Here is a 72089-nt window from a genome sequence, read left to right on the forward strand (position 1 = left end):
TTACCTCATATGTGGTTTCAGTACCCAATGGAGAGCGCTAACGCTGACAGGTATTGACGTCAGGGTAACTAGATCTCAGAGAATTTGATTTGTCAAAAGACATCATCATTTTTAATATGGCTTGTTTTTTGTTATTTCAGCAAGATTATCCAAGTATATAATTAGAAAAATAATTACATTACATTATTTGAAACATATTAACAAACAAGAAATTAAAAACTCTTTTTTATATTAAATAACTGGCAACACCTATTTCTATGACCGTATTGGATCCAATCTCTCAGCAAATGTCAAAAAACTATGATCAAGGAAGAAATGAATCATTTGTCTATATTACATTATCCAATATCATTGACTCAATGATCTCGGATTCAATATATATGATAATCTAATATCCCCCTAAGATTCGCAGGTCTTCAGAAGTACTCGAAGTCCCCCAATCGAGGGACTCAGCAAAACCATGTCGTCAGCATAGCTAAGATCATTTACACACACATCATCGATAAAGCATCCGACATGTGTTTTGCTAAGCTCCTTGATCAGGTCATTTACATATATATTGAACAGACGAGGAGAGGTTAATCCCCCCTGTCTTAAACCACATCTCATATTAGACTCAACAGAGTATGAATTTCCCATCTTACAACATTTTTTTGGTTGTTGTACCAGTATGAAAAAATTTTAATAATATCTGGAGACAACCCAGCCTTCACTAGCTTATTCCACAGCTTGTCATATAAAACCCTATCAAATGCTTTGGACAAGTCTAGGAAGCAAGCATAAACAGGAGTTTTCCTAGAAACATAATTATTAACTATATGCTTTAGAGCTAATATAGCACTTTCAGTAGAGGCCTGGTCTAAAACTAAATTGTGTGTCTTGTAATAATGTTGTAATACTATCCAAATGTTTATTTAGTAAGCCATCCGAAACCTTAGCCATGATTGTGGCCAATGAAATTGGTCTATATTTCTGTTTATCCGATGTGTCACCAGTAGGGTTTTTTACAACTGGTACCACTATCGTTTTTATAAGATCCTGAGGCAAATATGAATGACGCAAACAAAGTGTAAACAACATACCTAGTATTCTATTTATATGGGGTCCAGCATGTTGCAGGTCCTCGATGCTGAGCCCGTCATGGCCAGGTGACTTACCTCGCTTCATATCTTTCAAAACATTATGAACATCTTTGGCTGAAAAGGAAATAAGTTCCTGGCCACTTCCATACTCAACAGCTTGCAACGGCAGCATGGCTGGTTCTACTACAAAATTTTCTTTAAACATATTAGCTATTTCACTTGGGTTACTAATTCTATCTACACTTACTGGAAGCTTTATTTTACTATTCAGTTTTTTTGTACCTTTCCATTATTATTTTTAACAAAAAAATTAAAACCGACTTCCAAGGTAAAAAACTATAATAATATGAACTAAAAAGTATTAAATAACTCTTACTCCTTAATATTGCCTTTTTCCGAATTCGTCTAAATCTCAACTATTTCTGTACATACTTGATACTACAGTCTCCATTACTTTGAAATCGGTACCAGTTCCAAGTTTCAGATATTCTGACATTGACTGAACTCACGATTTAGCCCGGCCGCACATTGTCCGAAATTTCTGATTTCGGACAATGTGCGGCCGGGCCGGCAAAACAGTTGAACGTCCGCGCTGTCTCTTACATTTTGTACTGAGCCGAGTGAGCTCGAACTCGCTGGAAGGATATTTCGGATAGTGTGCGGGGTGGCGGTCCGGCGAAATTCAACTGTTTCTGATCAGAATTCGGACAATGTGCGGCCGGGCTAGATTAGTTGGTACCGACTTCAAAATAATGAAGACTGTAATATGTAGGTACAGAAATAGTTGAGATTTAGACGAATTCGGAAAAAGGCAATATTAAAGAGTAAGAGTTATTTAATACTTTTTAGTTCATATTATTATTGTTTTTTACCTTGGAAGTCGGTTTTAATTTTTTGTTAAAAATAATAATTTCACTCTTTTTAGTAATCTAAAAGATTTTAACTATTCACATTATGTAACTGTAAGCGAAGTTGTGGTAAATGCTTGCAGTTATCTAAGCGATGCTGCAATTTCCAAACTTTTATCTTTAAAGGTTCAGGAGTTCTGTTCAGTGTCTCTGGGTCCAGGGACACCTTCGCATAAAATTTCACTTATTTGTAACATATGGCTAAGTTACTAGAAACAACTTTTTAACCGCCATTTGATTTTTAATAAATTTCAAGGATTTACCTCGACTGCTCATAGATCCCATCATCAGATCACAACTTTCGTAATTGTTATACAAAATTTAGATTATATCCTATACAACAACACAAGAATTTTAAAAATCGGTCCACAAACAGCGAAATAATCATCAAAAACATCAGCTTCGATGCAAAATATCACGAAAAGTATATCATAATACGGGTGTACAACCTTTATTATTGCACCATGCGCTAGTTTTGCTAATTATAAACAATTTCTCCAAAGTGATATTAAACGAAAAAATCAGGCAAAGGTTCGATATCCCCCCCTCCCTCGGGCTCACCTCGGAGGGGTCAGAACTTTTTGTATGTTTATCTCCTAACTAGTCTAAACAAGGTACCAAAGTTAAAATTTGTGCTTTCGACTTTTCCAAGCAGAATCATTAATTTACCTACTAGGCCCTAGGGTAATTGTACCGAATTCGGGTGTATTGCGGAACTCTCGCAAGTAAATAGGGTCGGGGGCTCGGGGCCACATATTTCAAGTATTTTGATCTATTGTACCCAATGTACCTCTATTTCGTAACATCAGTGTGTATTATGTTAGCTAGTTTGGAGAAAACGAGGGCATAAAACGACTGAAATATGCACTATCAATGACAAATTGCCAAAATTAACGCCGCGCTAACGCCTAAAAAGTGCATATGCAAATGCATATAATCCGATGTCTAATTATAAGGTATTACATTACATACGTAGATCTTTGAGAGATGTTGTCCCGGCCAGGTACGCGGTGCTGGGTGAGTGTGGGGCGCTGCGGGCGCTGCGGCTGTACTCGTGCTGGCTGCTGACCTGGCGCGGGGTGCTCCACCTCGCCCGCCCCCGCCTACGCTGCCTCCATCTCACTGGAGCCCGCATGGTGAGCCGACGCTGTTCACATTCCTTTAACTATGGACAATATTAACTTACATTATTGCAAGCTGAGACAATTCCTAAATTCTTAAAATAGCCATAAATGAAGTGAAGTGGACTAGGAATGTTGACAAGATCAAAGATATTATAACAATAAAAATAAGTATTTCCAAAATGTTAGCATCAAAACTTATTTACTTTTTAAGTTATTAATTATTATTCTTTCATTGATGTCTCTATTTTTCAGTTATCCTTTTAACTAACAATAAGAACGATTTTTTTCTGATAAGGTGGCGAATAGGCTATTCACAACTTTTTTGACAGTTTCTCCATACTCTATCTGTCAAGTTAAGTGGTGGATAGCCTATTCGGTACTTATCAGGAAGTGGTGAAACAGGTTCACTCATTAGTCATTAGAAACATCGCCGTCACTAGATGGCGGTGCTAGTCGGCGGGCAATGGCGGGCAGCTCCCGTTCGCGTTCCTACGTTATGTGCGAGATCAGTCAAAACTTTAATACATTCTATCGAGAACTACCTCACATTTTTATTAAAATGAATATAACATATTTATTTATAATGTTAATATTATGTTACTTATTCATCTAAAAAAATCAGCCTCCCGTTTTATTCATTTGCAAAAAAATTGTACCATATTATGGATTACAGTCGTAAATAGCAAAATTGGATGTCAGGTGCGGTCGCGGGCGCTGGCGACGCTGCTGGCGGCGCTGCCGGCTGAGCTGCAGGAGCTCAACGTGAGCTGCGGCTGGCTCGGCGCCGAGCACGAGGCGGCGGCCGCGCGCCTGGCCGGCCTGCGCGCGCTCGAGGCCTGGCGCTGCCGGGCCGATGGCGCCGCGCTGCTGCGCCTGGCGCTCCGCCTGCCGCGCCTACGCCGCCTCGACACCGACGCCCGTCTGTCGCCGGCGCAGCTGGCCGACCTGCTGGCGCACCCGGCGCTGCAGGACGTGCGTTGCGGGGGCGCGGCGGGCGGGCGCGGCACGGGGCGGGTGCGCGTGCGCGCGGCGGGCGCCGGCACCGCGTGCGTGCGCGGCGACGGCGACGGGCCCAGCGCCGACGTGTTCTACCGTTGGGCGGACCCCTGACGTCGCGCGTGCTCCCGTTCCGGTACAGTTGTTTATGTTATTAAAAGTTTATTACGTTTTAATTTTAATAAAATGAAATGCAAAGAAGTCTGTCGTTTGTAATTTGTATTGTCCTGTATAGTATAAAAAGAGTGTCCACTTGTGGCAACACGCTCATCTTTGATGTCGTGAGGTCGCCAGTGACATCGACCCCCGCGTCTCCCTGATCATTCATAATCATAATCATTTATTTATTGCGAATTTAGGTTACATAGATGTTAAATTACAGTAATTGAGTACCTCTAAATCCCGCCAGAGCATGCAATATTACATCATTCCTACATAATATCAACTTACTGGACATAATTATACAAGTTTTATTTAATAAACATTAATTATAATATTGATATTAAAACCAATATTATTTAAAAAATACAAACATGATTTTTAGAATTAGTACATTAAAATATTTGCATACGCTAATAAAACAAACAAATCAGTAATAGAAATACAATTCATTAAACAGTATAAATTCATTAAAATAGCAATGTGGACTAAAACATTAATTCATGTTTTAGTCCTCATTATACTTAGTTCGTATGTTGCGGTAAATACAGTTTTCCAAAAAGTTTGTAATTTTGAAATAACATCATTATGTGGCTACGAATAAAATACCCCGTAACATAATTACGTATTAAGTACCCGCCAACAGAAACTATGTTCTCGAACTGACGACGCGATGCGGCAATAAATAAAATAAATTAATTATAAAATATGAACAATATTATGAGGACTCCATTGACATTTGAATAATTAAGAGGAGTGAAAGGACAACAGGTTTCGGCGCGGAGTGCGGACTGTTCTAGACCATAGACGTTGTCGAGATGTTCCGATGTCGCCCAGCGCCCTCGCATGTCCTCGCAGCTCGCGCCGCGCCCCGCGCCCGCCTGCATTTTATGCGTGTACAGTGTACACTCTAGATATCGTCCACTATTTTCGCGCAAAAGAAACACTATGAAATACTTAAATTGTGTTATGTAAAAAGTAGATTTTACAATTTACCTAATTTATAGCTAGGTCCTACACTATCTAAGTACGTATAATATTCTGAAGAGTACACTTACTGGAAACGATTATGTATGTTGTATTCGTTGTACTTAAAACAGTAAGATAAGTAACGATTATCCGTAGATGATGATCGTCATTGCTGGAGCTCGGTGTCTCCGCGAGGACCGCGAGAGGCAGCAGGCGGCGCCGCCCGGCCGCCCGCTGCCAACGCCCGCTGCAGTTACCTGACTTCAGCCGGGTCGCCTAATACAGAAGGTTCCCTAAAACTTTTTGTCGCTGAATTATATAAAATTATTTTTTATTTTACTGCCGAATTCCTTATATTTTGTACCCGTTGAACGTGCGCACATTCAACGGGTACAAATAATGAATTCTAATATTTCCTTTCGGTGTTTTGCACCATGAGTTTATGTAGGCCAACGAAGGCTTTTATTGGCAGCGAGTAGTAACGAGCGACTGTCCTTCTCATAAAAATATCGCTGTGGCAAACGATATTTTGTTTTATAGGTAGGAATGTTGCTACCAAAGCAAACATTTCTGAAATTCAATAATCTCTGAACATTCTAGCGCGCTATAGGGCCTATAAGTATGATCGCAAATTGAATAAGTCGCAAATTGCGCACAAAGCGGCTAAGTGGTAGGCATTGTGCGCACGGCGCGCCGCAATAGCCCCCGCGCGGCGCGCTTGTTGAGCGTGTGCGACCACCGTGAACTACAATTTACATTCGACAACACCACGACATAATTTATTCTGTAAGTGTTGCCCGCAACGTCGTGCGTATGTAACATCCCACTGCCCACAGATACTGCGCCCCTCCGCCGTCCGATGATATGGCATATTCTAGGAATCGGTTGAGCGGCTCAAGCGTAAATCGGCGACAGACAGACTGAACCCCAACTCTGGTGTAATATAATATCTTTCGTTGGTCATTCTAACCTCGAACCCTCCTCGGGCCTACGGTACTCTCACTCGAGTCTCGACTCTCTACTGGCATTCGCGTTGTTTCCCGTTTTACCGTAAGGCTTATTACATTGTGGTGCCGCTGTCCGCTGTCGCAAGTCGCAACCTGTCGATACTGTAATCTGTATAGGAGCCACATAGGAGCACAATGCTCATCGACCTGTGATTATCGGTTTTGTTGTGGCTTTCGTCACGACTCACGTGGCCCATCGCGTCGCCGCCCACCGCCCACCGCCCGCCGGCTTTTGTTGGAGTTGCGTCAACTGTGCAATCTTATTATCTATTGTTTATGAATTATGTCCATACTTTATGCACAAAAGACTCCATCTTCAATAAGGTAATTCGTAATGTACCGACCTATATTAGGTAAGTCCTAATTTCGATTTACGTACCCGCATAAGTTGCGTAATGAGTAGGGCGCGAGATGACACCTAAAACTTTATAAAATACGATGCCTACAAATACCGTCCTTTACGTTCTGCCGATCCAGGGGTGCCTTTATCGCTTTATACAACTATCCTCTGTATTGGCTATATTTCACTGGGACAATCATGGCGACGCGGCGCAATTCAATTCCGCTACAGTTATTTGTGTCCGTTTGGTGGCACATCCGAAATGTTGTGCCGCCACGCGGTGAAATATAGCGATATAGCCATCAAAGTTGGGTGTATGACTTTCAGCTGCGTTGCGGGTCGACGGGCGAAGGGTGACGGGTGACCCGACACCGCGCGCAATGTCGTCGCCCGCCGCCCGCCGCCCGCTGGTGTCGGGTGTCCGACACCGGCGGGCGGCGACACCGACGCGCTCCACATGCACGTAGACATTACGCCTGCGACGTGTGTATTCACCATGACACAGCTGTGTAGCAGGGTGTGTATTACAATTTGCATTTAAGTAAAACTTAGTTTTGACTTTTGACAGATGGGTAATCCGTAAACGCGCGTGCCGTTTTATACTTAGATCGTAGATGAGATTTACCGATTATGAGGATGGTCGTGTTTAGGTGAGGTCATCGGTGACGGCCGCCGTCGTGGTGCTGCGTGACCCGGGAGGTCGAGGTCGACTACAGTGTCCTGCGCGGTCAGTGGTCAAGCACGGCACGGCTCGTCCGTAAGGTATAGCTAGTGCGCACCGTGCTGCAACTTCTTTCTGGGTAGTAACTACAAATTATTTTATTTATAACGGTTCTCGTGCTGACAAACGTCTGATTAGTTTGTGATGATTGTCTGGGAATAATTTTTATAGTCCGCCAATAAAATGTTAAAATTTTGATTGTTCAGCTGTGCCGTGTGCGCACTGCGCCGCGCTGGCGATGTCAACTGCTGCTACTGCCTATTACGTAAAAAACAGTTAACTTTTCAACGGCATTCCTTCTGTGCAAACAATTATTTAACTTAGTAGCTCCGATTGGCCTGTTTCACAATTATTGTGTTGAACGTACATAATGTTACACGACGTATGATGTATATGTCGCAGCCAACTGGTTAAAATAGCCGTTCGATCAATCGTTTGACTGAACAACGCCATTCAATCACACGTCTAGCTTTTTAATTGATTATGTCAGTCGCTCGAAACGTTCAACACTACAGCTGATTCAAAAGCAGTCGTTTGATTGAATTAGTTCAGCGTTCACCACCGCGGCGCTAGGTGCGTTTGTTTACAATATGGCGTCAACTAGCCGGTAATTTGTGATTGTATTAAGATAATATTTTTCTTATTTATATACGTTACAAGTGTTATTAAAGTGACAAAAATTATGGAGGCACATACGAGTGAATCAAAACTTAAACAAATATTCGAGAAGAAATTACGGAATTTTGAAATGCATCACCAAAGTATTTATTGCAATTATGTTCAAAATTAGTTAGTATACAATTATTATTCTACTTGTTATCATTACGCTTGTTGTAATTATAACACTAAACTAATGGTCCCCTTAGTTAATTTGGCATTTAACCAGTTAGCTAAGCGTCGTCTAGCTGTAGCGTTAAACGTTGCATTCAACAAGTCGGCAAAACGACGTATAGCTGTGTGATTGAATGGCGTTGTTCAATCAAAGGGCTAGCTATTTGATTGAACGGTCCATTTTAACCAGTGGACTGCGACATATGCACATTGCACACGTAATATATTATTCATGAAACGACGCTGAAATATACCTCTTGCTGTCGCGGAGTCTGGAACTGGTTACTGGGCTACTTTTGTGTTGTGATTTGGCAACTTTTGGGAGATCGCCAGCGCGAGCTGCTCGGACAGGCGCGGGCGGCGTCTCGCCCGCGGTCCGCGGCCCATCTCATTAATAACCCCTAAATCCTAATGTTCGCTTCTAATACTTCAAAAGAATTAATTTTTCCATCAAAATGATATATAATTCTAGTAAATGTCTAAATGTTCGGTGTATTTGTTGAGTGCTGTTGTCATGTTTTAACTCAATAAACTACTTGAACATCGGCGAACATCATTAGAGTCTGTTGTCGTATCGGCGATATTCTCACGACAGGTAAATTACTCGCGCACAGTACCGACTGCTCAATTCTATACAGGTGTAACAAAACTAAGTGATAATACTTTTATAGGGTGTGTATGTGTTCCTTGTAGCGACTGGAGAGTTCACTGTGAAAGTAAAAGCGCTGAAAGACCTTTTTAGGGTTCCGTACGCCGTAGCCAAATGGCAAAAAACGGAACCCTTATAGATTCTTCAAGTCTGTCTATCTGTCTGTCCGTCCGTCCGTCTGTCCGTCCGTAAAACTAAGTATAAGGTTGTATATTAAGGCCCTGTATTCCCAGAAACGGACGATTTTCAAGATTTAAAAGTGACAGTAGAGTAAAGACAAAGAACATATCTAGGGCGATTCGTTTTTTTGACTCGATTTAATTGATGTATAAAAAAACGACGATCAATAAACTATTAAATAGCAGGCGCAAAGGTTCGGCTGCTACGCTTTCAGTCACACACTTTGCGCCTGCTATTTTATAGTTTTTTGATCGTCTATCTAGATATATTCTTTGTCTTTAATTCAGTGCAAAAAATATCTGAAAATTCCAAATAATTTGGACATAGTATGGAAAATTCGTTAAAAAAGAAGAGGTAAGTTTGGGATTTTTTTCTATCGAGTGAAGTTCATGATATCGTGTAATGGAATATAAATTCCACTGTGTTAGATCCTTAACTAATACATATATTTTTTTCAGAATTTAAATTACTATATTTTTGTGTCTACTGTCACTTTTAAATCTTGAATATCGTCCGTTTCTGGGAATACAGGGCCTTAAGGTTGTCTGGAAGAAACCGCTTTCAGCGGTAAGACCGCCTGTTTGTAACTCACCTTACCTCAAACAAAACTTTACCTTTCTTGGACACAAGCATCCTACACTTCGCTCAGCCAATAAATTAACTCTTGCCTTCCCTTCCCACAACACTAACTTCTATGACTCTTCCTTCACCGTCTCTGCTATTCGTCTGTGGAATTCTTTACCCGAAAGCATACATAAGTCCAAATCTATTGATAATTTTAAAAAAAGACTCAAACAATATTACTTAGATTTAGCTGCAAACTCTTAAACCCTTACGATTTATCCTCTTCTTCGATTCATATTATTATATTACTTATATGTATTTATTTTATTCGGTATAAAGTATCTATTATATTTATTTGTGTATTATATTTATTTATTTATATACTAATAGTATCTTATCTTATTTTTATTTTAAATATTTTTAGTTATATTTTATGGTTGCCTGGTAGAGACTGCTCCCAGCAGTAAGGCCGCCAATTCAAACTATTTCTGTTTTTGTAACGTGTGTAAATTGATGTTTTGTTTGTTTGAATAAAGAGTTTTTTATTTATTTATTTATTTATTATTTGTACAGGTCCATATATTATTTTTAAATTGTAATTTAGTTTCTAATTTTTGTACAAATAAAGCATTTTCTATCTATCTATCTATCTATAAGAGCTATACTATTGAAACTTGGTAAAGAGATGTAACTAGTCTGTGAACCGCATTAAGATTTTGATACAAAAATGGAAAAAATATTAAAAATTTTAGGGGTCTCCATAGGTACAAACATACTTGCACTGAAACAAAAAAAAATCATCTATTAGATATGTGTGTGGGGTGGGTATCTACGGTTAGGTCTTCAAAAATCTAACATCATTTTTTTCTAACCTGAATAGTTTGCGAGAGAGACTCTTCCAAAGTGGTAATATGTGTGTCCCCCACACACATTTTACCACTTTGGTACACCCTCTAACTTCTAAAGTAGGGGCACGATAAGTCTAAAAAAAATATATGATGTACCTATACATTTACATTTTTTAATAAGTATGTACTTTTTTTGACGCCAGATTGATGACAGATTGATCGTGTAACCTACGAGATAAAACGTACCCCCGACCCCGTGTCGCAGGTGGCCACTCTCGCGTTTAAATTTAGACTGTGATGAAACAGGGAGCCTTGGAATAATTACAACGGTTTGGTAAATCATCGAATATGTATTAATTAACGAAATAATGCGGAGAACAAATATCGCAACACGGCCCCGACCGCGACCCCCGCGCCGAGTGCCGACTGCCGACACATCCTCCGCGTATTGTCATACATCATACGATCATACTCGTGCAACATAATTATTACATACCTACTGGCCCTACTGCCTACTTAATCCTACTCATGCTGCATGCGATATGACAATTAATGAGTATGCCGTATATGAAGCCCGTATGCTTTGCCTTACCTTTGTAATTATTTTGAACTCAGTAGTGGTATCTAAGGAATAAGTATTGAGTAGTCGTAGGCTCAGTGGACACCCGGAGAAAGTTAGAAGGAAAGTAGTTACTGGACGGACTTCAGCTGAAGAGGCAGGAGACCGCCTAAGGCGAGGCACACTCACCTTCGAGACATATTAGTGAAGAGTCAAAACCCGAGAAAAATCCTCAATCCTGAAAAAATTTTAAAAGGAGCAAACAAAAAAGCAAAAAGAAAACAACATGATCATTGATCACAGGAGCTTAAAGACGAGCAAGAATAAAACATTCATTGAGATTGCATTAAATAACTAAAAATAATAATAAGTAAGTATTATAATTTATAAGGCTTTCAATTCAAACGCGAAATTGATCCATTTCTTATTTTTCTCAGAAACTTACTTTAGTGTCCTAGATCACTCTGGTCCTAGTGCCGTCAAATGCAAGATGAAATATATAGACTGCAAATACGTCATGTCTGATGTCACTCTTCTCGCGGGCGACGCGCCGCTCCCCCGCCGCTCCCCCGGACCCCGCCGGCCGCCGCGACCTCAGATCGGTGTCACGAGGAAGTGGCCACGTAAGTGTCTTCATTCTTGATCTTTACCGGGAAGTAGGCCTCCCCAGCCGCTGCATCATCAGCGATGTATATTGGAGGCTGCCCGGCGATCACGTGGCTGTCGCGTGAATGCTCAATGCGGGGACTCGCCCCGCAACTGCTCTATCATAACAAGTTTATAAAAATCTTCTAATATTCTTAAAAATCTTATGATTATGATAATATGTATATTAATTAATGTAAATAAAAAGTTGAAAATATCCAGTTTCGGTGCACAGCAACAGCAAGCAGCCACTAATAAGTACTTATAGTTTTTTTTAATTTAGATTTAGCCTAACGTTCCTACGTAGTACATCTTAATTGCTATTATGTACTACCATAGATAAACGATGCTACTGACAATAATAATGGGAACTATATTTTCTATCACCAAAATTTATATTTGTCATCAAGTTGTATCACCTAATAAATAGATCTATCGCCACGAAATATTTTCGTTCTCAGATAAACAAAAATTGTTCCCAGGTATGAATTATCAAATTAATGTTAATATATGTGTAAAATAAGAGATCGATAACCAATAAAATTATATTGCATTACATAAATATAAACTTCGTTCTTATAATAACAGTTTTGTTACTTAAATAATAGCTCTGTGCTCAGAATGGTAGACCTGTCACCAAATAAATCGATTATCGATCCCTGACTGCGACTCCTTTTTATTTGATATTTTGTCACCAATACAGTAGTAACATTTTATTTCGTTCAGATATTAAATTAATAGTATTCGTTACCAATTTAATACATCAATTTATAATTTTAATGAAAAAATGATCAAAGGGGCGGAGACAAATTGGCGCGCTTTAAAAATTGACCAATCCGGCCTAAACGATGGGTAGTAGGTAACTAGGTTCGATTTTTTTATTATTATTTTAACTTTAATTAAGTGTTTTATCTACTATTCTGCTAGCCATAAGCCAGCTATTTTAAACCAGCGCTGATTGTTCAGTGGTAATTATTTTAAACAATAAATATTGATTATTTTGACTTTAATTCTGTACCTCAGAGGTATACAATAGTAACTCCACTTTTTTTGAAAATGAGTTTTTTGCACCATTAAAATCGCAAGAACCTGTTCTACTTAATGGTATACGACATTAAATCCTATTACATCTAGAAAAAGAAATATCCAATCGTATATAACATTAAATCCACTAAAGTCTAACTGGTAAAGGACCTCAAATGACCATAAGATTATTTACCTTTACGCTTTGCGTGTACATAATATTATTCATTAAACTTTCATTGGACACAACGAGAGGTAAACAATAGTATCTCCTTTAAACGTCATAAGCTATTGATCTTTATTTCTTGGTGTTAAGATACTTTTTACAATGCCAAAAATTTTTAGTAGTTTAGTTCACATGATTCTTGTGGTAGTTTTAACTCATAGTAATTACCTAACAAAATATCTCGTTTACATACTATCATATTAGGTTTCTATTAAGCTAACACTAGGATTTAAAAACGGGATACCTATTTACCGTATTCAGGGCCTGTTTCGCCGCGTTCAGGGCCTGTTTCGCCGCTTCCTGATAAAGTGCCGGATAGGCTATCCACAACTTATTTGACATATTCTCCATAATCTGTCAAGTCAAGTGGTGGATAGCCTATCCGGCACTTGTCAGGAAATGGTGAAACAAAAACAATCACCCTTATTACTTTGTTTTGAGCTTCAGATATTTCAGCGCTGTTGCAAGCGCTGAAATCACACTAATATTATAAAATATGTGAAAGTTTCTTTGTTTGGATAACTGTCCGTCAAACACGCTGAAACTACTAAACGGATTTTGATGAATTTATAATATTATGTATTATCCTGTCTATATATAGACAGGGTATGAGCTGAAAAAAAAATCTATTGCGGGAGAATATTCTGCTATTGTATGTATGCAATTCAGAAAAAATGAGATTGGTTCAATGTTCTCCACAACTTCTTTTGACCAAGAAACATTCAAAAAGTTAGTTTTAATAGATTATAAACGGAGAGGATTTTCTGTATCCACGCAGAAACCTATTCGAGAAACACAAAAGCCTATTTCGAGACTGAAATATAATGACTTACAAAATAGATACCAGCCATGTCCACGGCTATTATAGGAATCTTCTATGTGCAGAATATGTCCCTCGACTTACCTAAAGCGTGCGAGTAGCTGTGTTGGTTATTCATACTTCCATATCCATAGACCATATCCATACTCTTACTAATATTATAAATCCAAAAATGTGTCTGTCTGTCCGTCTGTTACCTCATCATGCCGAAACCGCTGAACCTTTAACGTTGTTCGTGGCGGCCGAAAAGGAAGATCTTCCGACCGAGCGAGATAGCATGCTCAGTCAGGCCGAAGCCCACTGATGTCATTTCAGACGTTGTATATATCTTGCCGTTCTCCGAAACTTCGATAGCGCGATGCAGGAATGTTAGGCGAATTGTGGGTACCGCCACATCACTCCCCCCCGAAGACCTGTGGTATTCTTCGATGCGCTTGTGTTGTCAGGTGTGGGCCGAAGCTACGCGTGCAATGACCAGGAGAGGGACCCCGTGCTCTGCTTGCTGACCGGTCGTTGTAGCCTATGGCTGCCCCGTTCAAGCCAGACGCGGGTTCGACCGGCGCGGACCTCCAACGCGGCTTATGGTCGAGGCGACCCGGTTATGCTTGATGTCTGCTGACGTGGTGCGGAGGGGCGGGGAGTGTTGACGATGATTGATGTCCAGAAGGATGCGTGTTCTTGTCGGTGGTCACCAATTTAACGTTGTTCGTGGCGGCCGAAAAGGAAGATCTTCCGACCGAGCGAGATAGCATGCTCGGTCAGGCCGAAGCCCACTGATGTCATTTCAGACGTTGTATATATCTTGCCGTTCTCCGAAACTTCGATAGCGCGATGCAGGAATGTTAGGCGAATTGTGGGTACCGCCACAAACCGATTATGCTGAAACTAATATTTTAAATGCGAAAGTGTGTCTGTCTGTCTGTTTATTACCTCTTCACGCCCAAACTGCTGAACTGATTTTGCTGAAATTTGGCATGAAGATACTTTGAGTCTCGGGAAAGGACATGGGATGCTTCTTATCCCGGAAACATGTACAATTCCCGCGCGTTAAACGAGATTTGGTTCAACGGACTTACGGGGGCCATCTAGTTTAAAATAAATTGTATTTTGGTTTTAGCTTTGTGAAGTAACTTTTGTTTCATTTTGCTAGTAAACCTCTCAGAAATTCTATAATAATTCCATCACGCTACATACTGACTAGAGACATAATGTTTCTAAATGCCGAATTCCAATAACATCCACAAGGTTTATTTAGAGGTAAACAGAAGTATGATAATATCTTAATGCTTTCTTAAAACACCTTAGTTCATTTATGTTGAAGGTAAATAACCTTAAGTCCACAAAATCAGACAAGAATTAACTTTAATATAATATTGTGTATTACAATATAATTTCAACAAATAATAATAAAACATACTGTTCAGTTTGTTGCAGTATCTTTAAAGCTACTATGTCAAAATTGCATTCAAAGTTTCGCTCCGCGCATTTTTGCCTGTCCTGTAAAATTTTTGTTTTGGCAGTTAATGTTGTATACCTCTGAGGTACAGAATTGTTTTATTTACTACTCTGCTAAAAATTTTATTTAAATATAATTTATACTACCAGTGGAAATTTAGAACCTTGGGAGTCTAGTTAAGTAGCAGAATCTTTTGGTTGAAACGATGATGACAACCCTAATTTTTTATTTGAACTTAATGCAATTTTCTAGTAACATAATATGATTTATTGGTGATCTCTTTAAATTGGTTTGCTTAAATACTTATTAGGACACACCTATTATAATACATACAAAAACATTTATTTGGTACTAGACCTTATATCTCAGGATTTTAGGTGATTTATTGTGGAACTGATTTTGCATTGTTTGGTGACTACATTTTGGTGACAGATCTACTATTTTGAGGACAAACCCTATTATTTAAGAAACACAAAACTAATTAAATTGGTGATAGCTTAAATGATACCCAATAATAATTAAGGATCGCTTCATGTCGTCATGTCACATGTGCGACGTCGATGTCGTACTATGGTAAACTATGTTCACCTTGCTCAGTGTTAGTATGAAGGGGGTGGTAGGCAGCAGACGGCCAAAACTGCTGGAACTGATGTGAGAGGATGAAGACGGACGTGTCCAGAGTCCAGACTGCGGGAAGTAACGAGCAAAACTCTGATGTTTTGTTTATTTTGACTGAAGGCGCATCGCGCATCACGCATGTAAACGTCGCGTACGTCACTCCGGGGCGGGCGCTCGTCACGGGAGCGCCCTCGCCGGTGCAGCGCGGATGCGCCCGCGCCGGTCCCGCAGCGAGCGGCGCGGGGCGGGGCACGGGGGGCGGTCAAGGCCGCGGGCGCACACGGCCCGCGGCCGGCGCGGGGCGCCAGTCAGTGCTGGTCCTCCGTACCGCGCGCCAGTGTCCGCTCAGTGTCAGTGTGTGTGCCCGACCGCTTCTTGTACAGTTAGCCACCGCGAGGTCGTCGACCGCGCGAGCATGAGCGCGCGCCCGTCGAGAGTCGCCCGCGTCCAGCTCTGACCGACAAACTTCAGGTGAGCACCCCCCTCGCCCCCGAGATGTCCTGGGACGTTTAGAACGTTCGCGGGGCGACCGGAGGCTGCGGTCGTATTTTTAAACCTTTCTCTCCGTGACATTGTAGTTTGTCGTCGTCCCGCGATTCGCGAGCTAAATAATTGCAGTTAAGAAACGCTAGGGCCGAGCGCGATGTCGTAAGGAGCGCTCCGTGTGACCTCACAGAAGCGGTCGAACCCGTTTCCCGGCCCCCGGGACGTCGCGGGGTGCGGGACCACCTCACCCTCCCGCGGCGGCCCGACTGCACGATCATGACGATTGACGACTGCAAAACAGTACACGGACAAAACATTGCAACGGACGGAGTGGACACGAGCATTTATTTTGTAGAACGTCATGTTGTGTGAGCATGAACTTAGATGTTTACTCTTAGTTAGTCTGGTTTACGGCCAAAACCAAAATAAAGTACCATATATACGCCCCATCTGCTAATACTACTAGTATTGTTCAGTTTCAGTTAAGTAAGTACATACTTTTATCTGATGTAAAAGATAGAAAAACATAATACCTAACTGTACATTGTTTGGTGTCTTATACTTACTTGAGCACATGATGTGTATAAAACTAGTAAAACTACCTTCAGAGTTCAAACCCTGCAGTATCATTACGATGACGCATTACGTAGAATCTTTTTCGTCGAACGTAGCTAAGGCCGCGTAAAAACCTGATCGTGTATGAATAATAACGAGTCTTCTCCGCGAGCTCGAGAACGGCCTTTAATTATTATTTATTAATACCGAGGTAAATAGGAATCCGGCAGAAGTGGGAGGCGTAACAGTATTCTCTCGCGGAGCTCGAGCTGCGGCAGGAAAAGTAACTCGAGCAGTGAGCTAGAACATTAGAAGTCAAACGGGTTTGCCGTTTGTGGGTAGCATCAAGCATCGCCGAACGCCAGGTATGCCGTAGAATGTGCGCAGACTGGCGGTGCACTTTGTGTTACACACGAGCCTGACGATATCGTCCGCGGTTCGACTTTCCGAATCAGTAAACAAATTACCTGCTAAAAATATTGTTATTGTCGCAGGGGTAGAACCGAGGGTAAAACTCGAATCCGAGGCGGATTGGAATGGTAATAATTATCTGCACAGTAGTTATCTAGTCGAGTCATAAAAATAAACGTTTGTGAGGCTAACGGCTTATAAAAACTGGTATTAAGATCTAGATTTGCTCAAAGGAAACGTCTAATAGTGACAAAATTACAGTTGCCTACTACAAAAGTGCAGAATATTGCCTACAAATATGTAATTACTAATTAGTCGTAACTCGTAACGAGCAGGTACCGACCGTGAAGGTGGTTCAGCTAAAGCGAACGGCAATTTTATTAATATTGTTGTGATGAGTCATTAAATACTAGTCGCAAGTGCTGTCTCGAATGTCACTTTCGAACCGTTAATGCACTTGTCGGTCATCACTCATCAACTCATCACTCATCAAGTCATCACTGAAACGCCCAACTTCGTCCGAACCAAACTAATAGTGGTCGTTTGCAGGCTACAGCCGTTTTGAAAAACACGAGAGAGGCACTAAACGACGACGGGACGTGCGAAGATTAAATAAAATATTAGCGTCTATTGTTATGAATAGCTTGTTAAGTAAAGCTATTAGCGAGTCGAAGCGGGTCGGCCGGCCGTAGTACAGTTAGTCGATATATCAATCGCCAGGAGCAGGTACTCAGGTAGTCGGTCGCTAGATGTTCCGGTGTTTTTGCTCGGCGCGTCACCGCTCGTGTTTGGAGTTTGGACAGAGTATTTACGTTCGCGCCGACCCACTTACGCCCGGAGAAGACTTCGTCAATGGCTAGATGTTTACGACATCGTCGATCGTGTGATGCGTTTTATTTACTCGCTTCATTGCGTTTCTTAAAAAACCTTTGCTTATTTACAGTGCGCTTTGCGTTGGAGCGCAAACGGCAAACGCGTAGATCGTTTCTCTAATGGCGGCTCTCGACATATGGCGGCTCTCGACATAGGCGAACGCGTTGGCCAACGCGTCTGCAGACGCGTTGGCCCCAATGTGTAGAACGGGCGTTCGCGCGTTGGCCGTAGGTATTTAGACGTTGGCCAACGCGCGAACGCCCGTTCTACACATTGGGCCAACGCGTCTGCAGACGCGTTGGCCCAATGTGTAGAACGGGCGTTCGCGCGTTGGCCGTAGGTATTTAGACGTTGGCCGACGCGTCTGCGAGCTTGCCGCGCGGGTCGGAAATGTCGGCAAAAGATCAAAGGACATTTGTCGCAAGCTTCGCGCTCCATCCACACATAGGCCGCGCGATCAGTTTGCCCGGAGTTATAATTATGATAATTATTATAATATGTAATAATTTTTGTATGTAATAATTTAATAAATAATAAGTAGGTAATAAAATAATTACTTATATTATTTTAATATTATAAAACTAGCTGACCCGGCGAACTTCGTACCGCCTAAAGTCAATGAATGTCGTGTTACTTTTTAGCTGAACTAATTTAGGCTTTGATGAACGTAAAACAATGATACAAAATAATATATTTAGGACGTGGCATTTTCATTCCCTAAATTCCGTTCCTTTCCGATGATTTTATGTTTTTACTGTAGAATAAATCTTAGGTATTATTTTCGGGAATTAAAAATTAAATAATTAATAAATAATTTTCGAAAATTAATGTCTAAAACAAACAAATATAACAGTACCTGAACTTTGTAGACATTTTACAAAAAATAAATTTCTGAACGCACACATGATGTCTTCAGAAAAAAATAAAGTTGTGGCTTAAAGGTCTCAGCAACCAGGCCATAAGCTCCAAAAAAAAAATAGTTGTTACACTATTTGACAGGATTGGACAACTAATGTAATAAACAAATCAGCATCTATTGAAATGATTTAGTATTCATTACACATATCGAGTTTTCATTGTTTTTAAGATGTATTCTGCTATTCGGGACGGAAACACATCCAACAAATCAAAAACCATGGCAATCGGTCCAGCCGTTCTCGAGTTATAAGTGTTGTAACAAACACGACTTTCTTTTATATATACAATCAATCAATTTATCAATTACTTTTTTGTTTCTATCTATATAAATATATTATTTTGTATCATTGTTTTACGTTCATCAAAGCCTAAATTAGTTCAGCTAAAAAGTAACACGACATTCATTGACTGTTAGGCGGTACGAAGTTCGCCGGTTCCTGCATTGATCCCTAGGCGTCGATCAAGTTGTTCTTCCATGTTGCCCATGAAATATATTTGTAAAAATTTATTCTGTGTATCTTCGAAAGGTAGTAATGATCCAATTCGATGGTGAATCTGTCCTTGTATCTACAAAATAAAAACCAGACAGTATTAACTGGGTTATAAACACTTTTTCTGTGGGAGAGTAGTATAATACATACCAATAGATAAAGTAAGTTATTCTTTAACTACATTCTATGTAAGTACAAAAATAAATACCTTAAATGTCGGATTAAAACCTCCTTCTTCGATAATGTCTGCCCCAAATGACGTCATTTGGAAACAACTATTGTATTTTCGAGTATTTGCAAGAAAGTGGCGTGATTCTTGTGTTTCGCCGCAAAGCAATGAATACAATGGCTCATGTGGCGGAGTCAACACTGGCAATTTCACTTTACCATTAACGCAGCATAATCCAGGCGTTTCTCCGGAAAACTTTAATGCACCACAATACTCGCAAACAACGTCCATTTGCCCAATGCAAACGCTAGGATGCAAGCTGTAATCATTGCTGCAATCGTATCGAAACGCAGCTCGATTCAAATCAGCTAAATATCTTGTTCTGCGTCGCAAATTATCTATTTGTTGACTTCTGTTGTTCGCTCGACGATTCTGCATTGCCAACCGAGCTGTTTCACGGGCTGCTTCACTTTGCTCTCGTGATTGAGAAGCACGAAGTCGAGCCATACTATTGCGGCGCTGTTCACGTGCAATTTCTTGTTCTTCTTCAGTCCTTTCATTTGCAGTATTTTGTATTCTTCTTGCATTACGGCTTTGTCGGGAAAGATTCGATCGTCTTGGTCGCGGCATTATTAATTAAACTTCACTTCACTTCAATCCACTTGTTAATTATTTATTTAATAGAAATAGTTTTAATATTGATTTCTTACAAATATCAAATTGTCATCCATACGTCATTACATAGCTGTCATTTTACGTCAATTACATAGCTGTCATTTTCGTTTTGTTATTCCAAGTCTGATTCTTTTTTGTTATACCACGTTTTATAGTGACTGACGTTTCATGTCAAGTCACACAGGAACGCTGTCGAACGGGATAAAAAGTATCCTATGTCCGTCTCCTGGCTCTAAGCTACCTCCCTACCAATTTTCAGCCAAATCTGTTCTGCCGTTCTTGAGTTATAAGTGGTGTAACTAACACGACTTTCTTTTATATATATAGATATTATGTAAAAGTGAGTTTATTTCTTTGTTTGTTACGTTTTCTCGCCTTTTATTTATTTATTTCGAGAATACTCTTTAAAAACTTTTTCTTGTCCACATTTACAAAGTAATTATAAGCTGTGAATAAATAAACAGCTGCAGCTGTTAGCGACTAAACATCCATTTTGAATCCGTCCGCACATTGGCGCGATCCAAAGCATACTGAACGACCTTCCTATGTGTGGATTACTCACAAACGCCGTTGCAAGCGCACTGCCAACGCGTCTGCAGACGCGTTGGCCAACGCGTTCGCCTATGTCGAGAGCCGCCATAATATTTATCTTCAGACTTCAATCGAGGTCGCGGCGGGAGGAACGTCTCTAGAATTCTTTAGACCCCGTCTTTTAACGAGACGTGTTTTTAAGTATTATTAACTTATTATGATGGGCGCCGCCCTCACAGCGCATCAGCGCGAGATTTACGTCCTCGGCTAATCGGCGGCTCGGCTCGTGTGATGGCGTCCTCGCGGAAGGTGAAGCCGGTCGCCGGGCTGCTCGCGAACCAGTTCCACCGCCATACTATAAACTGCGACCACTTCCGCCCGCGACGTCAGCTATCTGCATCATCTAATTGACAAACTTCACTTTATATCTTTCCGACTAGTCTAGTGACGTACATTTCATAGTTCGACAGTTGTTTTATACTTGTAGGTTGTAGCACTTGTAGCCCACTTTTGAACAAAATGGTGTACGCTGTGGTAGGTGTAAACGTCCCGTCTTGTTAAATTTACATGTAGGTTTCAGATCTACGTCTCGTCATCGTCTTTAGTTCTTCCGTAGCCCTCTATTTGTCAGCGAGTTATCTTCGTCCTCGCATCTCGGCGCGTTTAACGTCTCGGTCGTGTTATCTCGCGTCCTCGTCGTCGTCTCCGCCTTTCCAATTTCTAGAGTTACGCAATTCATAATATAATTTAGGATTTGTGCGGCTAGATGTGGGCTAGATTATAGATATATCGCGCAGGGTCTCCGCTCGACATCTGGTAATCGGATCGAGTGAAGGTACGTGCGGTTTTGTAACCGTTCAGTGTCCGCTTCAGCTGCGAGGAGACTCAATCGGTACAGAATGCAGATGGCATTATGATTGTGGTTGTACAACGGCTCTTGCTGCGCGCGTCATTCAGCTAATTTTCGGCACTCCTACACAGAATACTCGTTCGACCCTAATGTCTTTGGTTGCATTTTTAGATACTTACCTATTATTAGGTTGCACCAAACACGGATCGGATGACTCACATGCGATTCGTTATGTGATTATACATATTATACTTATACCTACGGATATCACATAATTTATATTTTTTTGTAATGTAGGTAGCAAAATTTACCTTTACCAGGCGCGTAGGAACAAAATAAGTTCAACATTCCTTGGTAGAAAAATATTTCTCTCCAAATGAATGATTAATATACTTATAATACAATATCCATTTCTATGATGTATCATACAAAATATGACCTACCTATACTTACTGAAAGAAAATAATTTATACGATTGCTACAACTACTTATATCATACTTACTCACACCATTAATATTAACGAGTACGGTGTGTAGAATAATCTCTAATTAAATCTCTACATTTTAATTGTGCAGTTCGATAAAGAAGTTTTGTCGGCGTTAGCTTCAGAATATCTAAAGAAAACTATCAAAAATGAAAAAGATAATATTGTGTATCGAGTATCGACAACGCTCATGTGAAAAATACTATAAGTACCTATACATATAGGAGAAGGTGGTAATGTGGCCCCCCACTTTGTTTATCAAGCATTATTTAAAAAATATAGGAGTCACAAGTCTAAAAAATACATTATGGGACTTCTTATTCATTTGTTTAAACATATCTTATTAGGGAATAAATAAAACTCGTGCAGGATAATCGAAAGTTTTAACTATTCTTAATCAATCACATTTGGTATTTTGAGATCAAGTGATGGTACTGTGACCCCCCGGGGATGTCACATTAAATATATCGCACAAGTGAAACGCAAAAATCATAAATGTAATAGTCACCTTTGGAGCCTCCACAGTCTTCATAGCCCATTAGTCAAAAATTTGATAGTATACCCATGGCTCGACAACTATCGAAATAAAATCACACACACTTAAAAGTTTCACCGGTCGCAAGTTTAAACACGATCAAATGACAATCGAACTTGACAGCCTCAGCTGTTGGATTAGTATGGTGCTATTGGTGCAAAATTAGTAGCATGTCGCGAGCATCCCGTTTCACCAAAATTATACTGGACTAGCTGTTGCCCGCGACTTCATCCGCGTTAACATAGTATAATAACAAAGATGGATAGTTTTCTCCTTTCTGTTTTTGTGGTTCCTTATACAAAGGGTAAAAACGGACCCTATTTAAGCAAACGTCAAACGCAAACGTCAATAAACTTTCATGTTTCTAACTCAAGAAATGACGGACTTTCATTCAAACTTTCTACCCCAATTTCACCCCCTTGGGGGTAGAATTACCAGAAACGCTTAAATACCTATCCATTCATTTTTAATCAGCAGTCCAAAAATAAACTTTCATGTTTCTAACTTAAGAAATGACGGAGTTTCATTTAAACTTTCAACCCCTATTTCACCGCCTTGGGGGTAGAATTTTCAGAAACGCTTATACACGTATCCAATCATTTTTAATCAGTAACCTAAACATAAAATTTCATGTTTCTAACTCAAGAAATAACGGAGTTTCATTCAAACTTTCAACCCCAATTTCACCCCCTTGGGGGTAGAATTTCTAAAACACTTAAATACCTATCCATTCATTTTTAATCAGCAGTCCAAAAATAAACTTTCATGTTTCTAACTTAAGAAATGACGGACTTTCATTTAAACTTTCAACCCCTATTTCACCCCCTTGGGGGTAGAATTTTCAGAAACGCTTAAAAACGTATCCAATCATTTTTAATCAGTAACCCAAACATAAAATTTCATGTTTCTAACTCAAGAAATAACGGAGTTTCATTCAAACTTTCAACCCCAATTTCACCCCCTTGGGGGTAGAATTTCTAAAAACGCTTTAATACGTATCCATTCATTTTTAATCAGTAACCCAAAAATAAAGTTTCATGTTTCTAACTCAAGAAATGACGGACTTTCATTAAAACTTTCAACCCTTATTTCACCCCCTTCGGGGTAAAATTTTCAAAATTCCTTCCTTAGTGGGTGTCTACTTAATAAAACAACCCTACTCACCAAATTTCGTGGCTGTAACTTTTACTGTTTTTGCTCAGCGATTGTAATTTGTAGGCTACATTACTGCAAATTGCAAAATTTGCACGATAGAGGTGTTTCCGCGGTACGCTTACTTCAATATTCAATGTTTACAGACAGACAGACACATAACACATAAAACGCGTATTTAAGCGTTAGGGGTTACAAGTTGGGAAGAGGAGTCAAAGTCGAACATCAACGATCAACTTTAATCAATTCTTCCAATAGCCGTCCTTACCACATCTTATAGTAACACTTTTGAGTAAGCGATAGCGCGATGTAGGAGACGGCACGACGCCATCTATAATGAATTTTTGGAACTAACTTAATTTGAACAAATTTACGCATTTTCACCCCCTTACATCCCTTTTTTCCAGTTAAAAAGTAGCCTATGTCCTTTCTCAGGACTTAGACTATCTGTACAGTACAAAATTTCATTACAATCCGTTCGGTAGTTTTAGCGTGAAAGCGCTCGACAGACAAAGATACTTTCGAATTTATATTAGTATAGATTTACAGACAGACAGACACATCACACATAAAACGCCCCTATTTTTGACCGACTTCCAAAAAGGAGGAGGTAATTGCGTATAGGTTATTAAAAACGGGAGTGGGCCGTGGGGTCGAAGTCGAACATCAATGATCAACTTTCCTCAATAATTTCAATAATACGTGAAAGGAAGCTTCATCCTTACCACTTCTTATAGTAACACTTTTGAGCAAGCGATAGCGCGATGTAGGAGACGGCACGGCGCCATCTATAATAAATTTTTGGAACTAACTTAATTTGAACAAATTTACGCATTTTCACCCCCTTACAACCCTTTTTTCCAGTTAAAAAGTAACCTATGTCCTTTCTCAGACCTTAGACTATCTGTGTACAAAATTTCATTACAATCGGTTCGGTAGTTTTGGCGTGAAAGCGAGACAGACAGACAGACAGAGATACTTTCGCATTCGATTTCGATTCCCGCGTTGGAAACATGTTATTTCCAAGTTTGGTTAGGACAATGCAGGCTGATCACCTGATTGTCTGACAAGTAAGATGATCCATGCGTCGGATGGGCATGTAAAAAGTCGGTCCTGCGCCTGATCTCTCGCCAGTCGTGTCGGTCTTCCGTCCCACTGGGTTATGAGAGTAAAGGAATAGAGAGTGCACTTGTGTGCTGCGCACACACTTGGGCACTATAAATTTACTCCTGCGTAGCTGGCCTGGTTTCAATGAAATCGGCCACCGTCACCGAAACCGGTGTGGGAGCTATTATACTGTATATTGTAAGTTGTAACTTAATTGAAGTACCTACATGAATTATTATCACAAACATACGGCAAACACACGCTCTGGCTCATGTTACAAGCGAATCAATTGTGTGCCGCCTGCTTTTATTTAATTACAGATTACTTCCACGCTCGATAACGCCGAGTCGGGAAAAATAGCGAAAACAACATTAAGTACGCCAACAGACGCCGGTGAAAATTAAGATAACGTAGTCGCACATCGCCCGGCGCACTCCTATGTGCCATTACCGGCTGCGGACTTTCTCCGCTAATTGTTGGTTCACACAAATTTGTTGATTTCACATTAGCTGCGAGGTGTTTGCTGTCACATCTACGCGCCCCGTGCTACTCGCGAGCCGCGTCTCCGAGCGTGACATTGTCGCTGTATGGAGATATTTGTTGCTCTTGCATTATGCATGTCGTTCGAATGTACAGCGACATTTCGCATCGATTTGCCGATGTGCGCAGTGCGGGCGCAACATCATCAGTGATCGGCGGGACTGTGACCGCTGACGCAATAGACGACACCTTTCCAATAAAATGTCGTGAATCGTCGCTCGGCGTAGTGTACAGACGCACGAATACCATAAATAAATCCTCTCTCTGTCCTCGGAATCACCTCTGACCTCGGAAGCGGGAACTCATTGAACGAGTCGGTTCTTCGTTGGAGGCTTCACGTTAAGAGCACGTTGGAGGCTTCACGTGAATGCATCTTTCTTTTAATTAATTTCAGTCATCCTTTATGCGCGATATACATACTTAGACATAAGTAAATATTTTTATTGTAGTTATAGTAGTGTGATCGCAACGCCCGCTTCGAGCCTCATATTAGGGGACGTAGACCATGTGATAGTGCACAATATATTGTAGTGCTCCGCCGGGGCATTAACTAGCAGCAAGTATGAGGCCCAGCTGATTATCGTTGCACAATGACCAATTAAAATGCCTGCGCGAGCGCCGCACCGCGCCTCCGCCGGAGGCCGCGGGCTTCACCTCTCCGACATTGCTGCAAACAAACGCCATGTCTCACCTGATATAGTCACGGTCGAAAACACAAGGTCGGCACTTTAAAATCTTAATAAAATTAAATATACTTAATATGTGATAATCAATTCCTATTAACTATGTATTTACGCTTAAGAGGTCTTTAAAATCTTACTCTTTTGCCCTCCTGACACAATTTGTCACGACAAGCGCGCGAGGCAAAATCTCGAGCTGTCAAAGCGCGAGTCAGTACCTGGTTGAGTACTGGGATAACACGGGACACCGCGATACTATGGGCCTGATTACGCCCTATCGAGTAGAGTGCCGCGGCCGAGACAGTGCTCTTGGCCGAGTACGTCCACACTAAACACGTCGAGAGCTCGGCCAAGAGCACTGACTCGCCACTCTACACGGGTGACGGCAGGTGTGATCATGGCATGAGCCTTAACAGTTTTCTTCTACGAGTCTTGCGCTTGCGCACTGCAGGCCACTATAAGGTCAACGTCATTTTAGACCTCACATTAGGGGAAAATGCAAAATATGCAAGCCTAAGGAGCCTAAGCAAAATTATTATAATGTCAGAATAATTATCAAACCTGTATGTTGTATGTCGGAAGCGCGGCGGCGCGCGGCGGGCGAGTGCCGGACGCCGGTAGCCAGCTGCAGCAGCAAATGTCGCCGTCAATAATGTTAATGTTATCGTTACATAACTCACGACCTTAACCGGCGATACATTAGCTGCTTATTACAAACATTCAGTTTCCACTATAAGCCAGATTTTTATCTTATTGTGCTACTAAAATAACATGATAGTTTTAGGGACTCGAATGCTTCTTAATTAGGATATTCCAATTTCCAGTTAGTCATGAGTCATGACTCATGTGCTATCTGTGTCCCACTACTACGCCAAGAACTCGCTTGCTAAAGCATTTTCTATTAAGAATGTTAGGCCCGAATTATACCAACATATTGTCACTGATAATATTTTAAGTTTCACGGTTGTTCCAATTCCTACATAAGTATTTAAAACTGTAACTACCATATTTAGTCGCATTTTGTTATTGGACCTATCTGGTTAGACATAACATAGCTCCAGAGTCCAGGAGTCACGGTTGGCCGCAGATGTTGTGCTGTGCGCACCGTGATTGTATCTCCCCCCGATGAGGTCGTTGTTTTCCGGCAGTGCTCTATTGTGCTCCTCTAGAGGTCCTCTCGGTTATTCAACTACGTGGGATACGAGTACGACCAGCTTGTGACCTGTGCCTGTTCGCGAAACATAAGCGGCATTGGCTTTAGGCCTCTAATTATTATCATTGTAAGCTGGATATCCGGTCAGGTATGTGTGTTAGTAAGTTTTTCCTCTGATTTAATAATTCTTCGTGCAGAGAAGGTACGGTGGGCGAAGTTTAATCTACTTTTGTATGATAATTGAAAAGCTGTAAGTGGCGCTGAATGAGGTTCTCGCGACGTTCTCCGCCATTGTTTTGTTTGACGAGCAGCACGCGATGCTCCGCGGTCAAGCGGACTGTACATTAAGGCTGCGTCCCCATCAGACACGGCGCGGCGCCAGCACTGTGTTACGGCACGACGCCGTCACCGTGATACGGTGCAGCGCGCGCCCCTATTCTGGTGAAACTTCCGAACAAAATTTGTGTCCAAACTTAAACGAGGCATAATATGAAAATACATATCAAAGTCGCGTAATGCAAATATTGTCATGTATACCGAGGAAATTTTATCTATAATAATTAATAAATAATAGATAAAATTTCCTCGGTTTCTTTTTAACCGACTTCAAAAAATATTTAATGATTCTTTTTCAATCTTCGTCTTGTAACAACAAGAGAATAATTTTTTCGCGATCCATATCCATTTTCCAGACAAGCACTCTCGTACACCATGAACCGTACGCGCCACCGTGACACGATGCGGCGCGCGCCGTACCGTATCACGGTGGCGGCGTCGTGCCGTAACACAGTGCCGGCGCCGCGCCGTGTCTGATGGGGACGCAGCCTAAGTAGGTACGGTGCAGCCGGTAACGCGCACATAGTTACACATATATGCGCATGTGCACACAACAACGTCAAGTATTAGTGAATATTAGAATGTAATTTCTCTAAACACGTTCGCTTCTCCGGACGACGCGTGTCCGCTGTCGGCTGTGTGTGTGTGTGTTCAAATGCCATCTGAAGAGCACATCTCGGAAGGTGACGCCACGTGACCTTACGCAACCAACAGACCCGCAGCGCCCGCAGCCCACGTAATGCCGTAGAGCCACATCGACACTTCCGAAAACTCCAATTTATGTCTCCATTCTGATCATTAATGCACAAAATAATACAACTGTTTGAAATTACTGCATTCTTCTCACCGTGCTCTACCTACCGGTTACGAGTTACGACCTATGGGCGGTAGAAAGCAACGAGTACAGACTACTGTTGCGTTTTCGACGGAACGGTTTGCTTGCTTACGCTACTAGTTATTGGATATCCACTTTAGCGGAAATCGCATGGGACTCGCACTTTACATAACGTCTAACCTTATCGAGCCGCGCGAGATTATGTAAATGCAATGAGTACGCGTAAGTCACTGTGAAAACTTTTTGTTCCGAGTACATAGTTGCACGCGCTCGGTCGGATGGACGTCGACGGTTTTCGTCGAATGTGATGAGGCATTCGTTATCGGTGTCGCAAAGCATTCAACGATGGCCGGGCATTATTCACGCAAATGTCGAAGTTGCACGCCACAAAGCCCGAAAGGGCATCGCGGTGCCGATGTGACATGTACACTGTAATTGAGCCGAGCCAAGGTCTGCGGAGACAAAAACTATGCCCATTTGTTAGCATTTAAAATTAACGATAAGCCTTGGCGCGTTTTAGTGCGTCAACGTCGGTCGGGTGGCGGCGAGTACGGCGGCGGTGAACTGTATCGCCGGTGTAAGTCGACGATGTCATAACATTATGAAACAATGGCCGGCAGCGCATCTTGTAATTACACCCTGTTGTGTGTTCATTCTGACACTCGAGTACCGCCGACCGCTCACCGGTCGCTATGTACAATGGTTTGTGCCTGTGGCCTTATTACTGTATTTTTTCGCCGTCCGAATTCCGAAGTGAATAGTGACTATGAGCGCAGATCGCTGAGCCTTGTATTGGTGAGCGGCGCCGACGCCGGCCGAAGGATTTCAGCTTACAATTTGTGTACTAATATTATAAATGCGAAAGTATCTCTGTCTGTTTGTCTGTCTGTCTGTCTCGCTTTCACGCCAAAACTACCGAACCGATTGTAATGAAATTTTGTATACAGATAGTCTAAAGCCTGAGAAAGGACATAGGCTACTTTTTTACTGGAAAAAGGGTTGTAAGGGGGTGAAAATACGAAAATTTGTTCAAATTAAGTTAGTTCCAAAAATTCATACTAGATGGCGCCGTGCGTCTCTTACATCGCGCTAACGCTTGACCAACATCTTTCTATAAGAGGTGGTATCATCATACATTCAAGTTTCGATTTTTTCGATTGTTATTTCTTATTTATGTTATTTAATAAGTCAGTACTTTATATTAAATACGTAACGTAACCTTAAACCTATCAATGATAAATAGTTTATGGGTAAAGTTGTGTAATTGGGGGGCTAAATAAGCTTTAAAATTTGGCATAAAATATAGAGTTTAATTTAAAAAAATGAAATATTATGTGCACACTGCACAGCTGTTTTGATTTAAGGGGTACCAGGTTTTTTTTATAAAAGCTTTTGACACCAATTTTGTTGACATCGCGCTTTATAAACTGAAGTCCACGCGCACGAAGTCGCGGGCAACAGCTAGTCAATAATATTTATCATAATATTACTTATTTGAATAACTAGTGCATCTGGGACTTTTATAACGAATAAGTAATATGATAAAATAATATAATGCGTAAACCGAACTGAAAATGATCAAATATGGATAAACGCTCCTGTTTTTTATGAAACTATGATGTCAGTGAAATCAAAACGAAGAGGAAGAATAGCATTTAGCAAGTTGCATTGCATCACATCCAGCGTCTGAACCGTTTAGTATGAGACGTATGCGTCAAAGTCAATTAAACGAGCACAAATTGTTTGGAGGCCAGCAATTGCGTTCTCGCGCTGCGACGTGGGACGAATACCGAGCGCTCGAGCGAGGGACTCTGTATCCTCTTGTTTTATTATTTTATACCATCTACATAGCTTAATTTATATCCTAAATAGCTATCTTGTATTATGATAATGATCTAGGCTTGTATGCGAGCGCTACGTGGAGTACAGGTCGCGAACCCGCGATCGCCGCGCCTCATTAGCGGAGGTCCTGCCGGCTGCCTGCCCCTGGGAAAACGTTCGGTGGACTTTCTCCGCCACCTTCGACCCCGGCCGCGCTCGCGCCGTGACTTTGTTTCCACAGTCCACACCCCTATCACACGGGCCCGCCTCCTCCATAATATTGTCTCAGCATCTGTAACGACTGTCGTTAAAATGTGAAATGGTATGCCGTATGCCTAATGGGCACGACCACGGCTAATATGTTATTATTATAAATCAATACTGAAAGTTGCACGTGAAGATTCATTTACTTTTAAGAACAAAACTAAAAAAAAATTGCGATGACCGAGACCGTCCGGGTCATTCGAAAAAAAATTCTCGATGCGCCTGCGCCACGTCTTTGAATATTATTCGATAATAATTGTTAGGAATCCATAAAATCGCATAAACGAGTCGTGAACTCGTGACAAATTCGGGAGGTCGCGCAAATGTCAGCGGTCGGCGCGAAGGCCGCGCGGAGCGGGCGGGCGAGTCCGCGGGGCGCGCTAGTGCGGCAGATTATCACCTGATAGCTGATACGCGTGTCCTGCCCCTGCGATAACGCGCCCGCATCGCGCCGCGTCCGCGCACGCCACACTACACACCGCGCACGCGCCCGAGACGCCCGCCGCCCGCCGCGCGCTCGCCACACACACCCGCAGACGTGACACTGACGATGACCGTGCAGGAGCCCGCCGCCCGCGCCGCGCCGCTCACCGCCGCCGTGAGTACCCCGTAACGCTCTCAGTGCATCCCGCTTGTTCTAGCCGAGGACCGAGACCGAGATACTCTACATCAGCTTCTCCTAGGAGCAATCCTGTTTTCGGTATCACTTTCATAGCATTATGCCGGCTACTTGATTTGGTGTAGCAGTCGTTGTGCACAATATAATATTATGTATAATGTAACTAATAGTACATACTATTATAACGTCTTATTAAAATGCATAGATTCCGGAAACTCAATGTACATAAATTAAAGCAGTAATAACTAAAATAACTATTAAAATGTATCGCTGTGGAATCAGATTTAGGATTACAAGCTGATATTGTACTAATATCATATTGTGTTCTGATTTCTGTGCTGATAGTGATTATCGTCAAAATCTAATCGGGCCACGTCCACAGTGTTTTGATTTATGACGTCGCGTGGTGGTGGTAGTAATTATAATGGCATATTACGGTAGGTACACAAGTGGCAGGAGTCGAGACTCAAGAGTGACTTGATTCAATTCAGCTTGAACGTAAACAAACAAACAACATCGATCTTAAATCTTACTGCTTGTTTCAAAATCTATTTAAATGTCACTTCTGTACCATTAGATAAATTAATTCATAGACAGATGGCAATACGGTGTCATGATGCTGCAGCCAATAGCGATGTAAACAATTCGGTGACGTCATAGTTCATACAGCCTCCAGCACCGGTGTGAGCCGGTGCTGGAGCCAATAGCGATGTAAACAATTCGGTGACGTCATAGTTCATACAGCCTCCAGCACCGGTGTGAGCCGGTGCATGGTGCTATGTAGACTATACTCATTTAAACGAGTAAGTAATTACTAGAGATTAACATGAACACAATGAACGGTAATGCCCATAAAGTGATGAGAACACGTCCGCGGAACATAGCGAGGATGCCTGCGCCTGCGCACTACGCACGTCACGTTCCTCGAGTAAAGGTCGCTCGCTTTGCCTTATTGAATGTAAATAAAGATGTTTGTTCAGATCGTAATTAATTTCGGGTGATGCGGTGTGGGGGGAGGGGCGAGGGTGGGAGGGGGAACTCACTCGGTCGAAACGAGTTCGTCAGCAGCTGAAACATTTCCATTGATTTTAATTACTCATGTAACAATAACAATACAACAGTACCGAGTACCGACTAATGATCATTGGGGTCGTGACTCGTGCACGGTCCGCATACAAATGATCTTCCTGACACACCTTTGTTTCGCCTTCTACTCTTCCGGTCTAGTTTCACATGAGTGATGTGACGTCACTGGTCTCCCCGCAGTCTGTGTTGGCAGCGCGCTCACACCACTCACACCGCACACGGCTCACACCGAACCAGCTCACCACATCCTCATTCACGAAGCCTAATATTATCGATACGCCGCGGTCGACATTCGCGCCGCATTATTTTTCTATTTTATTTTGTACACGAGAAAATGTATATCGGTCATGCTACATGCTGCATGCCTGTCAGATTATTTATGCTGCTTGTGCAATTGTACATTGTAATCAATGGATTAATGATATACATATGTAGTTTACATGTTAACAATAGGAATGCAACACGGCAGTTAATTTGGGGTTAACGGTTACTTTTGGAAGTTATTTTTTTCTTTCTAACGGCAGCTGACAAACCGGAGGTCATCGGTGGTCACTACTCACTACAATAAATTAATGAATTGACACACAAATTAACATCGAATATAGCTCTGTTCTAATTTTAAATTTAAAATATCGAGCAAATTTCATATCGGCTTACGTAAGTCAGCTAACGCAGCATTATTCATTCCAGTTTGTCACAACTCACACAATTCAACCGAGCTCGAGGCATCTCCACCACGTTAACTCCCTTACACATTATATTTTTCTTTCTAATGCATTGCTCATCAAAATGTTACTTTTTTGATGCCGGCATTGCGTGGCTCACAGCTGCTATTGTATCATTGTAGTCACTGGCAAGTGGCATGTCACTGTGCACTGGTATGACTTTGAAAAAAACAGCTTGATAGTTGACACTTGATAGATATGGACAACAACGTTGCAGCTATTCGGAGGATGCCTAAATCCCAATGAACAGGGCGAGTGGTATAATCAAAACGCAAGGGTTCGTAGTTTCAAAACAAGCTCCAACTTGACTTGCGACACCGAGACTATTACCTAACACACGTAGGCATCTACAATAAGAATATAAAGCACTAATTATTATAATATGTGAATTATGAAATATGATGCGACCTCTCGTTGGTGCATAATTTTGAATATATTTATCTCTAACCTGACAATCGAGTGCAATTATAATGTAATTCAGTACTAAATATTTATGACCTAGACTTTCGGCGACACTGGCCAGGCCCCAGCGACCCCATCCTAGGACCATGACAACTTAAAAACTGGTATATATCGCGCACCTCGATACATTAATCATTAGATGAGTCACTCGTTTACACGATAGCTTCGGGGTCATCTTCACTCTTCAGTAGGTTCTTGAATTATTAAAAATTAAACTGTTTTACCCGTTAACATGATAGGGAGATACAAAGAACATAAAAAACATTTTGTGATAGCTTAATTTTTAGCTCGCTCTATCTTTTATTTTGAAGACCCAAATTAAATGTACGTCGTATTACCCAAGTTGTCCCGAAACATTAGACGACATACGAATGTCGCAACTCGCAGATATTTGCGCATATGGGCATCGTGCAGTGCGCGGACTGCGCTGCGGTGTCGAAAGCTATCGCGAAGTCCGCGCGGGTGACGTGGCGCGGTGCTACCCAGAGCGACGCCCGCCGCCTGCCACGTCAGCCCAATATCTACTCCCGAAGTTCCGACAGACTGCGCCTGCAACTTCACTGTTTAAGTTTATTTGTGTGACATCACACAAAAAATCTTAAACAGAACTCAAGATAGCTCCTTAGCTCTACCTTTTCATCTTTAGCTTCTTTGTCTTAAGTCCAGCAAAATCTTCAGTTATAGATAATTCGATAGCGTCTTATCTTTGCGATCGCGAGTGTAGCAACTCTGTGCGTCTCGGTGCAACGCGAGTGGCGACCGGATGTGCGGGGTCACTGCGGGCTATTCCCGTCGCGTCGCCCGCGGCTGCAGCGCGTCCTCGCGGTCGCCACACATTGCCGAGAGCGACACAGCTGCGACGATGATCGCTCCCACTTATACTACTATGGTATCAAATACACTGACATCTCTTCCAGCGCTATGTGATATGTCTTGCAACTTGTATAGGTACTAAGAAGCAAATAGTATGCTCCTAGTCTCCGACTCTATTCGGAGTCGCCTGCACAGATTTAAGATTACGCCAAATGTCACGGCATATAATTAAGTCTTACGACTATTATGCTAAAGGTTATCTGCGACTAGATTCATTTATTTTTTCTCTTTTCGAATATTTTTAATTACGCTGTATGTATACGACGTCTATAATTAAAAATATTACATACTTACTTATTTCGTTATGACAAAACAAATAAACGCTGCGATATACTTTTTGCGAACGAAACAAAACGTAATATTATGTAGCCGTGACATTTCGGTGTGAGTGAGCATTTGTGATCGACGATCGTTTTGCTGTATTGGCATTTGAAATGCGACTTTATAATCGCTACTTAAGCGGCCGAAACACATAATAATATCTCGTTGTATATAATTAATACCTATTTCAGTGCTGGTGCTGTTTCTAGTCTCCTCTGCCGCCCTAAACGTTGTACGCCCTAATGTAAATTGTAACGCCGCCGCGCCGCCGCGAGCGCAATTTGCGTGTAATATTATATTAAAAGTTTTAGAACCTAAAATTTGTCTCCTCCGAAGACTCCGGACACCGAAATGATTTAGGTTTGTCACCTGAAATTTACGTCTCACTAAAATAAGTGGTCGTTTCGCCCACGCCTGCCCGTTTCGGTGCGGCCGGCGCGGCGGCGCGGCGGCGCGGCGGCGCGGCGGCGGCTACGGCGGTGCTGCTGGCTCCGCGTCCACATGATTCACTCTTTACAGAATATAATAATACTAGCTGTTGCCCGCGACTTCGTGCGCGTGGACTTCAGTTTATAATAAAGCGCGATGTCAACAAAATTGGTGTCAAAAGCTTTTATAAAAAAACCCTGGTACCCCTTAAATCAATACAGCTGTGCAGTGTGCACACAATACGAGTAAGTATTTCATTTTTTATACTTATTAAACTTTATATTTTATGCCAAATTTTAAAGCTTATTTAGCCCCCCAATTACACAACTTTACCCATAAACTATTTATCATTGATAGGTTTAAGGTTACGACTTACGTCACTGCACAGATAAAGTACTGAGTTTTTTAATACCGTAGAATAGATATAACAATCGAAAAAAATCGAAACATAAATGTAAGATGATACCACCTCTTATAGAAAGACTTTTGAGCAAGCGTCAGCGCGATATAGAAGACGCACGGCGCCATCTATTATGAATTTTTGGAACTAACTTAATTTGAACAAATTTACGCATTTTCACCCCCTGACAACCCTTTTTTCCAGTAAAAAAGTAGCCTATGTCCTTTCTCAGGCTTTATACTATCTGTATACAACATTTCATTACAATCGGTTCAGTAGTTTTGGCGTTTGGCGTGAAAGCGAGACTGACAGACATACAGAGATACTTTCGCATTTATAATATTAGTATAGATTATGTGCACACTGCACAGCTGTTTTTGGGTATTTTGATTAATTAAGGGCCGCGCTACACCGGAATGGCAGCGGCGAGGCGAGCACTTTCAGCGCTGCCATTCCGGTGTAGCGCGGCTCTAAGAGGGGTACCACTTACCAGGGTTTTAAAAAGTTTTTAAATTCGACACAAATTTTGTTGACATCGCGCGCTATAAACTAAAGTCCACGCGGACGAAGTCGCGGGCAACAGCTAGTAACTAATGTATGATTAGTTCTATGTTACAATGAAGTAAAAAATAAAACGCCATCTGTTGAATCGTATTAGAACTAAAATGTTCATTGCATCGATATATTTCTGTATTTTTTTATAATTTTATACATAAAATATATTTAAGATTTTTGAAATATTATTTTAATACACATCCAAGACCCAGGAACATTGAAAACTTTTTGTTCCGCCTGCGGGACTCGAACCCAGGACCCCCGGGATGAGCGCTGGCCACGCGCAATGCGAATTAATTTTCATCGATATTTTCATGGAAATAAGATATTTTCCCACATCAAAATGTAGACTTTGTCCTTTCTCAGACTCTAGAATAACTGTGTACAAAATTTCATTGCAATCGGTTCAGTAGTTTTGGCGTGAAAGCGAGACAGACAGACAGACAGAGATACTTTCGCATTTATAATATTAGTATGGATAGTATGGATTATTATACTTTATATGTGGTCATTTATTTGAACATTATTTTGTATAATATATTATTATTATGCTAATGTATAATGTTGAAGAAGTCGCCACAAAAGAAATATAATATTTAAATTCCCCATTTTTGTGTCCGAAATGCATTCAATAATAATATGATGATTGTGTGCCTACAGCAGCTGTGATACTCGTTATATTACCATTTTACTCACTACTAACTAGTAGAGTTAGTTCATAATGTTAAGTACATTAATAAAATAATATTTAATATAAAATATTACTTCTGTGGGCAGTAGGTCCGGAGATGTGACCTGTCGGTCTTCACCACGTCGCATCACAGTCGAGGTGTCACAACACTTGGCAACATTCGGTAGCGCCAGTGTTCAGTAATTATTATTATTAAGGGGGCGACTAACCCTAAAGTGTCGATTTTATAATTCATTTTTATACTTGTAAATAAGCCCTGAATTGTTTCATTTTCTAAAATTAGATACTACATTATATTTCCGAGAATTCAATCTGAGCAAAAACACGATATCTTAAAATTTTCTCGATAGAAAAAAATCACAAAGATGCATTTAATTTTCACGAATTTTTCATTTATTGCCATAACCGTGCATTGAACTATAGTTTGTGCGTTTTATGATGATATGCGTGACACATTATAATTGACAATAGTAGGGAAGTTTCCTAACAAAAATTAATCGATAATTTAAAAATATCGAATCACTTCGTAAAGGAATTGCAATCGAAATTATCGATTTCGTACTGACATTTCAGTGGTGCCGGCGATTTAAGATTGCCGCCCTTTTTTATCGATTTGATTTCGATTCAACAGAGTCAATCTCTATTGACATAAGTTCCGTTTCATGCATCTGAGATTTTTCAAATGTTTTCGTAACAATAATTATATACTCCTATTTCACAGTTAATATTTATAATTTTATATTAATAAGTTAGCATTTAGCAACTTTTCATTTTTATTCATTTACAATTATAGGAAACATAAATTTGTTTTTGTAGATGGAATATAATTTATTACATTTCGATTTTTTTTGTTTTCTTGTAAAAAAACCCGTAGCAAGGAATATGAAAACTGTCACCCATATCATCTTAAAACGCACAAACTATAAGTTAATATTTTAACACATTGTATAAAATTCTATCATTGAGAGATCGACCTAGCGGATTTTTAAAATGTTGTATATTTATCTAATTATTGTGAAAAAACTAATTTGGCGATGAATCCGCGTCGTCCTTTTTCACCTGGCATATGAAAGACGGGCGTGAGTGTGAAGAGAGAAGGACGATGTTTGATTTTTTGGGTTAGTCGCCCTCTTAATGTTCAAATGTTAATAACGTTACGTCTGCTGGCTCCCTGCGCCGTGACACAACGCGGATTGCGGCATCCGTTACTAAACAATATGCAAACCTTTGTTCACTGTAATTCAACAAAAACCCGAAACAAAAACCAAAATTTAACGTTTTTATCTCAGCTGAAGGCTAAAATGTTAGAATTTTCCTGCATAGCCTTTTCCTACTATGTAGAGTATTGTAGAGTTTAGACGATCCTCGCTGTACTGTATGTCGATTGTCGAAGTGTAACACTAGTGACCTCGTTCCGTCGAGGAAGGAGAGTGTGGCGGTGCGGGGGGTGCGCCGTGCGGGGGGCGCGGGGGCTGCCGAAAGCTGTTGACATTGAGCCCGCAGCGCGCACGCACACGCCGCCACCCAGGGGTGTTACTAGCAGACCTGTCTAATTCAACACTCGATGACTCAGCTAGCTGATAGCTCGAGACCCGATAGGAACGGTCGGGGCTGGTGGGGAGCCACTTTCTGCCGGCGCTCGGTAGGACGGTTTATGCAACTCTACGTAGAGTTTCTTCTCTCGATCTCACAAGTCACAACTATTGACATAATCCAAATTACAGCCATGAGATCACAATGATTCTCGTGTTGTTAGTAAACATCGTCCTCGGCGTCTGTTGTGACTTGTGGCTGATCACTGATGTCGCTGTCAGTGCGAGCACAAAAGAAACGCAGCGGTGCGCCGTCGCAGGCGGCCCACTTCCGCCACCGTTCCTGGAACGGACCAGCTTTCTGTCCACCGGCCGGGCCGGTTTTTGCGCGTCGTCCTGCTCGCGACCGGTCCACCTGATACTACTTACAGACTTACCTTAGATACCACACTGATTTACCTAAAAAGTGAATATGCCTCCGCGCCGTTTGCCCACGAGCTACTCGGGGACTCGATAATAAAGAAATGGTTAAACCATATCATGTTAACCATATATCGTGGCCTAGTGAGTGCATTATTGCGGTGCACGTAACGAGGAGAATCGTCCGTGAAGTGCGGAGGGAGTCTATGAGCCGTGACCGGCCGCCGGCGCGAGGGTGGACGGCGGTGCTGCTCCGGTGCTGCGGGAAACAGACCCAGACGGAGTTAGTGTTTCAATTGCACGGATCTGAGAGCGGCCCACGGCGCTCGACGATCGCCCGCCTAGCTACAGAACGATTGTATTCAAATTGTTTGTGTAGTAACATCAGGTAACACGACGCAACGTTTCGGTCAGCGCGTCCGACGACGGCCGGGTCGATCGAAGTATCAGTGAAGATTTTGCTTTCTAAGTCTTCCCCCCTTTTTATGAAATAAGGGGGCAAACGAGCAAACGGATCACCTGATGGCAAGCAACTTCCGTCGCCCATGGACACTAGCAGCATCAGAAGAGCTGCAGGTGCGTTGCCGGCCTTAGAGGAGGGTAGGGAAGGGAATAGGGCAGGGGAGGGAAGGAAATAGGAGAGGGTAGGGAAGGGAAAAGTGTAGGGGATTGGGCCTCCGGTAAACTCACTCACTCGGCGAAACACAGCGCAAACGCTGTTTCACGCTGGTTTTCTGTGAGCCTGTGGTATTTCTCCGGTCGAGCCGGCCCATTCGTGCCGAAGCGTGGCTCTCCCACGTCAAAAGTCCCACCCTTTTTTGTATCGCGTGCTCTAGCAGCTCTACTCTTGTTATTTCGTTAATCGTTACGCAAACGTTACCATTTAGCTTACAACAGAATGCTTTTAGACAACAGAGGAAAGCTCGATTACGTCTGTAATCTGTATCAAAAGAGTTCGTATGGCTCGGTCGCGGAATGCCCGTTAGAAGTGGAAGCGTAGCTAGTAGCCACACAAAAAGTCCGCTACTGCTATCTATTAACTAATTGTCTCCGACGATTCACGATTAAGCTCTCGCAGTGACCTAGTGCCGGCGCGGGGTGGGGCGGGGCGGTCAGGGGGGAGGCGGGGATCAGATACCGCCGCCGCGCGCCGGCAACAATGGGTCGCGTGGGCCGCAGCTTTCCACTTACGTAACGCCTGAAACCGCCGCTGCAGCCGCTCAGGCCTCAGCCCCTTATTGTTTACGCGTTGATATTAATTCGTTAATCATTTTGGCTATCGCATACATCGTGTATTGTGTATTGTACCCTCCGCGGTCGACCAACCAACAATAGGAAAGGCGGCGTTATCTCGTAGCGATCTACTTTAAACAACCTTAATTGAATCGTTATCAGTCGCTATCGCGGGAAGCGATAAGGGCTCGTTAATAAAATGTTTTAGTGTCGTCGTATAATGTGAGTCACAATATTAGACGACGACATTATGCGACACGTAACTAATTTCCGATGATTATTATTATCGAGAGGCATGCCGCATGCGTGATTCAGCTCTATAGTTAGTAGTAGTAGTAGTAAAGTGTACAAAATTTTTTCGTTACCAATGTTACTCGAAAATTAGGATTAATTTTAATTCTCGACTCCTACCCTCTCCGGGAGTTCCGTATGGGGTAAAGCAGTCTCTATCCCTTATAGTTTTATTTATTTTTATTACTTATATTATTTATATTATTATAGTTAGGGAATGCAAATCTCGCGAGATTGGGGCTCAAGCGAGATCCCGCGAGTTTATGAATACAATACCGCGTGATCTCGCCAATTTCGAGATCTCGCGAGATTAGCAGTTTGGTGGGTTTTTTTGTAAATAATCACAATATTTAAATAAATTACGAAAAAAAAAAATATTATAAGTATTATAAGATTAACATTCATTTTCACAATTTTTTTAAATTGAATTTTATGCATCGAACATTGTTTGACGTATCTGTCTATAATTTTTAAGAAGTAAACTTTGACATAAGTACGTATCTACCATCTATCAAATAACAAATGAAAGAAACAACCAGTCTTCTCTTCTAATGTGCGCTTTTATAATTTTGTACGTCGCGGTAATATCGTGGACGTCCGCGGTAAAACGATAACATATGGAAGTACAATGTATGGAAATATATGAAGACGTTTTTAAATTTCAGTCGACGATAACTTTTTAACGTGCACGTTAGAGGACATCACGACGTCTACACTTCTATACCGCACAAAACGTCCGCGGTGCGTAAAATCAAAAGGGCATTGAACGTACCCAACGTTTTATCGTGGAGGCCGGCGTCCACGATAACGTGACGTCCAGAATTATAAAAGCGCACACTATCAAACACAAATCTTTTAGTAATAAAACAGTTATTTTGTAACAAAACAACGAGAAGTCAAAATTCAGGACCTAGTTGAAAATCACAGTGCACAGTTGCTTAGTTTTTACTTCGTGATCGCAACTCCGTCCGTGTCAGTACGCGCTTCGAATAAGACATTTTTGCTCAAGTGCAATCTCGTCAAACTCGCGAGATCTCGGCTTTTTTTCGTCCGAGATCAATCTCGCTAAAAAAGGCCGAGATCTCGCGAGAACGAGATTGCATTCCCTAATTATAGTTTTATTTATTTTTTGTTATTTTAATTCACGTGAAGTTATAGAAATTTTGTTGTGACGTCAATTGTCACACCTTTGGTCCCAGCAGAATATCAGTGCAACAAACTCGTAATCGCTGAGGGCCCAGTTTTGGCATCACACAATATAGTATTGTAATATTGTTTTTATATCTTTATGTATTTTAGATTGTCTTTTAATATTGTGTTTTGTGATTCTCAAAATAAACATTCTTATCTTATCTATATCTATACCTACTAATATTATAATTCTGCAGAGTTTGTTAGTTTGTTTGTTTGTTTGAACGCGATAATCTCAGGAATTACTGGTCCGATTTGAAAAATTATTTCAGTGTTAGAGAGACCATTTATCGAGGAAGGCTATAGGCTATATTCTATCACGCCAAGACTAATAGAAGCGAAGAAATAGAGGAAAATGTGGATTAAACGGGGGGAAATTATTTGAAAGGGCTTATTTGAACGCGCTAATCTCAGGAACTACTGGTCCGATTTGAAAAATTCTTTCAGTGTTAGATAGCCCATTTATCGAGGAAGGCTATAAGTTATATTTTATCATGCCAAGACTAATAGAAACGAAGAAATAGAGGAAAATGTGAAAAAAACGGGGGAAATTATTTGAAAGGGCTTATTTGAACGCGCTAATCTCAGGAACTACTAATCCGATTTAAAAAATTCTTTCAGTGTTAGATAGCCCATTGATGGAGAAAGGCTATAGGCTATATTTTTTCATGCTAAGATTAATAAGAGCGAAGAAATAGAGGAAAGTGTGGAAAAAACGGGGGGAAAATATTTGAAAGGGCTTATTTGAACGCGCTAATCTCAGGAACTACTGGTCCGATTTGAAAAAAATCTTGCAGTGTTATATAGCCTATTTATCGAGGAAGGCCATAGGCTATATTTTATTATTATACGACTAATAGGAGCGAAGAAATAGAGGAAAATGTGGAAATAACGGGGGAAATTATATTAAATTGCTTATTATCTTCTATCTAAGATTGTTAAGAACTACTGGCGCAATTTTTATGTTATTTGGCAAACATGAAGAATAGACCACGTTAAGGGACATAGGCTAATTTTTACGGAAAAATGTACGGTCGCGTGAAATTCCTAAATTACGCAAGCGAAGCCGCGCGGAACATCTATATAAGTATAATAAAATCGTAGGAAAGTCAATGCTGTACATTGAATATTTTTTTACAAATAAGTAATACTTGGGACGTGATCTATAATTATACTAACGCGGATGAAGTCGCGGGCAACAGCTAGTCTATAATAACTCCCACACCGGTTTCGGTGAAGGTGACCGGTTTCATTAAAACCAGATCAGTTACACAGGAGTAATTTTTATAGTGCCCAATTGTGTGCGCAGTACACAAGAGCACTACTACGCTCGTAACCCAGTGGGACGGAAGACCGACACGACTGGCAAGAGATCAAGCGCAGGACCGACTTTTTACACGCCCATCCGACGCATATGTATCGGACGTTATCTCTATCCCTATATTATGGAGATAGGTAATAACATCACACACTATTAGTTATTATGATAGATCTTAAAAAGAAAAGGAAACAAGATCAAAGCGACGCCAATTTCATATGTGCGAATGAAGTCATAATTTAAAACTACATACATAGAGCGTATTGAGACGCTATGTATAGATCTACACAGTACCTACACGACGACCCATTCGGAGCACAAGAGACGCGCCCGCTTCCGGGCCACGTCGCCGCTTGTATACTTATGTAGATTAGTATCGTCTCGGTAATATTTTATTAGTGGAACCGTTCCGTGGGCGAGCCTGCGTAACGGTGACCGGACCAGTTGTAACGCCGAAGTACTGACTACTGACCGGTATCTCTGCGACTCTAACGGCCGAGCTCTCAGACTGACACTAATAATAATATGCGAGACCCTCTATGGCCTATGCGAGCACCTATAGAGGGTTTCGCTAATTCTCTGATGGCCGGATTGCCAGAATCCTGAGATTGGAGCAGCATGATACTTGAGATTCGTTTATAAAGCTTTAAGGTATTCGGATGAAGTCGGCGTGATGCCACAACGACACGATAAGTACCCTATCATTATATTACGATACTTACATCTTTAATGGTGGCCTTGTCGACGACTTAACTGTCGAGTGCCGAGGATCTGCTGGGCCGTACATTAGCGTGTTTAATATTTAATGGACCAGACGACAAATACAAACGCTATTATTGGCTCCGAGTGCTTCTTATTATTTGGGTCGGAAGATGTGCACGTGTGGAAACAGCAGACCCGCGACATCTGGCGCATACTCACTAAATACAGACTTTGTGACGAGAGTAGTTTACATTTTAGAGCACTGTGGTCTGCGCAATATTACCACGTCATGTTAATCTAGATCACTCTAGATACAGATAATCCGTTGAGCCACCGCGTATCCCCATTTTCAGACTACTTACATGTGAAACATGACCCCAATTCGTGCTCGTTCAGAAGCCGTTACTCACAGCTTGTAAATTTTATCCTCTACATTATTCTCGCTTTAGAAATAAATATTTGTAATTCTCGTGTAGGTATCTTATCTGCCATCATTTACCATGAGCAACATTAGTACTTTCGCTGCGAGTGTCTTCAACTAGTCCTTTCTGCTAATGGATGTTTGCCGCGTGTTACGTCATGTGACATGTTGATAAACAAAGGAAGTTTTTATCGCTGATGAAAACGAAAACACGTTTTTTATCTCCCAGATCCCGAGGCTCTATAATTATATTTCTATGGCGTCCGTGTTCCTTATGTCTGAGGCAGAAATAGCATCGATTGAAGCTTACTGTTTTTGTTGATGCTTTTTTATGTAAGTAGAGCTATAGTGCAGACTGCAGCAGTCGCTGTGAAGATGGATATAATATCATTCCTCACTCGGTCACCATTCTCCAGGGCATCTATGAATAAGTCTTAGACTGGATTAGCACGGGAACTTCCGCGTGACGATCGTTAGAAGCTTAATAATGCTGTCCATCACGCTGTGCGACATGCGGCAGCCGTCGGCGTCGCGTCGTGCGCATTTAGAGGACATTGGCAGTTCAGATTACAGTAGACATTGAATGATGTCTATCGTCTACTGTACACTGGGGTACACACACACAACCCCGAGGAGCTGCTTCTTTACCTGTGGCCACAGGTAAAGAAGCAGCTACTCGGGGTTAGTGGGCCAGCAATATGTGACCAGCCCGGTCGCCGGGAAAGTATCACGGTTCAAGAGCCGGGGTCGGGTCGGCCGCGGCCCTTCCGTCAGCTGACCGATCGCGAGAACAACACCGCGCCATCACACGCGCCAGTTAGTGAACGAGAACCCCAGCGCCGGAGACGTAACGGTACCGCGCGCCCGCCGGCTGAGCTGCGGCCCGGTTAGAGGTCGACCCCCGCCCCCCGCCGCGCCGCCTGCTCCCACGACCGTACACATTCCGACCCAGCTTAGGGCTCGTAGGGCCCGTGAACTGCGCCTTATTTTAAGATATTTTGACTTATGAATTATGATGCATTAAGCGCCACGATTTTTAACTTTTTTGTCGCGTGGTAGTAGTAAATGACATGATATTATTATCGTTCGTAAGCTCGTTACCTCTAGTGACTAGTGAGTAGCGACAACTTACCCGTCGCGAATATCCTGTAGCTGGCGCGGCGCCAGCTGCCGTGTGCTCCCCTCCCGCCGCCCGCGCCCGCCCCCGGCTATATTTACCTCCGCGCCCTCCAGCGAAGGGCTCGCGGTGCGGTCTGCGAATGACTCAAACTGTTTACACTTTAGCTGGTTGTTTTAACCGTTGGTAAAACTTCGACGCAAGTAGACAGTCGCGATTCGCGACGTTTCATAATGGCTTTCTGCATAATTAGACATGAATTGCAAATAAGTATCTAGTAGGGTTGCTGAGGATTCCTCTTCCGCTTCCTCATAATGAGGAAGTTCCGCAATATTTTGGGTTCCTCAACCGCTACCGCATCCTCATAAATAAAAATTAAAAAATCCTCTTCCGCTATCGCTTCCTCAAAATTTAAGAGGAATTTATGAGGAATTTCACTGCGCATGCGCGTCGCGAATCCAATCACGGCAACGCACACGCCAGAGCCAGAGAATTGTATCATTCACTCATCTTTTTTTTTGTGTGCGTTGTTGTGTATGTTTAGCTTGGGAAAATTAAGGAATTCAGACCGAATAATTCGTGTAGTTTTGAAAGTTGGTACAGTTGTTCCTAAAGGTGTCTGAACCACAACCAAAGCAAATGTGAACCTGAATTGAAACGTTTAAAAATAACGCGATTGCCCTGCAGATGAATATACTAAAAGTCTCCGAGGGTGGGACAAGAGCAGCGCGCGGTGGAATTAGGGGACTACGTTACGCCGATTTGCTGTATCTGTCTCTAGGTACAGTTAATCGAGGTAACGTATTCCCGTGATTCTTCCTTCAAAGTTGATCCTATCTAAATTTATTCTTTTTAAATATCTTCAGGAAGAATGAGTCTATACCACTACGTTTTTATTTTATCGTAAACATCTTTCAAATTTATTTTATGGTCGATCGATTGGCGGGGTACGGGGCATTATTTTTTATTTATTAGTAAATTTAGAAAAAATCTAACGTAGCTTTAACAGATCATAGTACTTATTGTATAAAAATCATTTGTCTAAACGCATTGTCCAGGGAGTAAATTGGGGAATACGTTTGTATGGAAAAACAGTGCGAGCGTACCCTTTTAATACTCTGTATTTCCTAAAGTAATGATCGTTTGATCGTACAGTTTGGACGTAATTTATAGTAATGTAGATAATTAAGGTAGAAGTCACTAAAGAGATATTTTAAATAATTTTCGAGTCACAAGCTAAAACCTTGAAAAAGAGACCTTTCCCCCCCTTCCCCACCGCCGGCTCTTGTCCCACCCTCGGGGACTTTTAGTATATTCATCTGGACACCTTTAGGAACAACTGTACCAACTTTCAAAACTAGACGAATTATTCGGTCTGATCGTCGATTTTGAAACTAATTTTCTTAGACTAGTTACTGAACTCCTCCTTAATTGTGGGACGGATTTTGATGATTCTTTAGTGTGTATGTTTTGAGAATGATTTAGATTCATAGTTTGGTCCACTGGAAAATGCCCTTTTAATTAATTTTTGTGTAATGTACCTATGTACCTAGTTATGTACAGACAGGACAAAGACTTTTGGGTTGGGTCCGCTGGTATTTATAATTTCCTATCATCCTCTTCCTCATCCGCTTCCTCTTCCGCTTCCTCATCCGCATCCTCTTCCTCAAAAAATCTCCTCTTCCTCATCCGCATCCTCTAAATTTGCGCGTGAAAATTCCTCTTCCTCCTCCTCTTCCTCATAATCACTTCCTCAACAACCCTAGTATCTAGTATTTACATAATATTAATGTAAAGGCAATTATTACGAAGAAAATTTTGGTGTACTTATACTGCGTAATAAATATGTAAAACTGCCTAAATTGTACATCTGTTAGAAGCTTCTTTATTTTGTTAATCGAAGATTACCTAATTAAGTTCCCGTCGGACAAAAACAAAGGTAATGAAGTTGCACAGTTTTACGAGGCCTCTAGTATCGTCCATCAGATCGTAACCTCAGGAAAGATTAAATCCCGATGCTCTGTTGTTTTCGTAATATTCGAAACTGTGTAATTGTTCTCTCTTAGCTCTAGTCTTAGGCCCGTATAAATAGTTGGTTTTCAAAATTCATTTCAAGACGCTAGTTGGTTGATATCCTCTCAAACACTGATCAGCAACTTAGGATGTTATCTAATTAATAGTTTAGCATCAGGAGCGTTTCGGTTGATACTAATATCATGATATCGATTCAATCACGCCAAATCAGCAACTAAATATAAAGTAAGTAAGTAAATATTATAAGCCTAATATTATAAGCCTATAATAATATTATATGCCTAGCCTACACATACGAGTTACGTTTCGTTTATACGATTAAAAATCGATTTTATTAATAAAATAAAATTTTACTATACTTATTATCTTTATTTTCTCACATATTTATAACACAAATTACCAAAAGTAATTAACCTTGATATTTTTGTATTATCCTAACTCATTTTCGTTTAAATTAAATGAAAAAAACTCATAACTCTATAACATATTTTATAAAACACGTTCAGTCAAACGGGACGCGTTGAAGTCAACAGCTGACTGCTGTCACTGTCAAGTGTCAAGTAAGGTGCATTGGGGTAACTTCGGAAGAAAAAAAAAATGGGGATATTCCGAAAATGGCAAATAATTACCAAACAGAAAGTAATTTTGAGCTCTGGCTACATTAACCGAGACGCCAATTTAATCACCTCCCCCACTTCCTTTCCCTCGAGCCGTCAGCCGGCAGTGTATGTGCGCTAAGTTCATTTTTTCGCGCCAAGTGCAATTTTATGATTTTTTTGGGATTATCGAAATTACCCCGTATTGTTTTACACAGAAATTAGGTAAGTTACGTAATATTTTGTTTGTTTTAAAAAAGCTTTGACGTTTTTTGCTTTCCTAAGAATAGGTTATGTTGCTCTAGCTATGATTTTTAATAAACATTCGAAATAACCCCAGTGGGGTAAATTTGTTAACGAAATTTCCCCAAAAATTTTTTCATAGTCTTTTGCAGGGGTGCGCAACATAATATAATATTCCGATTTGATGGTCCTAAAATATGGATTGTTCTATTTGTAGGACAAGGTTACTCTTGAATTATATAACTATGATAACCTATCATTATACAAAAAAACAGCTTATTAGGGTACCGTTTTAGTCGTTTTAGTTCACTAATCAACAAAACTTAGTTGACTACGGAACCCTAAAACGCACCCCTAACCAGCAGATTTTCTGTATATTGATAGGTTAATAGTTCTATCTCTGTCAGCTACGACTTTCGTTGGCTTTTTTATTGTTCTTATTCTATTTATTTCTTTGCTCCAAATGTTGAGGACATCTGCATCCCCGATGGGGTAATTTTGAAAATTTTTCGGTACAAAACTTAGTTTGGTGTCTTCTATGGCTTGTATGCACAATGTTTTTGTATGGGGTAAAATAGAATAAAAATAAATATGTGCCTTAAATGTATTATTACATTACGAGTAGGTCGTGTTTCGGCTGATATTCGAAATTACCCCTTGAGTATTCGAAATTACCCATGAAAATTAGAAATAGGCTTATATTTTAAAGGGGTAGTTATATCAGAATCCGTAAATACTTTTGAACTAAAAAATATACAATTCACATGGAAATATGTTTATTATAACTAAAATGTTACAGTTATAGGTAACAATATATACAAATTCGTCTTCTAAACTTGAAACAATGACACAATATACTCACTCTTCCAAAAACTTTACGAGATTGCCCCAATGCACCTTATATGTTTATTTCTAGGTTATTTTCAAAGAAGAAGAATATTGTTAAAACTTTGTAAAAATCTTTAAGTTTTTTCGTTAGAACTTACAAGTATTAAGCATGTATTAAGTTATTTATAACTTTACCGAAAGCTGTGTAGTTTGTAATAATGTTTTGTGTTTCTTTATTTACATACTTTTTAAATAGTCCAAAGGGATATTATTTGTTAACCCTATTCATTGTTTCAGGCCAATATACGTGGTTTGTCCAACAGTGACTACTAATAAGTAATAACTAATAACACACATTCTTGCTTTCTTGAAGATAAATTCAGATTCAATTAAAGAACTGTACCTGCCTTACCAAGGCCGTCGATGTAGAAGAATATTATCATAGACAAATGTGAGAAACTACTGAAAGAACATCAGTCATCAATAAGCAATGAAATTGTTCTGTACAAAAAAGCTTAATAGCCTTATTACATTTTAATTTCCTAAATATGTACAACTTTCTACTGGTAACAAGAAAATATTTGACACCGTCTTTTATTTACCTTATTGTATCTAAAACAAATTTTTTAAATATTATTAATACTTAGTAGTAATTTTGTTAGCAAAATTATAGATTATATTTATCAACAGCTCACACACAGCTGTGTGAGTTTATCTAACCCTAAGATCTTGGCAAGATGATGTTATATCTCTATGAAGTTATAACTACTTATATCCGGCTCTGAAGTTTGATTGATCCATTTGTATCTTTCAGTAAGTTGAGTGAAATATTCTTTGGACCTTCTACATCCAACTTAACAAGTTTACCTTTTTTCTTTACTTTAGAACTTGATAACACAGACACAGTATATACTTTAAATATTAAAAATTTCAATAACAATTTTCATTTTCTTTTAGAAGATAAGTACTTTAAATATTTTGTTTTGTTTCTGTGGCTAAGCGTTTATAATGTAACTGATGAAACATATTATGCTAAAAGTTAAAATAAAGATAATGATGAAGTAAAAGATTATTTTGTATTTTTTAATATCCATAATTTTTATAAAATTCATCCCAATTGTGTCATTTGGACTATAATAGTTAGAAAGGGACTTTCAATTAAACCTCCTAGTATTATTCTGTTACTTTAGCACAGTCCACAGAGCAAGTTTATCTTACGAATTCATTTACTGATGACGAAGGCATTAGGCAAATACCTTACTAGTTGGCATTAACCTGTAATTTCCTAACTTAAATATTTTATTGTATGTATTGTATTTATTAGTATATTATTTATTTATTTTATTGTATAATTTTATTAATGTATTTTAAGGCGCATGTTTAATTTTATGCTTTTGATAGTTTTTAATTTAAGTAACTATACTTTTGCACATCACCGTTTTCCTGGATTTATCACTGAATGTTAAAAGGTTGCCTGGAAGAAATTGCTTCTATGTAATATGGCCGCCTTTGTGTACTATATGTCTTATTTATCAATAATTGTTGTTAATATTTAAGTTTTATTGTATTTTTTTGCACAATAAAGTACTTATAAGGTGCATTGGGGCAATCTCGTAAAGTTTTTGGAAGAGTGAGTATATTGTGTCATTGTTTCAAGTTTAGAAGACGAATTTGTATATATTGTTACCTATAACTGTAACATTTTAGTTATAATAAACATATTTCCATGTGAATTGTATATTTTTTAGTTCAAAAGTATTTACGGATTCTGATATAACTGCCCCTTTAAAATATAACCCTATTTCTACTTTTCATGGGTAATTTCGAATACTCAAGGGGTAATTTCGAATAACAGCCGAAACACGACCTAATGTAAAAATACATTTAAGGCACATATTTATTTTTATTCTATTTTACCCCATACAAAAACATTGTGCATACAAGCCATAGAAGACACCAAACTAAGTTTTGTACAGAAAAATTTTCGAAATTACCCCATCAGGGATGCAGATGTCCTCAACATTTGGAGCAAAGAAATAAATAGAATAAGAACAATAAAAAAGCCAACGAAAGTGGTAGCTAACAGAGATAGAACTATTAACCTATCAATATACAGAAAATCAGCTGGTTAGGGGTGCGTTTTAGGGTTCCGTAGTCAACTAAGTTTTGTTGATTAGTGAACTAAAACGACTAAAACGGTACCCTAATAAGCTGTTTTTTTGTATAATGATAGGTTATTATAGTTATATAATTCAAGAGTAACCTTGTCCTACAAATAGAACAATCCATATTTTAGGACCATCAAATCGGAATATTATATTATGTTGCGCACCCCTGCAAAAGACTATGAAAAAATTTTTGGGGAAATTTCGTTAACAAATTTACCCCACTGGGGTTATTTCGAATGTTTATTAAAAATCATAGCTAGAGCAACATAACCTATTCTTAGGAAAGCAAAAAACGTCAAAGCTTCTTTAAAACAAACAAAATATTACGTAACTTACCTAATTTCTGTGTAAAACAATACGGGGTAATTTCGATAATCCCAAAAAAATCATAAAATTGCACTTGGCGCGAAAAAATGAACTTAGCGCACATACACTGCCGGCTGACGGCTCGAGGGAAAGGAAGTGGGGGAGGTGATTAAATTGGCGTCTCTTTTAATGTAGCCAGAGCTCAAAATTACTTTCTGTTTGGTAATTATTGCCATTTTCGGAATATCCCCATTTTTTTTTCTTCCGAAGTTACCCCAATGCACCTTATTTGTTTATTAATTAATTGCAGTAGACTACATAAGCCTTTATTTGTACCTATGGCAAAATTAGATCTGCAGAGTACGGTTTATTTAAGATTCATTATTAAGTATTTATATTAGCTTGGGCGGTTTATATACTTACTTTAAATAGATTAATTAATAGTCAAAATGTATTAAACACTGTAAATTCGTTTTAAATAAGTATATATTACGCACTTAACAGCTTGGTATATTAATTTTGTGTTTAAAAATAAGCAATCCATATCCCAGAAAATACTCTTGAAATTATTATTTTTTCTTCTAATTGTGGGAAAAATCCCTACGATGGTATCCCCACGATGGTATTTTTCTCCTAATTGTGGGAAAAATCCCTAAATTGGTATCCCTGAGCGCACTTAAGTCAAGGTCTGCCCACACTCAAGGATTAGCCACTCAAGCAACAGTTTGATAGCACATTTGAGTGCAAGATTTCGTTTATTAATACGTTGCGCGCTCAAGCGTCAGTTTGACAGTACAGTTGAGTGCAAGATTTGGTTTAATAATACGTTGCCCACTCGCTTGATCAAAGGCACTTAAAAGCTGTACTCAAGTGAGGTTTATTAATAAGGTTAGCAGCTTGAAACACGTTTTATGCGAGCTCTTAGTGGTAAGAGCTTCAAGAGCCAACTATTTATACGGGCCTTAGTGCAGTGGTGTTTCAGTCGCGTTCGCCGTGTGCGGTGTGGAATGTGGATTGTCCATGGACTGAGCAGTGGTGGTGTCGGCCCCCGGCTGTCGAACACGAGTGGTTAGTGGAGTCGCGAGAGCCATTTAGCACTCGGCCGACACTTACCATATTAACTAATATATATTCTGTGACCATACCTAATGTATTCCACCACATGCATATTCAGGCAGTTTCGACTGTATTCTAATTTTAAATGCCTGTCATAATATTACACAATCGTTTTCGCTTTCGTCGACACGAGATTTCGAATGTTCTGAATGATTTCCAGCACCCGCTACCGATATAAGATGTCTCGTTATACTCCTCGAAGTTATATTTTATGCACTTTTTTAAAAAGAAAGAAAAACTGCGAGTCTTTAAATGAACCAACCAACGCCTCCAACTCTACAAGGCGCAGGTTCGGCCTCACAATATGGAATAATACTGTTCTCATCTCTGGGCAGGGGCGCCAAATACCAACTGCTCCCTCTGGATCATATCCAAGTAATCCAAGGGTCGCGTAACATTCTGCCACGCACTGTAAAACTCTGGAACGAAATAATGAAAAAAATGTTTTAAGAGAAACGATCTGTGTTAAAAATATTTTAATATTTTATCGGAGGAATAACAATAAACGTAATTGTCGTTTCTCTTATTTTACAGGTATGATATTATTATATTATTGTTGTATTTAGTTTGTTTATAATTTTACTTTTAGTGATTAAACTCTTATTTTACAGAGAAACAAAATTGTTTACTTGTTTTCCTCCATACATCAAAATAATCTTATACATATTTAAGAGCATCACGATTTTGTTTATTTTTTGTATCATACGTCTTCTCCGAAAAAACCCCGTCTACATCATTATGTACAGTCGAGAACACTGTACTTATTAACTACTGATATAAATAAATATAAGCTTCTCTGTATACTAATGAATATTATAATTATTACTACGCACGTATTAGCTAACGTGGAAAATCGTGAGTCCTACTTCGGTAATGTTGTTTTTTGTGTAAACTCCGCTCCCCCTCCCCCCGCGCGCCGCTGCACGACCGCGCGAGGCCGGCGGAGGATGAGCCGGATGCTGGAGGGTCGTACCTCGTGTGACTCGTGTGGTGACTGCCACCTTCGCTATAGCGGATTTTAATTATACAACGAGTCACTACTGATATTGGCTTCCACGAAATCAAAGGTCCGAGAAACTTGCTAACTACATGCTTATCCGGCCGATGTCTTGTTCTGTGAATCTGCTTAGAACATCGCACCGCATGCAGCTCGCTTCGCGCGGATAATGCGACGCTAAATTATCTGCTTGTGATGCGGCCGGCGCAGCGCACGACCTTCTTTAGCATGCAGCCCGCCACCCGCCGCCGGCCCGCGGGGAGGAAAACGTCTGGCGGTCTCGTCCTCCCATTGTTCGCCGTAAGGCGTAAACGAATAAGACTAAACGCAAACCTCACTCGAGTTAATGGAGGTCGAGATCGCGGCCGCGTGACGCAACGAGGAAGAACGCTTCCGAGCTGCGCGGTGTAATAAGTGCCGTTTTCGTAGTCGTTAAAATGGCCCGGGTAAATCTAACGTAGATAGAGTATGGCATCTCCAGCCGGGAATGCCGGGCCCTCTGCTAGCGTGCTGCAGCTGGGCGTGGTGGGGCAAGCGACGACAGCTCGTCCTGGTGTGTGCGGCTCGGGGTGGCCGGGCGTCCATCGCGTGCGGCTGCGGCCCGTCGACCGTGACCGTTCCGTGCGAGCTGACCGCCGCCGAGGCCGCCCTACCTCGCTGTAACAAGCTTTCGAGCGGACTGCAGAGTCCAGATATCGGCCGATGAAGTAGTACTCTGTAATCCATATTTCCATTTGATTCCGTCACAGAACCGAGCAGCCTAAGCATTGCTAATCAGCGTTGTTAAGAATTCAATGTCATGTGTGTGAATAATTTTCATTAGGCATATTCACATAATGCTTGCTACTAGAGCAGTATGTGTTGGTAGTTGCTAAATCGATAGCTTGCATCTTTTGCATCCACGAACCAGCGTTACTAGAGCTAGTAGTGGAGTGCCTAGAGCGTAAAAATAATCGGCCAAACCCTTTTACTCTCTTCTTGGTTACGGCGAGCGTTAATCTGTAAAAACTTTGCAAAAATCTTAGAGCTTAGCAAAGCAAACTTTCGTTTTTAAAAATTAACATTTTCAATGTAAATAATAACAGGAACAAGAAAAAAAAATTTTTCTTGACTGGTTTTATATGGTGAAATCACTATACTTACTTATAAATTTTTAATTAACTAAAAAATTAAAAGCACAAAAAAATTTTTGGTAATCTTTGCAAGTTATAGACATAGTGTAAAAAAGAAAATGACACCTCAAAAACAAAAATTACAATTTTCGGAGGTGACCTCTGGTATAGCGGGACGCTCTACTATAGCGGGTGACAGAACATCAGCCCCGGCTGACACGCGATTCGCGACTTGCCTACAAAATGTCAGAGTTACTAAATCTTTAAGTAAAATAAAAATTTCAGGCTTTCGTAAACGAATATTCATATTATAAACTTAACATTGTATAGATGGCCGCGACATGGTTTTTTTTATTTTTTACCTACATGGAGGATCCATGTAGGTAAATAATTACAATAAACATATTTTTGTACAAACCAAAAAAAATGATTTCGTTCTTTTTATAACTATTTTATAGTTTTGTATTTGTACTTAGGTACTGCGCATTTCTTAGAAACTAATAATACAATATTATATTGCGATGTCGTCGAGTACTGTGTAGTGTGTAATGTGTATTGATGTTGCATGTTGGATGTTTCAGGCGATGCGGGGTTGGTGCGGGCGGGTGGGGCGCGCGCGGCTGCGCTGGCTGGCGGCGCTGCTGTGCTGGGGCGCGTTGGCGGCGCTGGCGCTGACCCGCGTGCAGCTGGCGCCGGCCCCGCGCGCGCGCCCCGCGCCGCCGGCCCGCCTGCTGCTGCTGGCCGAGCCCGCCAGCACGCCGGCGCCCGCGCCGCGCCTCGCCACCGACGCCCGCGTGCTCAGCGAGGACGAGCTGCGCGCCGACGCCGAGCGCCGCCTGCCCTCGCTGCCGCTCGCCTACTGGCACCGCCACAAGGACGACAAGAACAAGTTCTACAAGAAGAAGGACTGCGCGCCCTTCCCCTCGATATACGACCTCGAGTTCCACAACACGTACTGGCAGACGATGCGCGCCAAGGGCGACGTGTTCCACTTCTATGGCGCGTACATGGACGCTCGCAACACCTCGCGCATCGGGCCCGCCGTGCGCGTGCTCGCCGTGCACGACCGCATCAAGCCCACGCTGGCCACGCACTGCCAGCTGTGGTTCGAGGAGCGCGAGGCGCCCGTGGTGGTGCGCAACCTCGAGTACAAGTACGTGTGGAACAGCAAGTGGGGCAACTACCGGGACGGCGTGCTGCAGCCCTACCTGCTGGCGTGCGTGCTGCCCGCCGACGTGCGCCACCTGGTGCCCGCCTCCGTCTCTATCGTCGTGGACCCCTGCGACCGCGCCACCAACAACCTGCGCGTGCACTACGACCGCCCGCCGCCGCCGGCCGCGCAGAGGGAGTTCGCCGTCTGCGTCAAGGGGCTTGACTTCCTGCACGAAGACCTCTCGGTGCGCCTCGTCGAGTGGATCGAGCTGATACGGCTGCTCGGCGCCGACAAGATCTTCTTCTACGAGCTCCAGGTGCACCCAAACATCACCAAGGTCCTCGACTACTACGCGGAGTTGGGCGTCGTCGAGGTGACGCCCATCACGCTGCCCGGCGGTCAGCCCAACCTGCCCGGCCTGCAGCACATGTACCTCAAGAAGAAGACGACGCACAAGCGGCAGATGGAGCTCATCCCGTACAACGACTGCCTGTACCGGCACATGTACCGGTACCGCTGGCTCGCGCTGCTGGACATCGACGAGGTGATCGTGCCGCTCGAGGACGCCGACTGGAGCTCGCTGATGCGGCGCGTGCTGCCGCTGGCGAAGCCGGCCGAGGGCAAGCCGCCGCGCTCCAGCTACCACGCCTCCAACCTGTACTTCCTGGACTCGCTGCGGCACGAACACGGCTGGGAGGAGGGCGCGCCGCAGTACATGCACATGCTGCAGCACGTGTACCGCACGCGCAACTTCACCAAGCCCGGGCAGTACGTGAAGGCGTTCCACGAGACGGAGCGCGTGCTGGCGCTGCACAACCACTTCCCGCTGGCGTGCCTGGGCGGGCCGTGCTCGTCGTACGCGCTGGAGACGCGGCACGCGCGCCTGCAGCACTACCGCGCCGACTGCGTCACGGCGCTCAGCAAGACGTGCGCGGAGCTGCGCGCGCAGCCCGAGCGCGACACGGCCGTGTGGCGCTGGCGCGGCCCCCTGGTGGAGCGCGCCGAGCGGGCGCTCGCGGCGCTCGGCTTCCTCCCGCCGCAGAGGTGACCTCCGCCTCCCCGCGCCCCTCCCGCTTAGTTTTACTCGCTCCTCTTAGTATTAAACTATTTTAAGTATAAGACTTATGCGTTTTACTCGTTTCCCTGACTTATTAGAAACTGCGTCAATTTTATATAAGGGGATATTCATTGATGGTGAGGTGGTTTTCAATACGATTAGGTACGTCGAAAAATGATTGACGTAATTTAATCAGCAATAGTAGTAGTCGACCAATTTATATACTTTAAATTACTGACACACCCTACCGAAATTACGTCACGTCATAGCGTACAGCCGAACTTCGGTCGAGCGTAAGTTCGGCAGAGATTCGGCGGTAATGTTTTTTTTTTTCGGCGTCAATGCGGCGTTCGAGACACTGAATACTCGGACAAAGTTACGCAACAGAATTTGCGCCGCGTAATTTCGGCTCTTATCGTGTGTCATATCAGCCGAATGTGGCGGAACATAATAATATCGGCCACGGAACTTCAGCCGCGTATCTTCGGCATGGTGTTTAGACACTTAGGGCCTGTTTCACCACTTCCTGATAAGTGACGAATAGCACCAATTAACTTGACAGATCAAGTATGGAGAATTTGTCAAAAAAGTATTCGGCACTTTATCAGAAAGTGGTAAAACAGGCCCTTAGTGTCTAAACACACCATGCCGAAGTTCCGCGGCGGAAGTTCGGTATGATTCCGCCAAAGACTTCTATTTAACTTTAAATAGAATTCTTTGGATTCCGCTTGTAATGTAAAATACATTACATTGCACATACATAAATTACCGATGACACACCATGCCGAAATTACGTCGCGTTATATTAATGTATGCGTTTGATAAAATAAAATAAATAAAAAATGTTTTATTTTAAGAAAATACTTTCAGAATGTTAATATTAGCTACGGTGCCTACCACCGGTTCGGGAACTATCCCGGCGAGAAGAACCGGCGTAAGAAACTCGCACGGGGCCCACTTTTTTACCAAAAAAAAGTGAGGTAAAAAAATTAATCTTTTAAAATAAAATTTACAATGCTGTAACTTAAAATTATACAATGTCAACATACATACATAGTAAGTCATGTACAATAATGTAGAAGTAGCCTTGTAAGCAGCCATCCTACTCCCAAGATGTGCCATCATTTATGAAATCATTGACCTTATAATAGGCTTTGGCACACAAACGCTCCTTGACTACTTTCTTAAATTTATTAATGGAAAGATTTTTAACGTTTTCTGGGATTTTATTGAAAAGGCGTATACATTGACCTTTAAAAGATTTACTGACTTTACTAAGTCTGATCACTGGCAAATCTAGCTTGTACTTATTTCTGGTGTTTCTACAATGAATGTCACCTTTGGCTTTAAATTTACATATATTTTTTCTAACATGTATTACATTATCTAAAATGTATTGAGAAGCTACTGTCAGAATACCAATTTCTTTAAACTTTTCTCTCAAAGATTCAAATGTAGACATTTTGTAAATCGAACGTATAGCTCGCTTCTGCAGCACAAATATAGTATTAATATCGGCAGCGTTTCCCCATAAAAGGATACCATATGACATTCTACTGTGAAAATAGCTAAAGTATACTAATCGTGCAGTGTCTTCGTCAGAAATTTCCCTAATCTTTCTGACTGCATATGCTGCAGAACTGAGTCTATCTGCGAGTTTAGCAATATGAGGACCCCACTGTAATTTACTATCTAGTGTAATACCTAAAAATACAGTAGTGTCCACCAAATTCATTTTCTCATCATTCAATAGTACATTGGTTTGAACTTGCCGTACATTGGGCAAAGTAAACTTTAAACATTTAGTTTTCGTAGAATTCAAAAGTAAATTATTAACATTAAACCAATGTACTATTTTTGAAAGAGTACAGTTTACTTCGTCGTAATTAGACTGTTGTCTCTTCACTTTAAAAATAAGTGAAGTGTCATCAGCAAAAAGTACTATTTCATTATCATTATCCTTAACTAGATAAGGTAGGTCATTTATGTAGACGAGAAAAAGAAACGGGCCTAAAATAGATCCCTGTGGGACACCTAATTCTATTTTGGTTCCATTTGATCTCTTATTATTGATTTCAACCCTTTGAGTCCTATTTTTGAGGTAAGATGTCAAAAGGTTGAGTGCTGAGTCCCTTATGCCATAGTGGTGTAATTTCCTAATCAATGTAGCATGCTCGACACAGTCGAAGACCTTAGAGAGGTCACAGAAGACACCTAAGGCATCCTGCGATCCCTCCCAAGCTTCAAATATACTACATAGAAGACCTATACCAGCATCCGTTGTGGAACGACCCTTAGTAAAACCGTATTGATTTTCGTGTAATAAATTATTTGAATTAAAGTGTACCAATAGCTGTTTTAAAATTATTTTTTCAAATATTTTGCTAAGAGTCGGTAAAATCGATATAGGTCTGTAATTTGTCGGATCAGACTTAATTCCCGCTTTAAATAAAGGTATAACCTTGCTGTGCTTCATTAAGTCAGGAAAAACACCATTCTCTATACAGTTATTAAAAATCATTGCTAGATGAGGAGCTATGATGTCAATTACTGATTTAATAATTTTTGTAGACAATCCCCAAAGATCGGTGGTATTCTTAATGTTTAATAATTTAAAAGTATCAATAATGTCTTTGGGGTCAATCTCTCTAAACTTAAAATTGACATTACATTCCTTTACATTATCTTTGAGTAGTTTTTCGGCAGCTGCAGGTGAGGAGTTTAAGTTTTTCGTAGTTGAAACCGGAATGTCAGCAAAGAATTTTTCAAAGGCTGTCGCAACTTCTAGGTCATTGGTAATTTCTTTATTTTCAAAATACAGTTGAAAATCCGAGCTACGACAGGTGACGTTTCCAGTCTCACCAGCTATTACCTTCCAAGTAGTTTTAATTTTATTTTTGGAATTTTTAATCTTTTTCTTTATGTACATAGCCTTAGCAGATTTGCAAACTTTTCTAAAAGTTTTAGAATAGTTTTTAACGTATTCTTTAAATGCTACACTATTATTAAAACATTTTTCTTCATACAGACTATACAATCTTTGCCTGCTTATTATAATTCCTGCAGTCGCCCATTTAGTAAAATTATTTTTCATTTTTTTATTGTTTCTAACCGTTACTGAAGTAAACACACTGTTAAATTGGGTTCTTATTATCTTAAATAATTTATTAAAAGCTTCATCTGAGCTATTCGACCCATTCAATAATTGAATACTTGAACTTAGATTATTTCTAAACTTCTCAATGCGTTTAGTATTCACAGGAATAAATATACAAGCTTTTCCTCTAAGTTATTATCACAATTTATATTAAAAGAAGCTAACTGTCCACAGTGATCAGAGCTAAGATTATTTATTATTTCTTTTTTTTGTGGAGTAATGTCAGTAAAAATATTATCAATACAAGTGGCCGTTGTATCACATACTCTAGTTGGCTCATAAAATAGATTAAGAAGATTATATGATTTAAACAAAGATGTGAATCTAATAGTGGTGGGGGTCGAATCTAATAAATTTATATTGAAGTCACCACAGACTATAACTTTTTTATTAGATGCACATATTTTGTATAGAATTTGTTCCATGACTTGTTCGAATGAATCATATAATCCTGATGGAGGCCTGTATACGCTCACAATAATAAGATGACTCAACTCTATACAGGCTACCTCAATAATTCGTTCAGTGGAGAGACTAATAATGTCTTTACGTTCCTTGAATTTAATTTTTTTATTGATTAATATTAAAGAGCCACCTCTTATGGCCTCCTCTCTACTGAACGAACTGGCAATCTGGTGGTTACTGAAATTGAAAATGAGTTCATATTTTTTGAACCAATGTTCAGAAATACACAAAATATCAACGTCAAATTCCTTTAAAAATAACTCAGTTTCAAGTTCCTTACCTACCATTCCTTGTAGGTTTTGATGCACCAGATTGATTACATTACAATTATTATTACTTAAATCTTTGAAGTTTTTAAAATTTTTATTCAAACTTGAGTTATTATAACTGCCAGAGGCATTCTCTATTGTCTTATTCTCTAATTTAAATGGTTATTTGGAACATGTTCCAATTCGTTAATACTATGGTAAGTATCCTGCTCAATAAAAGCAGTAGTCGTAGAAGCCAAATTCTTGGCTTGTGAAAAAGTAAAAATATTAAATAGCATACCAGCTACATGTCGCTTACAGAAATTGGATAATAAATACTTATCCAAGTACATGTTACTTAATTTAAAACTTAAGTTATTTATATCCACAACCTGACATTTTTGTGGTTGTGGGTCATTAATAACTATACAATTGTTATTAACAGCATTAAATAGTAGGCTGTTTAACTTATATCTACATACATTTTCTTCCATATTAGTTCGTGGGCACATTTTTATATAAGGAAAAGTAAACAATACCAATTTTTTTATATTTTCAATTTTAAACAAGGATTCTAAAAGTACTGTCATTTGGTATTTGTTTAATTTCCCTCTTCTCCCAACTAGAATAATAAGTGTTGTGTTAGGGCAATATTTTTCAGTTAGTGCCCTTCGTACTACTTATATCCTTATAAGTGGCTCCGGGCATACAAATATTAGAAACTGCCTGTCCTTTGCATATTCTACTTAAATAAGTACCTAAGTTCTGTCCTAACTCATCACTAAATAACCTAATATTTGATTGGCTTTCAGTATGTACCTTCTCAGTGGAACATATATATGATATATTAGAAACTGAATGATCCACCTGAAGTGAGGAAATGTTAAGTCTCAATAAAGAATGAACACGCTCCTCATTGTATCGAGTTACTTCAAGCAAATCATCCATTGCCAATATATGTGCCTGAATTTCCTTTTGTGAAGATTCATACTTTTTTGTCAAACTGTCTAAAGTATCATGTAAATAGGAAATTTCTAACTTAAGGCTGGATACATCGGCCTCATAATCACATTTTGTCTGTTCTAGGACAAAGTTACAATCTAACAAGTTATTATGCAATATTTGGTTTTGTTTGATACTGTTTGCTAATCTGTTCATAATGTTTTTGTTTTTCATTGAGAGTTGGCTATACTTTTTGATACATTTTTTAATTTTAATATATTTCTTTAATTTTTTCTTACTGTTCATTTTAAGGGATGGTACTGTATCATCACAAGTTAAGTCTATGGTAGTAATGTCATTGCAAGGCACTGATAATTTCACGTTTGGAATAAGTTTCTTGAACAGGTCTTGTGTTTGACTGTAATTATGATAGTCTAGCTGGTCTTCAAGTTTCCTAATATACTCCTTAGCATTTTTGAGCTTGATTTGTAGTGCAGCTGAGTTCTTGAGTGTGCCTTCATATTCCTCCCTGCACTGGTCAAAACTATCAACAATACCTTGCAGTTCTAAATTGTGTTTACAACTGTCCTCGTAGTCCCGGCTTAAATTATTTAATTCTGACTTAAGTTCTGTGTTTTTTTGCAGTACAAGTAACATTTCTTTTTCATTATCATCTCTTTCCTGTAGTAGTGTTTGACATTGGTCTTTACAGGCTTTTAGTTCTTTGAGAGCCACTTGAAGTTGTTCCTCGGTACGGCGAGCCAAGGCTGAGAATTTGACATTGCTGACGTACCTAATCATGCCGAACTTCCGCAGCGTAACTTCGGCATGGTGTGTTTAGAGTTAAGACAATAAAAGTTAGTCATGTTTTAATTAAAAACGGGTATAGTAAAATCCAGTCTACACAATAAGATGTTTGCTGCCGCGCCGGTTCGGGAACTATCCTGGCGAGGACCGGCCCGAGCGATCAGGGCTAACTTTTAGCAAAAGGGCAAGGGTAAGGCAAGGGTGAGAAAGTTCGTCATTTTCAAAGCTATACGATTAAACTTCAAAATTAAAAAACATTCTATACTATAATATTTTAAACTAGCGCTGATAGCTCCGAGCTCTTAGCACAATAAATCCATACTAATATTATAAATGCGAAAGTATCTCTGTCTGTCTGTCTCGCTTTCACGCCCAAACTACTGAACCGATTGCAATGAAATTTTGTACACAGTTATTCTAGAGTCTGAGAAAGGACATAGGCTACATTTTGATGTGGGAAAATATCTTATTTCCATGAAAATATCGATGAAAATTAATTCGCATTGCGCGTGGGCAGCGCTCATCCCGGGGGTCCTGGGTTCGAGTCCCGCAGGCGGAACAAAAAGTTTTCAATGTTCCTGGGTCTTGGATGTGTATTAAAATAATATTTCAAAAATCTTAAATGTATTAATTTATGTATAATATTATAAAAAATCCAGAAATATATCGATGCAATGAACATTTTAGTTCTAATACGATTCAACAGATGGCGTTTTATTTTTTACTTTATTTAACATAGAACTAATCATACTTATTAGTTAGTATGTTTTTGTTTATAGTTTTTAATACGTTAGAATATTATGTTTAATAATATAATCACTTGGTATAATAATAATCAATCTATCTTATCTTATAGAACTCCTACTGCATTTCTAATATATGTGACAAGTTGACAACAGAAGGCGCTCTAAAATAGAGTTCGAGTGTACCGTGTTGCCCTATATTCCATCCAGAAAATATATCAATGCAATCAACATTTTAATTCTAATATATGAAAACAGATGGCGTTTTATTTTTTACTTTATTATTGTAACAGAACTAATCATACCTACTTTACTATATAATATTGTTTTTATTCATAACTAGCTGTTGCCCGCGACTTCGTCTGCGTGGACTTTAGTTTATAGCGCGCGCTGTCAACAAAATTTGTGTCAAATTTAAAAACTTTTTAAAACCCTGGTAAGTGGTACCCTTCTTAGGGCCGCGCTACACCGGAATGGCAGCGCTGAAAGTGCTCGCCTCGCCGCTGCCATTCCGGTGTAGCGCGGCCTTTAATTAATCAAAATACCCAAAAACAGCTGTGCAGTGTGCACATAATCTATACTAATATTATAAATGCGAAAGTATCTCTGTCTATCTGTCTGTCTGTCAGTCTCGCTTTCACGCCAAACGCCAAAACTTCCGAACCGATTGTAATGAAATTTTGTATACAGATAGTCTAAAGCCTGAGAAAGGACATAGGCTACTTTTTTACTGGAAAAAAGGGTTGTAAGGGGGTGAAAATGCGTAAATTTGTTCAAATTAAGTTAGTTCCAACAATTCATAATAGATGGCGCCGTGCGTCTTCTACATCGCGCTGACGCTTGCTCAAAAGTCTTTCTATAAGACGTGGTATCATCTTACGTTTAAGTTTCGATTTTTTTCGATTGTTATATCTGTTCTACGGTATTAAATAACTCAGTACTTTATCTGTGCAGTGACGTAACCTTAAATCTATCAATGATAAATAGTTTATGGGTAAAGTTGTGTAATTGGAGGGCTAAATAAGCTTTAAAATTTGGCATAAAATATAAAGTTTAATATAAAAAAATGAAATACTTATTGTGTGCACACTGCACAGCTGTATTGATTTAAGGGGTACCAGGGTTTTTTTTGTAAAAGCTTTTGACACCAATTTTGTTGACATCGCGCGCTATAAACTGAAGTCCACGCGGACGAAGTCGCGGGCAACAGCTAGTTCTCAATAAATTAACCACCAAATTACATGACACATTAAAATTAACAAAACGTAGGTAAAGGATACCTAGCTATCAAAATATATTTCTTAATTAAAAATATATATTTTGGAAGAAAGCGTTTAAACTAACATCAGAGTCACTGCCTGAAGAGCTGGTCTCGTCGCGCGGGTCGGGAACATAGCCCGCTTCTAAAAGCAAATTGGTTATATTATCGTGGTCATTGTTCAGAGCTACGTGGTACGCGCTCTCGTCCGTGTCGTCTTCGTATTGCATATAAGCACCACGATCAAGGAGCAGGTGGACTAGATCGCAATGACCTTCTCGAGCCGCGACATGCAGCGCTGATCTATGTAGATCAGACGAATCTACCGAGTTCACATCCACACCAGTGTCTAATAACTCCGTCACCCTCTGGATGTCATTCGCTTTGGCTGCTTGGAAGAATTCTTCTACTTCGTCAGTGTTTAGAAAGCGCGCCGCGTACTCGCGCTTTTTGGAGTTTCTGTTTACGAGGAACTTGACTATCTTCATGTGGTGACCGTCTGTGGCGAGCTGCAGAGGGATGTCGCCCTCGCTGTCTGGTGCATTGACGTCTGCTCCGTGTTGATCTACCAGCAATTCCACCAGGTCGTAGTGGCCCGCGTGGGCCGCCACGTGCAGGGCAGTGCGGTTCTTCACTTCAACAAATCGTACATTAACGTCCACAGTCGAAGATAGCAGGTCGTCAGCTTTTTCTATATTATTGTTTTCAACGGCTTCAAAAAACTGAGCTATCTCTGCTTCCGAAGACATTATAGGGGCACCTTCTGGAACAAACGGAAATACTCGTTAATCTAATTGCAAACGAATTAGAATACATTTCTATCTTAATACCTGTTTTTATTGTTCTGTGCTTAATACATTGTAGTTGAATTACTTTTACATATGAAATTGGCGTTTTGTTGTACAGGCCACTTTGATCTCGTGTGTAATGTGTCGAGCTAGCGACCGGTCGTGCTCCGCGTTACACACGCAGCAAAAGTAATATTTTTGCGAATCGCGCGGCACATTGCCGCTGCAAGTGACCATGGCGCTCGTGGCCAACGAGTTGCTGGCGTTTATCCAGCACGCCATCGACACTATGGACGAGGTCAGCATCATGCAGATCTGCAAGTCCTCCTTCTCCAGCGAGGAGATTTGCAAGGGCAAGCAGCTGCTGTACGAGACGCTCGGACAGAGCGTGAACATGCCGTCACGCCGAAGAGACGGAACGGAAAGGAGCGTGCAGGACATCATCTCCCTGCTGAAGCAGACGGATCCTGACAAGGTGCCGGCTTTTGTGGCAAAGGAGCTGCACAAGCTGCCGCCCGTCACGCTGGACCATGTCGACGTCGTCAGCCTACTGAAGGACATCAAGTTCCTGAAGGAGGAGCTGGCTGGAGTTCGATATAGATTGCAGGCATCAGAGTCTACGATCAGTGACTTATTTGCGACTGTTGCTGGTCGCCCCGCACCTCCCCCGCGGGCGAAAACTAATGGGGATAATGAGGCTCCGAAGAGTCGCGAGACTAAGGAGAGCCACAAGGCTACGAAGAGCCGCAAGGTGGAGTCTTCTCGGCCTGGCAAGGACGAGAGCAGGAGGTGCGATGAGGAGGGCTTCATACTGGTGGGGAGGAGGAAGAAGAAGCCCGCCGCCCGCAACCATCGCGGCACCGCACCATATGTACCTGAGCTGCGTCTGCGGGGCGAGGTCCCCGCGACGCCCCTGTACATATCCCGCCTGCACTGGTCCATGGAGGTCGAGGACATCGTGGACTACATCCAGAAGAAGACGACACTGCACCTGAGGGTCGAGCGTCTGCAGTCTCGCCACAAGGTTAACTTTAGCTCCTTTGTGGTGAGAGTACCGACGCATCTTCTGTCGACTTTCGAGGCGCCGGAGTTCTGGCCGATGGCGCTGAAACTCCCAAACTTGTATCTATACAGAATCAGGAGTTCTCTCAGCACCTTACGAACCACGGTATACCAGGTATACCTCGGTGCAAAATCTTACTTGTTGGTAGCATATGCTTAGAATACTTTTCACGAAACCGAAGTCACCACATGTTTCCCTATAAATTTTGAGGAGTTCCCTCGATTACTTATGGATCCTTCATCAGACCACCACTTTTCTGAATATAATACCAAATTGGGATGATACCCTATATACCAAAAGAAAAATTTTGAAAATCGGTTAACAAACGGCGGAGTAATCGTTGAACATAAGAAAACGAACATAACACCTCCCCCATTTTGAAAGTCGGTTAAAATTGTAGCCTATGTGTTATTTTGATGTATTAATATGTAATTGTAAAGTTTCATTAAAATCCGTTCAGTAGTTTTTGCGTGAAAGAGTAACAAACATCCAAACAAACTTTCGCCTTTATAATATTAGTAGGATGTTCGGTGTTCCAAGCGGAACTTTACGCAGTATGGATGGCCCTGCAAGCTCTAAAAGAAAAACCACAAGTGACTCATATAAGCATTCTATCAGACTCAAAATCTGCCCTCGAAGCCATCAAAGATCTAGAAAATTTGCACCCAATAGCATTTAACGTAAGAAAAACCCTAAAAGACTTAAGAGAACAAGGAAAAAATGCAGAATTCTACTGTTTGTATGAAATCACAGTAAAAAAATTAAACAAATCAAAAAGAATAATATCTAATGTAAATAAAAAATCTTAAAATATTACATAACTGTATAAAATCGTAGCCGAAAATTTTAAATACTTAATCAAAAAAAAAAAAAAGTAGTAAAACAATCAAAAGGAGTAAAATTATTATTATTATAATAAAGTTAATTTTAAACCCTTAATTTTTCCAGACAAAGGCCATACTCCCCGGACCTTGCTCGAACAGACTACCATTTTTTTGGTAATTTGGATAACTTCCTACAGGGAAAAAATTTCAACTCTGATGTGGCAGTCCAAACCGCATTCAAAGATAATAGAACCAAGCGTGTTTTTGCGGAAATCCATAGCTTAAAATTTAGTTTGTTATTATTTTTAGCAATATTCCGCTAAATAAACCTCAACCTTTAAGTAAATGAGTGAGTATATACAGCACTCATTTACACTCTTCTCCCACACTGCCTATGCGTACACTCGCATGCAAGAACCTGCAAACACCACCACCACACAAGCAATAATGTTGGCAAATCCGTGCAAGGCCCCTCACCACCATGACCGTCCGGCGTCCGTCAACGTCGTTGACGGACGTTGTTCGTAGAGTCCACATCCTGAGTATGCCCCGGTGTTGTGGCGAAACGCGCGTTATAATAATAATAATCATTTTATTTTCAGATTAACATCCATAGAAATTTTTTTTAAGTCATTACGTTACCAAACATTATCAGAACAAATCATCATCACATACAAATCATCACTTCAAGTGTTATTAATTTTACGGTTCACATTAAAATTATGACAAACCTATCCTATTTTTAGTCCCATTAAGATTTTCATCCATTTATCTTGAATGGGACAGTCAAATCTTGCATATATCATTTGCAGGATGCTGTTGCTGCTTTCACGTAAGCGCTGACGCATAGACGCTACTTTTTTGCGAATTATCGCATTAAAATCGTCCGTATGTGCTTCACAAAACATTGAAGAAGCACTACAGAAGCGAGGCAGCCGCAACAACACCCTGAAAATGTCATTATACTGTACACGAAGGGCACTGGCTGTCCGACGCCGATGACGAAACCACAAGCTACTCGAATAAAAGGATTGACAATAGGCCTTGAAAAGGGTTATCTTAACTTCACACGAGCAGCGCGCAAATCTGCGTGCCAGCATGTTGCCTCGAACAGCCAGAGCCCTTCGCTCCCGCTCTATATCATCGTCATCTGACAAATCATCTGCAACTATATGTCCTAAGTATCTAAAAGTTTTTACAAACTCTAATGCAACATTATTCAACCTTATTGGCAGGTTATGAGCTATTTTATCTCCACTGCTTTTAAAGACAAGGACTTTGCTCTTCTTGGAGTTATACTTGAGCCCATGGTCCTCCGCGTATGCCTCACACAACGATAAAAGCTTTCTAACTGACCCAACTGATGGGCCCAGCAGTACCATATCATCGGCATAGCTACGGTTATTAACAGAAACTCCATCAATGATACATCCAGTATGTGTACTGCCGAGCTCACAGATGAGATCGTTTATGTACCAGTTAAACAAAACGGGTGATGTGATCCCCCCCTGTCGAACGCCACAATCTAAGCCATACGCATCGGAAAATACCCCAGCCCACCTTACATAATTGCGCTGCTGACCATACCAATATTTAAGTACAGATATAAGTTCAACAGGTACACCTGCCCTGAATAGCTTTTCCCAAAGTTTTTCATATAAAATTGAGTCAAAAGCTTTGGACAAATCCAGGAAACAGGCATAAACTGCTGTCTTTCTGCTCGTGTAGTACGAGACAGTATGCTTAAGACTTAAGATTGCACTTTCTGTCGATAAGCCCGCTCTAAAGCCAAATTGTGCATCGTTCAGTTTCAAATGCGAAAGCAGTTCGACATTAAGCATACTGTCAAGCACCTTAGCAAAAATAGTTGCAAGCGAGATAGGTCTGTAATTAGTCTTCTCCGACGCATCACTTGACCTAGACTTTAAAATCGGTACCACTATCGTTCTAGTAAGCTGTTCAGGCAAATAGCCGTGACAAACACACAAGTTGTAAAACATTGACAGTAGTCGTGGAAGATGTACACCTGCATATTTTAAATGCTCAACACTTAGACCGTCATGTCCCGATGATTTTCCGTTTTGAATGCTAAGTATAACTTTACGCACCTGTTTAGCTGTAAACCTCACTTTTCTTAATACATGATCAGTCTCAGGATAGGGCATCACTCTAGAAAATCCACGAACAGAAGGGCTTTTGCACGCTGGTTTCACTCTAAAATGTTCTTTAAATAATTCTGAGATCTTTTTGGGATCATTTGCATTATTAACACTCACAGGCAGGCCAGGCTTACAATTCATTTTTTTGGTTTCGTTCCAAAACTGATTAAAGCTTTTGGCTGTGTGATGATAGGCTAGATTATCCATTTTAATTTGCTCTTGCCTATCTTGACACCATTTGAGCTTTTGTTTAAACTCTGCGCATACTCGCTCATTTACTTAAAGGTTGAGGTTTATTTCGTGGAATATTGCTAAAAATAATAAAAAACGAAATACGCATTCAAAGAATTTATTCGTCCCTCCGTTTCTTACTAAAGGGATCAACGAACTACCCAGATGGCAAAAATGCATCGATAACAATGGTACATACTTTGATTAATCTATACTACCTAATATTATAAAGCGGAAGAGTTTGTTAGTTTGTTTGTTTGTTTGAACGCGCTAATCTCAGGAACTACTGGTCCGATTTGAAAAATTCTTTTAGTGTTAGATAGCCCATTTATCGAGGAAGGCTATAGGCTATATTTTATCACGCTAATACGAATATGAGCGAAGAAATAGAGGAAAGTGTGGAAAAAACGGGGAAAATTATTTGAAAGGGCTTATTTGAACGCGCTAATCTCAGGAATTACTGGTCCGATTTGAAAAATTCTTTCAGTGTTAGATAGCCTATTTATTGAGAAAGGCTTTAGGCTATATTTTATCGCGCTAAAACTAATAGGAGCGAAGAAATAGAGGAAAGTATGGAAAAAATGGGAGAAATTATTTGAAATGGCTTATTTGAACGTGCTAATCTCAGGAACTACTGGTCCGATTTGAAAAATTATTTCTACGTTAAATAGTCTACTTATCGAGAAAGGCTATAAGCTATATTTTATCACGCTAAGACTAATAAGAGCTAAGAAATAGAGGAAAGTGTGGAAAAAACGGGGGAAATTATTTGAAAGGGCTTATCTCACGAACTACTGGAGCAATTTTTCTGTTATTTGGCACATATAAGAAGTAGACCACGTGAAAGATTATAGGCTATTTTTTGTAGACTAATTTGTCTGTGAAATATCTAATTTACGCGGGCGAAGCCGCGCGGAACGTTATATTTCGCGTGGTCACGACATCACGCGTAAATGGCTGGACCTATTTTGCTGAAAGGTATAACGATACTTTGAGTCCCGAAAAAGAACACAGGATACATTTTGTCCCAGAAAAATGTACGGTTACTGCACAATATACTTTTATGATTTGCGGGTAAACTATTCAATCTATTTTTATGGAATTTGGTATGGCAATACTTTCAGTCTCGGGAAAGGACAAGGGATACTTTTTATCCCGGAAAATATACGGTTCCCGCACAATAAACTTTTATGATTCTCGCCTTAACTATTGAATCTATTTTGATAAAATTTGGCATGGAGATTGAAGATAAGTACTAATTTGAATCTGAGACAAGGAATGTTTTTTGTCCCGGAAAAATGTGCGGTTCCAATACAATACCTATACTTTTCTGATTTGCGCGTAAACGATTCAATAATGTACGGGAATAACTATAAACTAAAGTCCACGCGAACGAAGTCGCGGGCAACAGATAGTTAAATATAATATTATAAGTACAAAAAAAAACGACTTTATATTCCTCCCATACAAAACGCCAATTTCATAATAATATGTAAGGACCTAATATTACACAAAGCAATCGATTCTCGAGTAATCCAATTTCAAATAATATTTTACTTTTGTACAATTGGACCTACTTATGCACACCAGAACCAACCCACATTTATTTATTTATTTAAAGATACCTACACCAACAACATAATATTGTGACAACATTAATAACTTAAAAACTAATACATTTTTGTTTTAAACTAGCAGAATAGTTAATTACAGGCGTATGCAACTGTTTTAGAGGTATTTGCTCCTTACATTAAAAATAAGTTACTAGAAGTGTGTCATAACAAATGCTTAACTTACTATAATATTTAATGTAATTAATATAAACGAACTTACAATTAATTAGAAGAACCAATATTTAAATTTATTTCATTGCAATTAAGAAGGAAAAAAAAACAATACAATTATTTTTTTGTCAGAGTAACTACAAGTTTAGTAACAAGGTGTCATGGGTAAAAACTAATTAGCAATAATAATAATAGAATCTAATTTTGTCAGAATGATTATTACAAGTAATGAGATGTCATAGGTAAAAAACAAAATACATTAGCAATAATAATAATACAATTAAATTTTTGTCAGAATAATTGCTAGCGGGATGTCATAGGTAAAAAAGTAAAAACAAAATACATTAGCAATAATAAAAAATAAACAAGTATGTCAAAATCATAATAAATTATCAATTTACAAATTATTATTGGTATTTTATATTCTCAAGTCTAAACAATATCGTACAACGTTTCCTTGAAATTGATAAGAGAGTCGCGGAAGATGTCGATGTCGTGATAGGCTAGTTTGTTGTAAGAGTCTAAGAGTCGGTTCATAGTAGAATATTTTCCCAGGTTCGTTTTAGCAGAACTGGGTATAAATATGGTTTTTGTGGGGTGCCTGGGAACACATCGGGGTACATATAGGTTGACGAGATCTAGTAAATTTGTTGAGTCCAGTGTACTGTTGACAATTTTGTGGAGAACACAGAGATCAGCAATCAGCCTACGCTGCTCTAGGGAGTGGATTTTGAAATGTTTAATGCGTCTGTCGTAGTTGGCTCTGTATGGACAAGATTTGTCTTTATAGGAAAGGTATCGTGTGAAAGATTTTTGGACTCGCTCTAGTCTTTGGATATGCGTTTCATAATGAGGATTCCAAACCACCGATGCATATTCAAGTGTAGAGCGTACTAGGGCGTTGTATATTGTAATAATGCAGTCTGGGTTTTTAAATTCCTTGGTGTTTCGTTTGATAAATCCTAACAGTGACCATGATTTAGCAAGAACTTGGTTTTGGTATTCCAGGAATGACAATTTGCTATCGAGCAT

The 72089-nt window shown here is 40.5% G+C and overlaps 3 protein-coding genes across 4 annotated transcripts in view; 2 read left to right on the forward strand and 1 right to left on the reverse strand.

Annotated features, from left to right (window-relative positions):
- Positions 1 to 4224, forward strand: part of LOC121728260 (F-box/LRR-repeat protein 7-like) — a 6974-nt gene extending 2750 nt beyond the window's left edge. The window contains exons 3-4 of the mRNA XM_042116401.1: positions 2994 to 3126; positions 3814 to 4224. Coding sequence (XP_041972335.1) covers positions 2994 to 3126; positions 3814 to 4224 — 544 coding nt within the window. The remainder of the gene's footprint in view (positions 1 to 2993; positions 3127 to 3813) is intronic.
- Positions 4225 to 16017: 11793 nt separating this feature from the next.
- LOC121727796 lies at positions 16018 to 56652 on the forward strand. Of its 2 annotated transcripts, none has more exons than XM_042115791.1 (2): positions 16018 to 16196; positions 54960 to 56652. In XM_042115791.1, the coding sequence occupies exon 2, from the start codon at positions 54963 to 54965 to the stop codon at positions 56577 to 56579; it is 1617 nt and encodes a 538-aa protein (XP_041971725.1). In that variant the 5' UTR covers positions 16018 to 16196; positions 54960 to 54962; the 3' UTR covers positions 56580 to 56652. The 2 variants fall into 2 exon arrangements, with proteins under 2 accessions (XP_041971725.1, XP_041971724.1); XM_042115790.1 differs by lacking the exon at positions 16018 to 16196 and adding an exon at positions 31081 to 31190.
- A 7603-nt stretch (positions 56653 to 64255) lies between these two features.
- Positions 64256 to 72089, reverse strand: part of LOC121728261 (histone-lysine N-methyltransferase EHMT1-like) — a 14111-nt gene continuing 6277 nt past the window's right edge. The window contains exon 2 of the mRNA XM_042116402.1: positions 64256 to 64971. Within this exon, the coding sequence (XP_041972336.1) occupies positions 64256 to 64971 (716 nt within the window). The remainder of the gene's footprint in view (positions 64972 to 72089) is intronic.

Source organism: Aricia agestis, chromosome 6, assembly GCF_905147365.1.
Source record: "Aricia agestis chromosome 6, ilAriAges1.1, whole genome shotgun sequence".
NCBI lineage: Eukaryota > Metazoa > Arthropoda > Insecta > Lepidoptera > Lycaenidae > Aricia > Aricia agestis.

What these genes read in the sequence shown, in the direction of transcription:
- LOC121727796 (XM_042115790.1), top strand. Translation starts at nt 31,143, where the DNA reads ATGACCGTGCAGGAGCCCGCCGCCCGCGCCGCGCCGCTCACCGCCGCC. An exon ending in CCGCGCCGCTCACCGCCGCC is followed by an intron (nt 31,191 to 54,959) that starts GTGAGTACCCCG and finishes TGGATGTTTCAG; the next exon opens with GCGATGCGGGGTTGGTGCGG.